Source organism: Rhincodon typus, chromosome 42 (assembly GCF_021869965.1).
Source record: "Rhincodon typus isolate 14 chromosome 42, sRhiTyp1.1, whole genome shotgun sequence".
NCBI lineage: Eukaryota > Metazoa > Chordata > Chondrichthyes > Orectolobiformes > Rhincodontidae > Rhincodon > Rhincodon typus.
This window is the reverse complement of record NC_063373.1, coordinates 4,574,295-4,646,383: the sequence shown is the minus strand read 5'-3', so window position 1 is coordinate 4,646,383 and position 72,089 is coordinate 4,574,295. Positions and strand designations below refer to the sequence as shown.

General features: G+C 44.6%; 2 protein-coding genes and 2 long non-coding RNA genes across 5 annotated transcripts; 2 read left to right on the top strand and 2 right to left on the bottom strand.

The window, feature by feature from the left end:
• Positions 1 to 15,161: 15,161 nt before the first annotated feature.
• LOC109930025 (gastrula zinc finger protein XlCGF26.1-like) lies at positions 15,162 to 18,625 on the bottom strand. The gene is made up of 2 exons (XM_020529563.2): positions 18,453 to 18,625; positions 15,162 to 16,955 (listed from the first exon to the last, which is right to left on the bottom strand). Exon 2 carries the CDS (start codon positions 16,846 to 16,848, stop codon positions 15,307 to 15,309), a length of 1,542 nt encoding a protein of 513 aa, XP_020385152.2. The 5' UTR covers positions 16,849 to 16,955; positions 18,453 to 18,625; the 3' UTR covers positions 15,162 to 15,306.
• A 9,521-nt stretch (positions 18,626 to 28,146) lies between these two features.
• Positions 28,147 to 42,333, top strand: LOC109930026 (gastrula zinc finger protein XlCGF26.1-like). 2 transcript variants are annotated; one of them, XR_007265904.1, is made up of 4 exons: positions 28,147 to 28,246; positions 30,454 to 30,567; positions 37,601 to 39,256; positions 41,868 to 42,333. XR_007265904.1 is itself a non-coding variant. In XM_048619036.1 (3 exons), exon 3 carries the CDS (start codon positions 37,937 to 37,939, stop codon positions 39,071 to 39,073), a length of 1,137 nt encoding a protein of 378 aa, XP_048474993.1. In that variant the 5' UTR covers positions 28,147 to 28,246; positions 30,454 to 30,567; positions 37,601 to 37,936; the 3' UTR covers positions 39,074 to 40,681. The 2 variants fall into 2 exon arrangements, 1 of the variants encoding a protein (XP_048474993.1); XM_048619036.1 differs by lacking the exon at positions 41,868 to 42,333 and having other exon boundaries at positions 37,601 to 40,681.
• LOC125487458 lies at positions 41,745 to 64,465 on the bottom strand. The gene is made up of 4 exons (XR_007265912.1): positions 64,379 to 64,465; positions 57,712 to 57,887; positions 43,428 to 43,523; positions 41,745 to 42,370 (listed from the first exon to the last, which is right to left on the bottom strand). It is a non-coding gene; the product is annotated as an uncharacterized LOC125487458 (long non-coding RNA).
• On the top strand, positions 45,926 to 55,055 carry LOC109930027. Its single transcript, XR_002260635.2, has 5 exons — positions 45,926 to 46,154; positions 50,907 to 51,023; positions 51,483 to 51,616; positions 53,251 to 53,416; positions 53,699 to 55,055. It is a non-coding gene; the product is annotated as an uncharacterized LOC109930027 (long non-coding RNA).
• Positions 64,466 to 72,089: the final 7,624 nt, after the last annotated feature.

Below are 72,089 nucleotides of genomic sequence, written 5' to 3'. Positions count from 1 at the left end.
GACATTTATATAAATGTTTTGGATGTGAACACGGGAGGTATCATTAGTAAGTTTGCAGATGACACCAAATTTGCTGTGTAATGGACAGCAAAGAAAGTTACCTCACAGTCCAACTGCACCTTGATCAGATGGATAGGTGAGCTGAGGAATGGTAGATGGAGATTAATTTAGATAAATGTGCAGTACTGCATTTTGACATGGAAAATCAGGGCAGGACTTATATACATGATGTTAATTTCCAGGGGAGTGCTGCCAAACAAAGTACCTTGAAGTGCAGGTTCACAGTTCTTTGAAGATAGAGTCACAGGTAGACAGGTTAGTGAAGAAGGTTTGGTATGCTTGCCTTTACTGGTAAATGCATTGAGTATAGGAGTTGGAAGGTCGTGTTACAGCTGTATAGGACATTGGTTCGGCACTTTTGGAATACTGCCTTCAGTTCTGGTCTCCCTGCTATAGGAAGAATGCTGTGAAACTTGAAAGTGTTCAGAAAAGATTTACAAAGATTTTGCCAGTTTTGGAGGGTTTGAGCTGTAGGGAGAGGCAGAATAGGCTGTAGCCATTTTCCCCAGAACATCGGAGGCTGAAGGGTGACCATTATAAAATCGTGAGGGGCATTGATCGGGTGAACAGTGAAAGTCTTTTCCTAGGGTAGCAGAGTCCAAAACTAAAGGGCATAAGTTTAAGGTGAGAGGGGAAAGATTAAAAAGAGACCTAAGGATCAACTTTTTCATGCAGAGGGTGAAGCATATATGGAATGAACTGTCAGAGGAAGTGGTGGAGTCTGGTAGAATGTCAACATTTAGTAGGCATCTGGATGGGTATATGAATAGGAAGGGTTTCGAGGGATATGGGGCCAAATGCTGGCAAAAGGGACTAGATCGATTTAGGATATCTAGTTGGCATGGACAAGTTGGACAAAAGGGTCAGTTTCCATGCTATACAGCTCTATGACTCTATGACTCTAGACACGTGAGGTGACGGAGGGCTCAAGGAATCCCTATGTGGTTTTGTTATTTAAAAGGGTACAAAGGAAATGCCAAACAGCTATAGGCTAGTCAATCTTACTTTTGTGGTGGGCAAATTGTAAAAATGATTCCCAGAAAATCAGATGAACTGTCGCTTAAAAATTTACGTACTAGTCTTAGAAAGTCAGCGTTACTTTGTTAAAGGAAGGCCATGCTTAACAAATTTGATTTAATTCTTTGAGGAATTGACAAGGATGATCGATGTGGGTTGTGAAATGGATGTTGTCTACATGGATATTATTTAGGCATTTGACAAGATCCCACATGGCATACTGGTCAAAAGTAAAAATGCATGGGATATAGGCTAATGTGTCGAATTGGATCCTCTGTTTCCAATGCTTCTGACATCTTTTAGGTTGCAAGTTCCACTATGAGACTCTAATATTGAAAGCAGTGAAATTGTTTCAGAGCTGAGCATTTTTGATTATTCAGGAGCAAGTTCGAGCTTTTAGTGCTGTATTTTGTTATCTATGAGAGATTGCATGGTCTGGAGCTAGTGTGGCCCCTTTACTCCGGATCTGAATCCATGTCAATCCATTGCTGTATTTCACATCTGCCCTCCTAGATCTCCTAGCTGCCATTGTCTATCTTCCTCAGTACCTGATAATGGTTATATTTTAACTTATTTTGTGTCTTATTGTTACTTCTGCTAATTGTGCCCAAATTAGGTTTTCACCACTGCCTATCCCCTGACCGTGTGCTGCTGACTTCACAGTTTTACCTTTCCACAGAATGGTTAATGGCCAGAAATTGTTCTTATCGCACTGCTGTTAACTTTTAATCTGCAAATTACGAGCTTTGTCCAGTTCACATTTCATGACATACATTTTTCACTTTGTGTTTTCTTTCTCAGTCCCTTTGTTCTGTCTAAATCAGTTTCACAGGGTTTTAGAAGAGGAGGTTTTGCAGTCAAGAAACGGAAACCAAACGTTACATCAGGATCTGAGATAGTTACCAAATGTATCATAACCTGAATGTCACTGAATGTTGAACATGGAAGGAGAAAGCACCATTCACAACCGGAGAAACTGTACACTGGTTCTGTGTGTGGACAAGGCTTCAACCAATCAACTGCCATGTCAGAACATAAACACATTCAAACTGATGAGTAGCTATGGAAATGTTGTGACCAGGGAAAGAATTCTTTCATCCATCAAAGCTGAAAATTCATCAGTGTGGTCAGCTGGGGAGAAGCCATTCACCTGTTCTGAGTGTCAGGATGGATTCACTCAGTCATCTATCGCATTGATACACCAGAGAGTTCACACTGGGGAGAAACCATTCATCTGCACAGAGTGTGGGAAGAAATTTACCAATTCATTAAATCTGGTGACACAGCAGCGAGTTCACACTGACAAGAGACCTTTTGAATGCCCAGTCCATGGCTTACATTAGAGGAGAGATTGACTAGATTGGGATTGTTTTTGCTGGAGTTCAGATGAATGAGGGTGTATCTCATAGACACTTATAAAATTCTAACAGGACTGGACAGGGTAGATGCAGGGAGGATGTTCCCAGTGGTGGGTTTGTTCAGAGCAAGAGGTCACAGTATGAGGATTCAGGGTAGACGATTTAGGATGGAGATAAGGAGAGATTTCTTCACCCAAAGAGTGGTGAGCCTGTGGAATTCATTACCACAGGAAGTAGTTGATGCTAAAACATTGAATGTATTCAAGGGGCAATTAGACATAGCACTTAAGGCAAATGGGAGGAAGCAGGATTAGGCTATTACGTTGGATGATCAGCCGTGATTGTGAAGAATAACGGAGCAGCCTTGAAGGGCTGAGTGTCCTTTTCCTGCTCCTATCTTCGATGTTTCTATGCTGGAAAAGTTCTGGGGATTTGATGTTCAACAATTTGTTCGCACAGATGACCGACCATTCAGGTGCTCTGACTGTGGCGCTGCGTTTAGATTATAATCTTGCCTCACTGTGCACCGTCGTGTTCACACTAGGGAGAAGTCTTTCACCTGCTCCAATTGTGGGAAGGGATTCACACAAGCATCTGCTGAGTCACCAGAGTTCACAACTAACTACAGTGATTAGATTTTACTATTAATTAAATTCAAGAGTGAACCATGTTCCTTGCAGTCTATGGGCACTGGGAATGTAGTTGGGGCTGGGAAAGAAATAAAAGATGTGTCTGCAGCAGGTACACAACCTTCCAGAACTCAGGCTCTGGGACCAGATTGCAGAGTATCTGCGCTCTGCACGCACCAACCAACCAACCAACCCCACTTCCGGTTGCCATCCTCTTTAACTCGCCCTCCCACTCCCCTAGTGACATGTCCATCATCCTCCACTGTCCGAATGAGGCCAAATGTAAACTGGAGGAACAACACTTCATATTTCGCCTTGGGAGCCTACAACCCAATGGCCTGAATATTGACTTCACCATCTTCAAAATCTCTCCTCCCCAAACCTGTCCATCTTCCTACTCACCTATCCACTCCACCCTTCCCACTGACCAACCACAATCACCCTCTACCTGCAATAGTAGGAAATGCAGATGCTGGAAAATCTGACATAACAAGATGGAGAGCTGAATGAACACAGCAGGCCAATCAGCATCAGAGGAGCAGGAAGGCTGACGTTTCAGAAATGGGGGAGGGGAAGGGGGTTCTGAAATAAATAGGGAGAGAGGGGAAGGCGGATAGAAGATGGATAGAGGAGAAGATAGGTGGAGAGGAAACAGACAGGTCAAAGAGGCGGGGATGGAGCCAGTAAAGGTGAGTGTAGGTGGGGAGGTCGGGAGGAGATAGGTCAGTCCAGGGAGGACGGACAGGTCAAGGGGGCGGGATGAGGTTAGTAGGTAGGAAATGGGGGTGCGGCTTGAGGTGGGAGGAGGGGTTAGGTGGGAGGAAGAACAGGTTAGGGAGGCGGGGACGAGCTGGGCTGGTTTTGCGATGCGGTAGGGGGAGGGGAGATTTTGAAGCTTGTGAAATCCACATTGATACCATTGGGCTGCAGGGTTCCCAAGCGGAATACGAGGTGCTGTTCCTGCAAGCTTTGGGTGGCATCGTTGTGGCACTGCAGGAGGCCCAGGATGGACATGTCTTCTGGGAAATGGGAGGGGGAGTTGAAATGGTTCACGACTGGGAGGTGTAGTTGTTTAGTGCGAACCGAGCGTCAGTGTTCTGCAAAGCGGTCCCCAAGCCTCCGCTTGGTTTCCCCGATGTAGAGGAGGCCACAACGGGTACAGCGGATGCAGTATACCACGTTAGCAGATGTGCAGGTGAACATCTGCTTGATGTGGAAGGTCTTCTTGGGGCCTGGGATGGGGGTGAGGGAGGAGGTGTGGGGGCAGGTGTCGCACTTCCTGCGGTTGCAGGGAGAAGTGCCAGGTGTGGTGGGGCTGGAGGGGAGTGTGGACCGGACAAGGGAGTCACGGAGAGATGGTCCCTCCAGAAAGCAGATAGGGGTGGGGAGGGAAAAATGTCTTTGGTGGTGGGGTCGGATTGCAGATGGCGGAAGTGTCGGAGGATGATGTGTTGGATCCGGTGGTTGGTGGGGTGGTACATGAGGACGAGGGGGATTCTTTTTTGGTTGTTATTGTGGGGACGGGGTGTGAGGGATGAGTTGCGGGAAATGCGGGAGACACGGTCGAGGGCGTTCTCGAACACTGAGGGGGGCAAGTTGCAGTCCTTGAAAAACGAGGACATCTCAGATGTACGGGAGTGGAATGCCTCATCCTGGGAGCAGATGCGGCGGAGGCGAAGGAATTGGGAATAGGGGATGGCATTTTTGCAGGAAAGTGGGTTGGAGGAGTTGTATTCTAGGTAGCTGTGGGAGTCGGTGGGCTTGAAATGGATATCGGTTTCTAGGTGGCCAAGATGGAGACAGAGAGGTCCAGGAAGGTGAGAGAGGTGTTAGAAATGTCCAGGTGAACTTAAGGTTGGGGTGGAAGGTGTTGGTGAAGTGGATGAACTGTTCGAGCTCCTCGTGGGAGCACAAGGCGGCGCCGATACAGTCATCAATTTAACGGAGGAAGAGGTGGAGTTTAGGGCCAGTGTAGGTACGGAAGAGGGATTGTTCCACGTAACCTACAAAGAGGCAGGCATAGCTTGGGCCCATGCGGGTACCCATGGCCACCCCCTTTGTCTGTAGGAAGTGGGAGGAATTGAAACAGAAGTTGTTGAGGGTGAGGACGAGTTCGGCTAAGCGGATGAGGGTGTCAGTGGAGGGGGACTGGTCGGGCCTGCTGGACAGGAAGAAGCGGAGGGCCTTTAGGCCATCTGTATGGGGAATGCAGGTGTATAGGGACTGGACGTCCATGGTAAAGATGTGTTGGGGACCAGGGAATTGGAAGTTCTGGAGGAGGGAGAGGGCGTGGGTGGTGTCACGGACATAGGTGTGGAGTTCCTGGACCAAGGGGGAGAAAATGGAGTCGAGATAGGTGGAGATAAGTTCGGTGGGGCAGGAGCAGGCGGAGACAATGGGTCGACCAGGGCAGTCAGGTTTGTGGATTTTGGGAAGGAGATAGAAGCGGGCAGTGCGGGGTTGGGGAACGATGAGGTTGGAGGCCGTGGGTGGGAGGTCACCTGAGGTGATGAGGTTGTGGATGGTTTGGGAGATAATGGTTTGGTGCTCGGGGTTGGGGTCATGATCAAGGGGGCGGTAGGAGGTGGTGTCGGAGAGCTGGCGTCTGGCCTCGGCGACTTAGAGGTCAGTGCGCCATACTACAACTGCGCCTCCGCGGGTTTTATGGTGAGATTGGAATTGGAGCGGAGGGCTGCACGTTCTGCGGGGGAGAGGTTGGAGTGGGTGAGAGGGGTGGAGAAGTTGAGGTGATTGATGTCTCGACAGCAGTTGGTGATGAAGAAGTCGAGAGAGGGTAGGAAGCCTTGGGGTGGTGCGACGGCAGTTGGAGATGAAGAGGGACCAGTCACGTTTGGACATTGAGCAGTTTTTCCGCTGCCTCTGCCTTCACGCTTACTTCTTCAACCGTGAACCTAACCCTCCCTCTACTGGCCCCTTCTCCCACCTCCAACACACTCCCTCTTCCGGGACACCACCCTAAGGCCTCCTACCCTCCCTCGACCTCTTCATCACCAACTGCCGTCGAGACATCAATCACCTCAACCTCTCCACCCTCTCCCCCACAAAACGTGCAGCCCTCCGCTCCAATCCCAACCTCACCATAAAACCCGCGGACAAGGGAGGCACAGTTGTAGTATGGCGCACTGACCTCTACATCGCCGAGGCCAGACGCCAACTCTCCGACACCTCCTCCTACCATCCCCTTGATCATGACCCCACCCCCAAGCACCAAACCATCATCTCCCAAACCATCCACAACCTCATCACTTCAGGTGACCTCCCACTCACGGCCTCCAACCTCATCGTTCCCCAACCCCGCACCGCCTGCTTCTAACTCCATCCCAAAATCCACAACCTGACTGCCCTGGTCGACCTATTGTCTCTGCCTGCTCCTGCCCCACCAAACTTATCTCCATCTATCTCGACTCCATTTTCTCCCCCTTCGTCCAGGAACTCCCCACCTACGTCCGTGACACCACTCATGCCCTCTATCTCCTCCCAAACTTCCAATTCCCCGGTCCCCAACACCTCAACTTCACCATGGACGTCCAGTCCCTATACACCTGCATTCCCCATACAGATGGCCTAAAGGCCCTCTGCTTCTTCCTGTCCAGCAGGCCCGACCAGACCCCTCCACTGACACCCTCATCCACTTAGCCGAACTCATCCTCACTCTCAACTTCTGTTTCAATTCCTCCCACTTCCTACAGACAAAGGGGGTGGCCATGGGTATCCGCATGGGCCCAAGCTATGCCTGCCTCTTTTTAGGTTACGTGGAACAATCCCTCTTCCGTACCTACACTGGCCCTAAACCCCACCTCTTCCTCCGTTACATTGATGACTGTATCGGTGCTGCCTCATCCTCCCACAAGGAGCTCGAACAGTTCATCCACTTCACCAATACCTTCCACCCCAACCTTAAGTTCACTTGGACCATCTCTAACACATCTCTCACCTTCCTGGACCTCTCTGTCTCCATCTCGGGCAACTACCTAGAAACCGATATCCATTTCAAGCCCACCGACTCCCACAGCTACCTAGAATACACCTCCTCCAACCCACCTTCCTGCAAAAATGCCATCCCCTATTCCCAATTCCTTCGCCTCCGTCACATCTGCTCCCAGGATGAGGCATTACACTCCCGTACATCTCAGACGTCCTCATTTTTCAAGGACTGCAACTTCCCCCCCTCAGTCGTCAAGAACGCCCTCGACCGTGTCTCCCGCATTTCCCACAACTCATCCATCACACCCCGTCCCCACAATAACAACCAAAAAAGAATCGTCCTCACGTACCACCCCACCAACCTCTGGATCCAACACATCATCCTCCAACACTTCCGCCATCTGCAATCCGACCCCACCAACAAAGACATTTTTCCTTCCCCACCCTTATCTGCTTTCCGGAGGGACCACTCTCTCCATGACTCCCTTGTCCGGTCCACACTCCCCTCCAGCCCCACCATACCCAGCACTTCTCCCTGCAACCGCAGGAAGTGCTACACCTGCCCCCACACCTTCTCCCTCACCCCCATCCCAGGCCCCAAGAAAACCTTCCACATCAAGCAGATGTTCCTGCACATCTGCTAATGTGGTATACTGCATCCGCTGTACCCGTTGTGGCCTCCTCTACATCGGGGAAACCAAGCGGAGGCTTGGGGACCGCTTTGCAGAACACCGACGCTCGGTTCGCAATAAACAACTGCACCTCCCAGTTGCGAACCATTTCAACTCCCCCTCCCATTCCCCAGACGACATGTCCATCCTGGGCCTCCTGCAGTGCCACAACGATGCCACCCGAAGCTTGCAGGAACAGCAACTCATATTCCGCTTGGGAACCCTGCAGCCCAATGGTATCAATGTGGATTTCAGAAGCCTCAGAATCTCCCCTCCCCCTACCGCATCGCAAAACCAGCCCAGCTCATCCCCATCTCCCTAACCTGTTCTTCTTCCCATCTATCCCCTCCTCCCACCTCAAGCCCCAACCCCATCTCCTACCTACTAACCTCATCCCGCCCCCTTGACCTGTCCATCCTCCCTGGACTGACCTATCCCCTCCCTAACTCCCTACCTACACTCACCTTTACTGGCTCCATCCCCGCATCTTCGACCTGTCTGTTTCCTCTGCATCTATCTGCTCCTCTGTCCTTCTTCTATCCCGCTCCCCCTCTCTCCCTATTTATTTCAGAACCCCCTTCCCCTCCCCCATTTCTGATGAAGGGTCTAGGCCCAAAACGTCAGTCTTTTTGCTCCTATGATGCTGCTTGGCCTGCTGTGTTCATCCAGCTGTGCACCTTGTTGTCTCGGATTCTCCAGCATCTGCAGTTCCTGCTATCTCATCTTCCTACTCACCTATCCGCTCCACCCTTCCCACTGACCAACCACAATCACCCTCTACCTGCATCCACCTATCTCCATCTCACCTACCGTTCCTCCAGCCCCACCCCACTCCCTCCATTTATTTCTGGGCTCCACTCCCCCTCCCCAGTCCTGACCAAGGGTTTCGGCATGGAACATTGACTTCCCTGCTCCTCTGATGCTGTCCAACCTGCTGTGTTTTTCCAGCTCCACATTTACTGACTCCATTCCCTCCGGACCTCCGCTGTTTCGAACTGGGCGATGGTCATGTGTCGTTCAACTTGCCTCGCCCCTCCTCACTCCCATTGGTTGGAGGATCCCCAGCTTGGACCGCCAGTCCCGCCCACTCTCCTCCTTTTAGAACATAAGAACATAAGAACTCGGAGCAGGAGTAGGCCGTCTGGCCCTTCGAGCCTGCTCTGCCATTCAATAAGATCATGGCTGATCTTTTCGTGGACTCAGATCCACTTACCCGCGCTCTCACCGTATCCCTTAATTGCTTTATTGTTCAAAAAAAACTACCTTTTTTTTAAAAAAACGTTTACTGAAGTAGCATCAACTGCACGCGAATCGGCCGGTGATAACACAGTGTGGAGCTGGAGGAACACAGCAGGCCAGGCAGCATCAGATGAGCCGGAAAGTTGACGTTTCGGGTCAGGACCCTTCTTCAGAATCGGCCAGGTCGTGAGATGAGAAGTGGCAGCTTCCCTCTCTCTATCCTGGATGAGAGCAGCGGGGCAGGTGGCCATTCAGCCCATTGGAGCTGCACTTTCTCATCCTAGAAACGTTGTAAACCTATTCCAATTCCCCTATTATCTGTGCAGAATCCTCCAAATCTGTGTACCTGGGCTCCTTCTTCATTCATCGGTCTCCCTCTCATCAAACCCCCAACTCGTCCACTAATCAGCATATATACCACCATTTCCTAGCTGCTTTCAGATCCAACGAACGATCACTGTATTCGAAACATTATCTTTCTTGTCAAATCACAGATGTTGCAAAACCTGCAAAGTTGCTCGAGTAATTTGATTGTTTCAGATGTCCAGCATCGCAGTTCTTTGTATAATGTAACCTCCAAAACATTCCTTATTAAGTTACATTCCAAATCAGTATTAAGAATGACAGCTGAATCCACTTACACTTATCGTTCAGTCTGTTCCAGATCCCTAGAACTCGTTGAGTAAAATAACCTCCACATCTTCACCCTACATTATATGTGAATTATCTGAAAGCTGAATTGTATGGTTACCGAACATTCTGGTTTCTCAGAATCAATTCTGAGGAAGGGTCACCAGACCCAAAATGTTAACTCTGATTTTTTCTTCACAGATGCTGCCAGACCTGCTGAGCTTTTTTAGCAACTTCTGTTTTTGTTGTTGTCAATAATTTCTCCGTCTCTGCAGGTGAAATCTTCTGGAAATAAATTTATAAGTGGACAAAATGATAACTTTCTAAGCTCCAAAGAGAATTGTCCAAGCTTCTACAAGCATGCCACGTATCAGAAAACCACCAAGTGTTCTTTATTCATGGCATCTGGTCTGCATACATTAATATTTATTGCCAATCTTTACTTGTCCTGAAGAAGGTGATGATATACTGCTTCTTGGAATGTTGCATCGGACATGATGTAGGTACACCCACAATGCATTCAGGAGGGGTGTTTTGGCATTTTATCCCCCTGACAGGGAATTAATTGCAATATATAATGGCAATGGGGAGGTGATGGCTTACCGGTATGATTGCTAGATTATTAATCCAGTAACTCAGGTAACGTTCTGGGGACCTGGGTTCAAATCCCACCACAGCAGAGAGTGGAATTTGAAATCAATTTAAGAAAATTTGGAAGTGAACATCTACAAATGACCATGAAACTATTGCTGGGTGTCGTAAAATCCCAGCTTCAGCAAAGGAAACCTCTCTCTTCACCTGGTCTGGCTTATATGTGACTCTAGACCTAGAACAATGTGGGTGACTCTCAATTGCCACCTGAAATGGCTTAGCAAGCAGTGCTAGGGCCAGGCATTAAATGTTGGCTAGTTCATGATACCTACATCCCACAAGTGAGTAATAACAAAAAATATAGTTCCAAGTCAAGGTAGTGTGTGACTTGGGATGAGAAGTAGTCGTAAGTGAAGGTGTGCCTATGATTCCATGCACTTGTCCTAATCGGTGGGAGAAGTTATGAGTATGGAAGGTGCTGTCAAAGGAGCATTTTTGCGTTACTGCTGTACATCCCATAGATGGTACATTCTGCAATTCACTGTGAAGGGACTGAACGTTGAAGCTGCTGGATGGGATAGCATTCAAGCTTACTGCATTGTCCTTGATGGGTTTGGGTTTCTCCCAACTGGGAATGCTGATTTTTCCTTTGTTGACTCTGTGCATAACTATCCTAACACACTCTCAGTCGGCCTCCCACATTCAACCTACCGGTAATCTCAAGATCATCCAAAACTCCACTGCTCCTGTGCAGATGCACACTAAGTCTTGTTCATCCATCATCATTCTATAATTTGAATGGAATGGCAACCTATCCAGTGAAATTAAACACAGAGAAGTGAAAAGAATGAACCCTAAAAGTAAAGGGTTTCCTAAATTGGAAGGAATAAAGAATTCACAAGCAAAGGATAAGACGCAGAGGAAATGAACAGGAGAGAGAGGGGAGATTCCAGTCAATACCTTGTCTGATTACTCACTAATTTTGAAAGTTACAGAGTCATACAGCATGAAAATAGACCCATCAGTCCAATGAGTCCATGCCAACCATTGTTCCCAAATTAAACTAGTCCCAGCTGCCTGCATTTGGCCTATATCCCTCCAAGCCTTTCCCATTCATGAACTTATCCAAATGTCTTTTAAAAATTGTCACTCGACCTGCATCCACCACTTCCTCTGGCAGTTCATTTTACACACTAACCACTCTCTGCAGAAAGAAATTGCCCCTCATGTCCTTTTTAAATCTTTCTCCTCTCACTTTAAAAATATGTTGCCTAGTTTTGAACTCCTCCACCCAAGGAAAAGACCTTTGCTATTTGCCTTATTTATGCCCCTTATGATTTTATAAACCTCTATAAAGGTCCACCTCAACCTCCTAAACTTCAGTGAAAAATGTCCCAGCATATCCATTCCAGGCAACATCATGGTAAATCTTTTCTGACCCCTCTCCAGTTTAATAACATCCTTCCTTTCACAGGGCGACCAGAACTGCACGCACTACTCCAGATCAGGAACACCAATGTCCTGTACAACCTCAACATGACATTCCAACTCCGAAACTCAAAGGTCTGAGCAATGAAGGCAAGCGTGCTAAATGCCTTCTTCACCACTCTGTCTACCTATGATGAAGATTTCAAAGAATTATGTATCTGAAGTCCTAGGTGTCTCTGTTCCACAACATTACTCAGTGCCCCACCATTAATTGTATGAATCCTGCCATTGTTTGTTTTACCAAAATGCAACACCTCTCATTTATCCAAATTAAACTCCATCTGCCACTTTTTTAGCACATTGACCCATTTAATCAAGATCTCTTTGTAATCTTAGATAACCTTCTTCACTGCCTATTATACCACCAATTTTGGTGTCATCTGCAAACTCACGAACCATGTCTCCGATATTCTCACCCAAATCATTTCTATAAATGACAGAGCAAAATGGACCCAGTACCAATCCCTGTGGAAGACTGCTGGTCACAGGCCTCCAGTCTGAAAAACAAGCCTCCACCACCAGTCTGTCTCCTACAGTCAAGCCAATTTTGTATCCATTTAGCAAGCTCATTCTGAATCCCATGTGACCTAACTTCACTAATTAGTCTACCATGAAGAACTTTATCAAAGGTTTTACTAAAGTCCAAGTAAATAATATCTACTGCTCTGCCCTCAATCTTTTTGGTTACTTCCTCAAAAACCTCAATAAGTTTGTGTGACATGATTTCCCTTGCACAAAGCTATGCTGACAATGCCTAATCATTCCTTGCCTCTCCAAATGCAAGTTAATCCTATCTTTCAGAATCACCTCTGACAACTTACCCTCCACCCATGTCAGACTCACAGGTCTATTGTTCCCAGGCTTCTCCTGGCAGCCTTTCTTAAGTAAAGAACAACATTAGCCATCTTCCAGGCCTCCGCCACCTCACCCATGGCTGTGGATGTTACAAGTATTCTTGTTAGGGTCCTCACAATTTCCTCCCTAGCTTCTCACAATGTAATAGGATACACTGGATCAGGTCCCGGAGATTTATCCACCTTTATGTTTTCTAAGGCCTCCATCACTTCCTCTTCTGCAAATATGAATTATTTTCAAAACATCAGTATGTATTTCCTCGAGTTCTCTAGCCTCCATTTCTTTCTCCACAGGAAAAACTGACATGAAATATTCATTTCATATCTCTCCTGCCACCTGAAGTTCAACACAAAGACAACCTTGTTGATCTTTAAGGGGCCCAACTCTCTCTCTCTATAGTTGATAAGATGAATAAACTATGAAGTTAAAAATTATTAGAGCTAAAACTAACAAAATTAAGAACAGAGTGAGTGCTGGAAAAACCTAGTAGGTTTGGCCACATTTGTGGAGCGAGAAACAAAGTTAACATTTTGAGTCTGGTGTGACTCATTTTCAGTAAAGTGGACACATGGAAAAGAGTAGAACAGAAAATGTTTTTGCAAGGCATTTTCTGCATTGTACTTCCATAGTAGAGTGGTGTTTAAACCTTTACAAACAAGAAGTGGATCCATTAGTAAAGCATTTTGTTGATATACATCATTCATTTAAACATAAACCTTTCTAAAATGAAATGCATCTGAGATTGAGCCATTAAGAATGAACTGAAAGCACAGGAAATCTACACATGGCTGTCAATTAAAATAACAATATTGTAGGATGGGAATTTCATTTTCAGTCATCAGTGATCCTGTCCAAACTCAAATTCATAATATCTTGGGGCAGGGCGAATGGGCTCAAAAACAGCAGACTGTAAGATGACTAGAGTGATAGGGAAGAACCCTCCAATTAAAATGTACAACTGAGTGTCAAAATGAAGGAAATTTTGGAACATAAGTAATTCAGTAGTTTCTCATATCAGCTTTCTCTGTGCCCAGTGCCAATGTTCTTTAATTTCTTTTCTGCGCTTTTCATGATCCAGTCTTCTTCCAGCTAATGGCTAGAGGAAGGTTTGGTGCCCATGATCTATTTCTCAGCTTTCGATCTTTCCAAAAATGTTGCCTGACCCACTAATGTTTCTGTTAGTGTGAATAAAAGCAGTAAAGTCAGAAATTATTCTATTAAAAATTATATTAATTCAAATTACCATTAACTGCAAATTACAGTTTGGAAAATCAGAGGTAGCTGTGCACTTGAACTCAAATACAATTTCAAAGTCAGACAAATTATTTTATTCATTCACGTGATGTGGATGGTGTTTGAGAGTCTCTATGTTCCATTGCTGGTTGCCCTGCAGAATGTGATGGTGAGCTGCCTCTTGGACTGTGATAATCATTGGGAAGTAGGAACAGAAACAAACAATGCTGTGATCAACTGAGTTCCAGGATTTTGTATCCTGCTGCACATTGTCCCCTATAAAAATGGTGGCACTAGTCTCGCGAAAAGTTGCTCATATTAAAGACGGCGGCAATAACTTCAGCCTGACACTGTCTGAGGCCTATAGCTGTTTGCTGCGAATGTAGAAGCAGAAGTTTCTAATTCAAGGCTAGCAGCCTAAACGATTCATCATATACTATCTTGCCTTGTTAGTCCTCTTAAATCTCATCACCTAACACTTTGCAGGATTAGATTCCATTTGCCACTGTTCAGCTCATCTGACCAGCCAGCTGTATCATTCTATAGTCTAAGGCTTTCCTGGCAGAACCCAAAGTGGGAATTAGTAACAGCTGACTGCTGCGTAAATGCTACTTGACAGTACCGTCCCTGTCACGTCCCATCGGTTTGTTGATAATTGGCATTTGATTGATGGGGCAGCAATTGGTTAGATTGGATTTGGCCTGCTTTGTTTCAGGACAGAAAAAACAACTTCTGGGCAATTTTCCCATATATCTGGGAAGATGTCAGTATTACGACTATACTAGGTTTACCACACTCCCTGAGACTGGTTTACACTTTTGACTTGAAGATGACAAGGATTTTAGAAGATGAACTGTGCAACAGTGGCACAGACAGAAATCTGATCAGAGGAATTGGAATGTGGAGTTCTGGGAATGATGAGAAGGGATTCAGGAAGTGACAAAACTTTCAAGGACACAGAAGAAGAAAGGAACATTGGAGATAGAGCGGTAGTCTACATTTGAGGCATTGATAGGTTTTTCCACAGAGAGGTACAGTATGGCACAGTAGAGAGCGAGAGCGAGAACCATCCACAATATCAGCAAATGTATGAAGGGGATGTGAGCACTTACTTGGAATGGACTTGAGGGAGCAAGATGTCGGTCCCATGTACAGGTTGAGCAATAACTGAAAATATGGGAAGATGGGAGAGAAACTGAATAAAAGGTGTAGGTTTGGGACTCAAGAAAGGGGAGCTTTTGAAGGCAGTTTGTTCCCAGACAGCTAGTGGGAGACAGTGATGCAACACAGGCAGCTGATTAGATTGCCTCAATGTTAGTGACAAGGAAACTCCATGAGCTCCTGCACTTCATGCTGGAAGTTAGGATGGTACAGACAGGGGAGAGGAAGAGCATTTTGAAAGGAATTAATTTGTATTTGAAAGCTTGAAGACTTGACACACTGTATTTAACACAAAATTGATTTATTTGACTTCTTTCTTGAATAATAGCATATAAAACTTGACCGAGGTACATCAGAATTGTTTGAAACAGACACCCTTGAACAGGGTTCACTTCCAGATGTGATGAACAACAAAATCCATCACAGTCATTACTGGTGAACTCGTTGATGTTTCCGCAAGCTGGATGAGTGAGCAAATCTCTTCCCACACTCAGAACAAGTGTATGGCCTCTCCCCAGTGTGACTGCGCTTGTGTCTAACAAGTTCGGACGATGTCTTAAAGCCAGTGCTGCAGTGAGAGCACCTGAACGGTCTCTCGTCACTGTGAGCACGTTGATGACGGATCAAGTCCTCAGAACTTTTATACCACTTCCCACACTCTGGGCATTGAAAAGGTCTCTCATCAGTGTGAGCTCGCTGGTGTCTCAGCAGATGAGAACTATCAATGAATCCCTTCCCACATTTAGCACAAGTGAATGGCCTCTCCCCTGTGTGGATTCGCTTATGTTTCTGCAGGTCGGATGAGTCGGTGAATCCTTTTCCACACTCGCAACATCTGAATGGCCTGTCCCCAGTGTGAAATCGTTGATGTTTCACCAGTTTGGATGACTCTGAGAATGTCATCCCGCACTCAGCACATCTGAACGGCTTCTCCCCTGTGTGAAATCGCTGATGTTTCACCAGCTTGGATGATTGAGTGAATCCCTTCCCACATTCAGAGCAGGTGAACGGCCTCTCCCCAGTGTGAACTCGCTGATGTACAGTGAGTTCAAATGATCGCCTGAACTGAGACCCACAGTGAGAGCACTTGAATGGTTTCTCGTCAGTGTGAAGAATTTGATGGGAAATCAGTTCACCGGAAGTTTTACAGCATTTCCCGCAGTCTGTACATTTAAACGGTTTCTCCCCAGTGTGAACTTGCTGATGTGTCAACAGTTGGGATGATCTAATAAAACCCTTCCCACACTCGGAACAGCGGAATGGCTTCTCCCCAGTATGAACTCGCTGGTGTTTATTGAGGTCAGTTCCTCGTTTGAATCCAGTCCCACAGAGAGAGCATCTGAAGGGTCTCTCATTGGTGTGAACATATTGGTGGGACACCAGTTCCTCGGAGCTTCTATAGCACTGTCCACAGTCTGGACATTGAAATGGTTTCTCCTCAGAGTGAATCCGCTGGTGTCTCAGCAGCCTGAATGATTGAGTGAATCCCTTTCCACACTCAGGGCAGGTGAATGGTCTCTCTCCGGTGTGAAGTCGCTGGTGTACAGTGAGCTTAGATAAACACCTAAACCCTTTCCCGCAGTGAGAGCACCTGAATGGTCTCTCATCTGTGTGAACACATTGGTGAGACAGCAGTTCCCCTGAACTTTCATAGCAGTTCCCACAATCTGAGCATTTAAAAGGTGTCTTGTCAGCGTGACCTTGCTGGTGTGTCAGCATGGTGGAGGAAGAAGTGAATCCCTTCCCACTCTCAGAGCAGGTAAGCAGTCCCTCCCCATTGTGACTACACTGATGTGTTTCCAGTTCAGATAGGCACATGAATCCAATCTCACACCCTCCACATTTCCATGGCTTCTCCCCAGTGTGAATGTGTTTATGTTTCCACAGGCCCGATGATCGGCTGAATTCTTGTCCACAAACAGGACATGTGTACAGTTTCTGCCCGGTGTGAATGGATCCTTTTGCTTCCATGATCAAAATCCAATGCTCTTCAGTTTATGCCAAATGGGGAGTCTGTCAGTTCCTAACAGGATGTTTAGCTTCAGTTTCCTGACTGCAAATCCTTCCCTCCTAATAACCTGTTAAAATGATATAATGCATTAAAAGAAAAGTGAGGGACAGCTGGGACAAGGAAAAGGTGATAATTAAAGCTTCTAGAATGTCAGAAAAACCCAATTGTTCTCTGATGCCCTTCAGGATAGGGAACCTCCCACCCTTTTGGGATTAAATAAGACTGTCCCCTCGATGGGAGCAGAGAATGTCAGTGGGACAGGCAGGGAGGAGGAGAAGACAGATTTTATAAATCTACAACCAAGCAGAGGATTCATAGAATCTCCAAAACTCTCAGACTCCACTAACAAGGAAAACCAGGAGAGCAGGTAGATGTAAATACCATCACCGCCCAGTTACACACCGCCTGATATCCAGTACTGGGTGAGCAGAAAGTTTCCCCCATTGTTATATTTAGAATGCTGAAGTCAGTGTTTTTTCTGCTGCAAACAGCACTCTCTCACTACTGATTCCATCCCTCTCCCTGGTAATTCTTTAAGGCTGAACCAGACTGTTCACTATCAACATGATATATTTCACCCCAAGGTGAACTTCCAACAAAGCAAGACTGCCTATTGCCAGCTCAGTTACATCATCCCACTCCTCCCTGGTCTCAGCTCATCTGCTGCTGAAACTCTCATCCATGCCTTTATTACTTGTAGACTTGATGATCCGACAAGTCTCCCACATTTCCACCTCTTTCTAGTCCTGATGGCGTATAAACCCCTTCTGCCTCTGTGCTTATCCACGTCACACGATCACCCTGGCTCCATTTCATGAAACACTAAGGCGCCTCCCTAACTCTCATCTCCTCCATCCTCACAACCTTCCTTCTCTCTGTCGCCTTCTGCAGCCTCACAATTCTCCCTATTTCCGTAACCTCCTTCAGCCTGGCAATCCAATGATGTAGCGGCACTCCTCTCATTCTGAGATCTTTGTTCAACTCACATTTGTTTAGTAACAAGGCATTGAGGGCATTTAACAAACTCAGCAGGCCTAGCAGCATCTGTGTTCATTGAAACAGTGTTCACGTCGAGAGTCCAGTGTAGCTCTTCTTCAGAACTGAAATCATACCAGACTCGAAACGTCAACTCTAAATATGGACTGGAGGTTGCAATAAGGTATCGTAATGTTAAGTATTATTGTCCCTCTATCGTCGACACAAAACAGCTGCAAGACTAACATGTACAAGAAGCAGTGGAAGTATTGACCCGATCTACCACCTTTCACATTCACTGCCTGCACCAGTGACGTATAACCACTTCACTCTCGTCTTTGTTCAAGTTGCGCGTGGCGGAGGCGCATACGCACCGCTACCAATTGCCCCGCGTACGGATGTCGACTCCGCTGCCAATTGCCCCACATAAAGATGGAGACCGTAGACCCGGGCCTAAATCCCGGGCAAAGGCTGGTGGTCGCCAATTCGATGCACACTGGAGCGCAGAGGCTTCTTATTCACGGTCTTAAACATACACCAAGCGTTTATGAAACCTTCCCTCTCCCCCGGTGACTTCAATTTTCATTACCTCACGCACTCCGTGATCCTTTGCCGTTCTCTCCGTGAGCTCAACACCGACCTTTCCCAAACTGACACGACGCATACTCTTAGTTTCTCACTGTCACTGCGCCTGCGCAATGATCTCCTGCAGTGAAAATAGAGCACATTCCCATTCTCCACGGATGCTGGGTGGCACCACCACGATTAAAAACTCGTGTTCTGTAATTAACAAGCACTTTTTTATGATTTGATTACGATTTGAATTAAGGATCTAAAATCACTAAGCAATCAAGTACACCAGGATCTTCACCATGTTTCTATCCTTGAAGTGTTTAACAGTAGAAAATAAACTGATAACAGACTTGAACTTTCTGGAGTCTCAGCAAATGCTCTTTTCAAGCAGAGGAACAGCAAACGTTGCACGCCTGTCAGCTAACGCATTCAGTTAAACTCTAAAAGACACGATCTATAAAAATTCCATTCACTCTAACATTCAGACATTTGATTATGTTTCTGTATGGTTTAAACCAGCAGCTTTACGTGTGATGAAAATGAGAAAAGTACTTCAGTAGCGAAGCACTACAGTGACAACATTAACAAGCGTCACGCCTGTGAAATAATGCTGCATTTCGATACTTTTTTTGCTAGCGTTGATGCATGCCGTAGAATTAGTAGAAGTCACAGCACAGTGAGAACCAATTCAAATTATTTCGTCTGTGCAAACTTTAATTTTGAAAGTCTTCTCAAAAAAGTTCTGATGTTCTTCTCGGAGATAGTCCATCTTCTCTCCCACCTATCCGCCCTACCAATCCCACTGACCAATCCACACCACTCCCTACCTGCATCCACTTATCACCATCCGACCTACCTTTTCCCAGCCCCACCCCTCCTCTCTCTTTATTTTCTCGCTTCCTTCCCCTCCCCATTTCTGAAGAAGGGTCCCGACCCGAAATGTCAACTTTCCTGCTCCTCTGATACTGCCTGACCTGCTGTGTTCCTCCAGCTCGACACTGTGTTGTCCCGACTGCTTATCCCCACCAATACAGCCAACACCCACCTTTGTCCCTTTCATCTAACAATCCAATACTTCTTGGGAAGCTAAGAGTTAATTTAAAACAAAAGAGGTGCGCGACTGTCTGCAGTCCCAACACACTGTGTCAAATTTAATAAAATGTCCCTGCCAAAATGATATGAACAGTCGAAAGCAAGATTTTTATGCGTTTGCTTTCAAATTGGGGAATATCAGTAGTAATGTTTATTCTGGTCGAGAATGGCTTCATTTATAAAATCCAATTCCCCTCACTATACAACCTGTTCAAGAAGTTATGGAAAAGAGAGAATGTTTTTTGTCCAGCTGTACAAAGCCTTCATTAGTTTATACCTGAAGGACTGGGAATGCCACTTGGTAAATGATTCAATGTTGGTCTTGGAAACGGGACAATGCCGATCCTACTGAATGTCTGTTCTGAAATACAAGGGAACATTCTAACTTCCGTGAATTTGACCAGGAGAGGTAATGATTGATTCATTGATTTGATTCTCAGTCTGCAGACAGGAACCGGAGAACTGGAGACAGGCAGAGGAGAGGGAGGAAACTGGGAATAGAGGAAATAAATGGGGGGAGATGGGACTGGACTTCAGCCCAGGAAGGAGGGAGAGCGTGTGAGACTAGGATTTACAGATTTTGGGGAACAGGAGACAAAAGAATTTACGTGTTCTGATTTCTACCTTCCGCTTTCTGAGCAGATTTTACAGGGTACGGGAAGAGGATGGTTTGCTCAATTTATCTTGACTTGAATACCATTGATCTTTGAATGTGAACGGAGAAATGATGAGAGGGTGCAGATAAGGTTTACACGGATTTTGCGGGGACTGGAGGAGAGAAATGAAGGGAAGAGATTTTGCCAAGTGTCCTCCCCTCCCCGAGTTCCTGAGCTGCCGCCTGATGGAGGGGGAGGGGCAGCGGCTTCTCGCTCCAGCCCAAGCCGGCAGCGGTTGCCCTGGAAAAGTTGGCTCCAGGAGTGGGAGGGGGAGGGGAAACGGGCGGGGGCGGGGTTCCTGTGTCCGCTCGCCTGAGCTTGGAGCCCGAGGACGTCATCGCCGAGCACAGCGACGCCTATTGGCTGCTTTCAACGGGATTCAGACATTCCCCTCTTCTTGTGAGTTGGAACATGTCTGTGTGGCATCGATGGCTCAACAGCATCCCAGTCAATTGTGCCTGGATTTTTCTTTCATGTTAGCCCAAACTCAAAGAAAAAAAGATTTGTTTCTAAATCTGTAGATAATTATTCCGCAAACCAAATTATTTTTTGAAACCCAGGAACCACCTGGGTTTTGTTACTTTTTTGATTATCCCTTTAAACTCAAGCTCAATTTCTCTTTGAATGGTTTAGGCAGAAACTCACATCAATTTACATTTCAGAACATCTAATCCCACATTTGGTGGTTTTAAATAATGCCTTAGCATCACAGACAGAAGTGCTTGCCATTAATTTAGAGGTAACTTTCAAATCTTCTGTTCTCAAGCGCTTTGTGTTGAATGAGAACAAATGGTCTGAATGGTTAAGGCCAAGTCATTGGAAGCCAAAGCCTTTTAACTTAGATTGTCAGCATGTTGTAATTTTTGATGTCAATAGTTTTCTTCATGAATTCATAAAAAGTTCCACAATTCCTGCTGCAGAATCAGCTCATGTCACTCTGGAAACCACCATTAACTATTTAACAAACACAGACATTGACCAAGAACCCACTGTGTGAACATGTCCATGAGAACAACCAAAGGTGTAAGAGCTGGAACAATACTCAGAGAGCCAGTGCAGATACAATGGGCTGAATGGCCTCTTACTGCATCATAACAATTTTGTCATTCAAAAGTGTCAGATCTGAAATAATCTCGAGTAATGATGAGGTATTAATGTTCGTGATTATAATCTCATCACTGAATCAGAATGCTGAGTTCAAACATCCCATCCAAACCCTTCACCATAAAATCATGGCTGATACTGTGATGTAGGACTGAGAGAGCCCTGCACGGTCAGTGATCCTGTCATTCAGAGGGAAACTTTGGATGTAGCCACATCTTCTCTCAGAGATGGACATAAAAGATTCATTGAAATTATTTCAAAGAACAGGGCAGGTATCAGGTTTACTGCTCAATATGCATCCTACAAGGATCATTGCTGAACAGGGTGTCTGTCATAGCCTCATTTCTGTTGTGAACTCTGTATCTCTCGCCACAGATGCTGCCTGACCTCCTGAGTATTTCCAGCATCTTATTTCTGTTTGTGAGAGTTTGTTGCATACAATCTAGCTGCTGTATCTCCTCACACAGTGACTACACTTCACAAGGACTTCAGTTGCTGTGAAGCATATTCGGTCATTCTGAACATGTGAAAGTCGTTTTATAAATACAAAACTTGCATTAACATTGCAGAAAAGGGCCAAGAACAGGCCAGAAATGGGACATTTATCAGTCTCCTCTAATCTGAGAGAAATCAGGGATACAAACTCTGTGTATCTGATGTGATTGTTGCATGGAAAATTAGTCCGGCTCAAGACATTATGTGCATCCACTGAAGTAAACTCCAACTTCCAAAGTGAACATGGTTGAGTTCTGGCTGCAGTATCAGCAGAATACAATCATACGTGACCTAGCTGGTGTCTCAGATGTGTGGATGAATCATTGAATCCCTTGCCACTCACAGCGCAGCTGAAAGGCCTCTCCCCAGAATGCATTTTCTGGTGTTTTGTTAAATCATTGCTACTTCTAAAGCTCTTCTTGCAGCATTTAAATGGTCTCTGATCAGTGTGAATAAACCCATGTCTGCCGAGATTATAGGACCAAATGAATCCCTTCCCACATCCAGAGCAGGTAAAAGGTTTCTCCCCAGTGTGAATATGCTGGTGCTCACTGAGTACAGATCACCAAGTGAATCTCTTCCCACACTGAGTGCATGCGTGTGGTCTCTTGCTAGTGTGACCATGCTGGTGTATCAGGAGCTGTGCTGATTGAACAAATCCCTTCCCACACACAGAGCAGATGAATGGTATCTCTCCAGCATGAGCACACCTGTGATAAGTGAGGTGTAAAGAACAAGTGAATCCCTTCCCGTACATGGAGCAGGTGAATGGCTTCTCCCCACTGTGAACACGTCGATGTTTAGTGAGGCTGGATAACTGACTGAAGCTGTTCGCACAATGAGAGCAGATGATCGGTCTCTCTCCAGTGCGAAATGGTTTATGTGACCTTAGGCTGGATGGTGACGTGAATCCACTCCCACACACACACAGCAGGTAAAAGGTCTTTCTCCAGTGTGACGGAACTGAAATGCGTCTCTTCCCACACGCAGAGCAGGTGAACGATTTGTCTCCAGTGTGAACCTGATTGAGTGGCATTAGGCTGGACTGTGAAGTGTATCCCTTCCCGCTCATGGAGCAGATGTAGGTTCTCTCCCCCTGGTGAAGACGTTTGTGTGACATTAGGCTGGATCCCCAAGTGAATTCCTTCCTGCATGTGGAATAACTGAACGACTTCTCCCCGTGTGAATAGGTCGATGTGAATTAGACCTTTACAGCTCTTAAAGCTTTTCCCACAGTCAGTGCGTTTAAAAGCTCTCTTGTCGGTGAACCCACTGGTGTCACACAAAGCTGGATGACCAAGCAAATCCCTTCTCACACACAGAGCAGGTGAACCGTCTCTCCCCAGACTGACTGTGTCAATGAGCTTTCAGTTGGCCTGGGTATTTGTATCCCTTCGTACAATCCACACATTTCCACAGTTTTTCCATGGTACTGATTTCCTGGGATCTCTCCAGGTTGGATGTTCTGCTGAATCCTTGTCCATAAACATGACATGTGTACAGTTTCTCTGCTCTGTGGATATTTTTTCAGAATGTTAACTGGATAATGTTAAATAATTTCTGCAGTCAGTTCATTGGAACACTCGCATTCAGGTGAGTGTGTGTGTGTATTGGCACATTACCACTTACACTGATGTTTGAGATCTTTTCCCGCAGACACAGATAGAACATAGAACATAGAACATTACAGCGCAGCACAGGCCCTTCGGCCCTCGATGTTGCACCGACCTGTGAAACCAATCTGAAGCCCATCTAACCTAAACTATTCCATTATCATCCATATGTTTATCCAATGACCATTTAAATGCCCTTAAAGTGGGCGAGTCTACTATTTTTGCAGGCAGGGCATTCCACGCCCTTACTACTCTCTGAGTAAAGAACCTACCTCTGACATCTGTCCTATATCTATCACCCCTCAATTTAAAGCTATGTCCCCTCGTGCTAGCCATCACCATCTGAGGAAAAAGGCTCCCACTGTCCACCCTATCTAATCCTCTGATCATCTTGTATGTCTCTATCAAGTCACCTCTTAACCTTCTTCTCTCTAACGAAAACAGCCTCAAGACCCTCAGCCTTTCCTCATAAGACCTTCCCTCCATACCAGGCAACATCCTGGTAAATCTCCTCTGCACCCTTTCTAATGCTTCCACATCCTTCCTATAATGCAGTGACCAGAACTGTACGCAATACTCCAAGTGCGGCCACACCAGAGTTTTGTACAGCTGCAACATGATGATCTTTTTCACTTCAGGTCCTGATGAATTGAGTGACTCTATTGGATCTTGTTATAGTGTCGGATTTGACTCTCCTATCTTCAATGTCTTTCTTTGTGTTATTCTTGTGAAATTATTTACAAACATCATCACTGTCCGTACAGGGTAAAATGTCAGAACAATAAAATCTAATTTCTGACAAATGTCTTTCCTCTATTGCACAACCCCTCGCAAACATGATTCAATCACACTAAAAGATGCAAAAAGGAACATTCCTGAATAAACCAGGTTGTTGTTCCCAGTGTCTTTGAGACATTGGTGCCAACTTGTTGTGGGAGGTACCTAGCCGCCTGGTGGACACCACATGTTTCCTGTCCACAGGGAGGTCACACACGAGAGATGATACATTTTGCTGCTACTGTGCATCAATGGTGAATAAAATGAATGTTGAAGGTGACGCCAAAAGTGCTCTTTTGTCCCAGATGGTATCAAGCTCGAGTGTTACTGAAGTTGCAATCCTCCAGGCAAGTGGAGACCATTCCACGTCACACTTGACTTATGTCTTGTAAACGGTGGCAGTCAGGAGGTGAGTTGTTTGCTGCTAGATTTTTAGCCGCTACCCTGCTCTTGTATCGATTGTATTTGTATGGTTAGTCCTGTTCAGTTTCTGGTCAATAGTAGCCCCCAGGATGTTGATTGTGGAGGATTCAATAATGGTAACGCTGTTGAATGTTATGGAGTGATACTCAGATTCTCTCTTGCTGAAGGTGGTCATTGCCAGGCAACTACATGATACAAAGAACAAAGAGGAATACAGCACAGCAACAGGCCCTTCGGTTCTCCAAGCCTGCACCAACATATTTTGCCCTTCCACACTAAAACTGTCTTCACTTACAGGATCCATATCCCTCTATTCCCTTCCTATTCATGTATTCATCCAGGTGCTTCTTGAATGCTGCTATGGTGTCTGTTTCCACCACCACCTCTGGCAATGTGTTCAGACTCTCACCACCCTTTATGTGAAAATCTTGCCTCGCACATCTCTTTTAAATTTCCCCCTTACACCTTGAACATGTATCCCCTTCTAATTCACCCCTCCATCCTGGGAAAAAGCCTCATACTTTCCACTCTATCCATGCCATTCACAAACTTATAAACTTCTATCAGGTTGCCCCTCAACCTCCTGCATTCCAGTGAAAACAAATCCAGTCTATCCAACCTTTCATCATTGTAAAATCCCCCATACTAGACAACACCCTGGGAAACATTTTTTGTACCCTCTCCAAAGCATCTGCATCCATCTGGTAGTGTGGTGACCAGAACTGTACACAATATTCCAAGTGTGACCTAACTAAAGATCTGTAAAGCTGCAGCATAACTAGTCTATCCTTATACCCAATGCCCCTTCCAATCAAGGCAAGCATACCATAAGCCTTTTTTACTACATTATCTACCTGCACTGCCACCTTCAGTGATCTATGGACCTGCACACCCAGATCCCTCTGCATATCAATATTCCTAAGGGTCTGCCACTCATTGAATAATTTCCACCTGTACTTGACCTTCCACATTGCATCACATCACATTTGTCCAGATTAAACTCCATCTACCATTTTTCTGCCCAGCCTCGAACTGAACTATATCCTCTGACAATCCTCCTCACTATCTGCAACTCCACCAATCTTTGTATCATCCACAAACTTGCTAATTATATCAGTTACTTTTTCCTCCAAATCATTTACGTAGATCACGAATGGCAGAGGTCCCAGCACCGATCCCTGTGAAATACCATGAGTCACAACTTTCAATTCTGAAAAGCATCCTTCCACCCTACCATCTGTCTCTTATCACCGGCCAGTTCTGTATCCATCTTGCCAGCTCACCTCGATTCCAAGTGACTTCAGCTTTTGTACCAGTCTGCCATGAGGGACCTTGTCAAAGGCTTGACGAAAGTCCATTTAGATGACATCAACTGCTTTTCCCTCATCAATCATCTACATCACTTCCCAAAAAACTCAATCAAGTTTGTGAGGCCATGACCTCCCGCGCACAAAATCATGCTGTCTATCGCCAGTAAGTCCATTTGCTTCAAAATGCGTATGGGCCTTGTACCTGAGAATTTTTTCCAATAATTTCCCTACCACCGACGGGATGCTCACAGGCCTGTAATTTCTATGATTAGCCCGATTACACTTCTTAAACAATGGAACGACATTGGCTATTCTCCAGTCCTATGAGACCACAGCTATGTCCAAAGAGTTTACAAAAATATCTGTCAACGCTCCAACAATTTGTTCTCTTGCCTCGCTCAATATTCTGGGATAGATCCCATCAGGACCTCGGGTCTTATCTACCTTAATACTTTTTAAGACGCACAACATATCTTCCTTTATAATATCAACTTGGCTTAGAACCTCGACACTCCCTTCCGTGAGATCATCCTCTGCCAATTCCTTCTCTTTGGTGTGTACTGACACACAGTATTAGTTTAGGACCTCAGCCTACGTCTTCTGGATCCACACATAGATCCCCTCCTTTGTCCTTGAATGGTCCAACCCTTTCCCTGGTGACTCCCTTGCTTTTTATGCATGTGTAAAAAGCCTTGGGATTGTCCTTAATCCCATTTGCTAATGACTTTTAATGATCCCTTCTAATTCCTTGTTTATGTTATTTTCTACTTTCCTGAGATACTTCAAGCGCGTTTGCAATTCCCATCCTCCCAGACCTTACATATGTTTCCTTTTTGTTTCTGACCAAGGTCAGAACATTCCTGGTCATTGAAGGTTCACGTAACTTGTCATACCTATCCTTCATTCTCACAGGAACATGCTGCTCCTAAATTCTTATAAACTGCCTTTTGAAATTCTCCGACATGTCCAATGTTGACTTACCCTCAAACAGCCGCCTCCAAACAACACTCTTCAGTTCCTCCTTAATATTGTTGTAGTTTGCCTTCCCCTAATTTAAAACCTTCACCCAAGGACTGCTGTTATCCCTATCCATGAGTATCTTATAACTCAATATTATGGTCACTACTCCTGAAATGCTGAACCACTGAAACTTCATTCACTTGGGCCGGACTCAGTTCCTAAAATTAGGTCCATAATAACCCCTTCCCTGGGTGGACTGTTTACATGCTGTGTCAAGAAATTCTCCTGAATGGCCCTTAGAAATTCTATTCCATTTAAGCCCCTAGCACATAGTCAGTGCCAATCAATACAGGAGAAGTTAAAATTACCCACAACAACAAATCTGCTGTCTTTACATTTTCCCAAAATCTGTCCACATATTATCTCCTCTATCTCCCACTGGCTGTTAGGAGGCCTGTAGTATACCCCAGCACTGTGATTTCACCTTTCCTATTCCTGAGTTCTACACAAATTACCTCACTGCATGAGTCGTCTAATGTATTCTCCCTCAGTACAGCTGTGAGATACACCTTTACCAGTAATGCAACTGCACCACCCCTTTTACCATCCTTTCTATTACACCTAAAACATCTAAATCCTGGGACATTCAGCCGCCAGTCCCGTCCCTCTTTCAGCCACGTCTGTGTAATTGCAAATAATGTCATAGTTCCAACTACTAACCAAACGATTGTTACTTGCCACTTATGCTGATTTTGGATGCTGTCCAAGTCTTGCTGCATACGGCTATGCACTACTTCAGTATCTTCAGTCGCAAATGGTGCTGAATGTTGTGTAATCTTCAGCCAACATCCCCACTTCTGAAGGGAAAGTCATTGATGAAGCAGCTGAAAATGGTTGAGCTAAGAACCCTGAGGAACTCTCCTCTCGCTCAGAAGGCCTGGATTCTCACGTCCTACCTGCTCCAGAGGTGTGACATAACACGTCTGAACAGGTTGATTAAAAATATTTCCTGCAGGCAAGTTCTGGGGTTAAAGGAGACTGTTGTTTGGTGCAAATATCACCTGTGCGTGCAGCTGCTGAAAAAGATCTAGCCCGGGGCTCTGAAAAAGATGCACATTGGACTGAAATCGTTAATTCTGTTTTTCTCTCTGCACAGAAGCTGCCAAACCGGCTGAGTTCCCCCATCACTTTCCGTTCTGGTCTCAGATTTCCAGCATCTGCAGGATTCGCCTTCGAGCCCCGCCCCGTGCAATGACGTCACCGAACGCTCCCGCGCATGCGCCCAGAACTCCGGCCAAGATGGCAGCTGTACACCGAGCAGTGTTCCCGGGGAGAAGACTCGAAACTGGAGAGAACTAACCTGCAGCTTCTTTTTCCAAGGTACCCATCTCTCGCTGGACGGGGTTTCTAAATCTCTTACGATTCCGCCCACCCCGCCCCACGGATCCTTACCGCCTGCAAAGGGACTTCTCCGCATCGCCACCGCTTCCACTGCGTAGATAAAGCCGGCACTGCGCCTGCGCCTGCGCCTGCACCCCTCTCTCCTGCGGTGTGGATGAAATCAAGTCACACAACACTAGGTTATAGTCCAAAAGGTTTATTTGAAATCATTGCACCTGCAGTTCTGTCGGTTTTTATTTGAAATCACAAGCTTTTGGAGCGCAGCCCCTTCGTCAGGTCCAGTGGGAGGACAGCACCACAGACGCATAGTTTACAAGCAGAGAGATCAAAGGATCATACAACTGGTGTCAGTGAACAAGTCTAAAATGGCTGGCTGACTGACTGCCTCCTGTTAAATCTTTAATCATTCATACATGGCTGCATTCCAGAAATTGCAGAAGCAGGGTACTGGAGAACCCTGGTTTTCTTTTCTGTTCATTTGTGGGATGTGGGCATTGCTGGCTGCCCAGCATTTATTGCCCATCCCTGGTTGCCTTTGAGAAGGTGGTGATGAGCTGCCTTCTTGAACCTCTGCAGTCAACCTCCAATGAGTTGACTCACAATGCCATTATGGAGGGAATTCCAGGATTTTGAGCCAGCAATAGTAAAGGAAAGGCAATATATTTGCAAGTCAGGACGGTGAGTATCTTGGAGGGGAATTTGAAGGTGGTGGTGTTCCCATATGTCTGCTGCCCTTGTCCTTCGGCTTGGAAGGTGCTGTCTGAGGATCTTTGGTGAATTTCTGCAGTGCATTTTGTAGATAGTACACACAGCTGCTACTGAGCGTCGGTGGTGGAAGTAGTGGATGCTATTAGTTTTGATTGATTAAGATGCAAATTCCAGAATCTGTTTCAACTCATTGCCTGGAGATAATTAAAGGTTTCATCAGTGTCTGCCAAACTTCAAAATGGCAGAGCGATACGGATATACAATAGGTGACATCTCAGGACAGACACTGAATTGTAGGTGTGGTGCCTTGTCCAGAGTTTTAACCTGAAATCAGGCTGATTTTGTTCCAAAAATAGGAATGTATAAAATGCCACACTGACTGACTGTGAGTATAAATTGTGTGTTTCTCGAACATAATAGAACGTATCGGCAAATAAACAGACATCTTGGGATGAAATGATCTCTCACACGCACACACACGCTCTCTCACAAACACACACACACAAACCTATTGTGAGAGAGCATGTTTGTGTGTGTGAGAGAGATCGTTTCATCCAGTCAGTGTGGCATTCTTGCCTTTGGAACAAACCTAGCCTGATTCCAGGTTAAAACTGAGACTTTGGACAAGATGTCACATGTACAATTCAGTGTTTGACCTGATATGTTACCTACTGTATATTCTTATCATTCTGCCTGTTTGAAGTTTGGAAAGTTAGGCAGACGCTGATGAAACCTATAATTATCTCAGAGCAGTGACTTGAAACAGATTCTGGAATTTGCATCTTAATCAATCAAAACTATAGCATTCTCCGTATCCTGCTTATGCAGTTTCTAGAATGCAGGAATGTATGAATGATTGAAGATTCAACAGGAGGCAGTTAACTCACACCAGTTGAATGATCCTTTGATCTCTCTGACTATAAACTCTGTGTCTGTGGTACTGTCCTCTCACTGCATCTGACAAAGGGGCTGCGCTCATAAAGCTTGTGATTTCAAATAAACCTGTTGGACTATAACCTGGTGTCATGTGATTTTTGACTTTATCCACCCCATTCCAACACTAGCACTTCCGCATCCAGTGGTGTGGCTAGAAAATATTCATCATGACAGGCGATGCTTAGTACTTACCCTGCCATTGACTTCAATTATTACTGAAGATTGATTGTTCTATCTTAATATTTTTCTCCTTCCTGCATTTCAAGCCTCTGCTGTCCAAATGCTCTTTGGAAGAACAATATTGGCAGATAGAAGAACGTCCTAAACTTGGATACATCTATCAAATCTCTCAATCCTACTCTACAACATTTCCTTGACATTGAAATAGCTCATCCCTCTAATGATTTTATAAATTCTTGTCCTGAACAGGTGGTGATGGATTTTGGAAACTCCTTTGACAGCTGGATGTTTAGCAAGAGAAATGTTTGTCTCTTCTGAATGTCTCGACTGATACATATTTCTTTTGTCATCTCATTTTACAGAGAAATGGAAGGTATGAAAACCGAAGTATTTCTCTGATTCCAGTTCTGCTGTGTTCGCAGCTGCAAGACCCAGCAGAAGATTTTACATTTTGTAACGATGAAATTGTTTCAGAGGTGAGTATTATTGAGCATTCATTTACAATTCAATGCTTATCTTGCTCTGCTGTGGTTCATGGGTCTGGGTGTGGTGTGATCCCCTTACTGTGGATCTGAATCCATGTCCATCCATTGCTCTGATTCATCTCTGCCCTCCCTGATAATGTCTTTGCCATTGTTCAACCTTATCTACATTTAATAATGAATGCTTTTAACCCTCTGTGATAATTTATCTTTATTTCTTCGGTTGTGTTTAAATCAGAGTTCCATTACTGCTGAGTTCCCAGCTATGTGCTACTGATTCATTCACTTGCACACATGTGGCCTTCCTTGCTTTTGCACAGGCCTCACTCACAAACAGTCCTCTAACTCCCAGAAGCTTCTCCTTGCTTCTATTCTTTGTGCTCTCTCTTTCTCTCGCCTTGCTCCCTCTTACACCTTCTCTTCCCTTCTGCGGTCTTCCTCTCCAGCCCATTTCTCTTTCTCTGTCTGTCTGTCTCTCTCTCTCTCTCTCTCTCTCTCTTTCTTTCTCTCTGTCGTCCCTTAGACGCCAGATTCTTGTGTAGGTCCAGCCTGGGTGGCAGTTATCCTTCTCTGATGGACACTTGTGAAAGAGTTACACAGAACATAGAACAGTATAGCACAGGAACAGGCCCTTCAGCTCACGATGTTGTGCCGAACATGACGGCAAATTTAATTAATCCCTTCTGCTTGCCCTTGTTCCATATCCCTCCATTCCTTACACATTCATGTGCTTATCTAAAAGTCTGTTAAACACCCCTATCGCATTCGCCTCCATAACCACCCCTGGCAGGGCATTCCACACCCCTACCGCTCTGTGTGAAAAGAACTTCCCTTGCACATCTCCTTTGAACTTTCCTTCTCTCAACTTAAATGCAAGCCTCTAGTTTTACACATTTCAACTCTGGGAAAAAGATTCTGGCTGTCGACTCCACTATGCATCTCATAATTTTATAGACTTCTATCAAGTCTCCCCTCAACCTCTGCTGCTCCAGAAAAAACGGCCGAATTTTTCCAGCCTCTACTTACAGCTCATACCTTCATATCCAGGCAGCATCCTTGCAAACTTCTTCTGCACACCCTCCAAAGCCTCCACATCCTTCCTGTATGTGGCGACCAGAACTGAACACAATACTCTAAATGTGGCCTAACCAAGTCTTATAAACCTGCAATATGACATCCAGACACTTGTGATCAGTTCCCAGAACAACAAAGGCAAGCATGCCATATGCCTCCTTTAACACCCTATCTACTTGGTGGCCACTTACAGGGCACTATGGACTTGAACCGCAAGATTCATCTGTGTATTAATGCTGTTCAGCATCCTGCCAGTAACTGTATACATTTCCTTAACATTTGATCTCCCAAAGTGCAGCACCTCACACGACCTGGATTAAACTCCTACTTGCCATTTCTGCACCATGTCTGCAACTGATCTATATCCCACTGTATACTTTGACAACCTTCTACACCATCCACAACTTCGCTAATCTTTGTATCATACGCAAACTTACTAACCCACCCATCCACATTTTCATCCAAGTCATTTTCTGTATCACAAACAGCAGAGGTCCCAATACAGATTCCTGCAGAACACCACTAGCCATGGACCTCCAGCCTGAAAAAAACCACCCTTCAGGCACTATCCTCTGTCTTCTAAGGGTCAGCCACTTCTGAATCCATGCGGCCAGGTCACTGTGGATGCCATGCATCTTAATCTTCTGGTTGAGTCTACCATGAGGGACCTGGTTGAAAGCTTTACTAAAATCCATGTAGACAACATCCACTGCTCTACCCTCATCGATCACCTTTGTCAACTCCTTGAAAAATTCAATCAAGTTAGTAAAACATGACCTGCCCCGCACAAAGCCACGCTGACTATCCTTAGTGAGGTCATGCTTTTCCAAATGCATGTAAATCCTATCCCTAAGAATTTCTCTCCGACGGCTTCCCAACCACCGATGTGAGACTCACCAGCCTATAATTTCCTAGATTATTCCCACTTCCCTTCTTGAACTGAAGAACAACATTAGCTACTCACTAATTCTCCAGAAGCCCTCCAGTGGTTAACGAGGATACAAAGATCTTTCCCAAGGCTCCAGAAGTCTCCTCTCTTAATAACCTGGTGTACATACCATCAGGCCTTAATGCTCTTCAAGAGACCCAACACCACTTCTTTCTTCATCTCAAAATGCCCTAGCCTATTTGCATGCTCCACAAAAATCCCACTATCCTCCATATCCTTCTCCTGAGTGAATATTGACACAAAGTACTCATTTAGAATCTCACCCACATCCTCTGCCTCCAAGCATGATTTCCTTCCTTTATCCTGGAGTGGTTCTACCTTCTCCCTCGTTATCGATCATGACCCCACCCCTGACCACCAAACCATCATCTCTCAAACCATTCACAACCTCATCACCTCAGGTGTCCTCCCACCCACAGTCTCCAACCTCATCATTCCCCAGCCCCGCACCATCCGTTTCTATCTCCTTCCCAAAATCCACAAACCTGACTGCCCCAGCCAACCCATTGTCTCTGCCTGCTGCTGCCCCACTGAACTTCTCTCCGCTTACCTTGACTCTGTATTTTCCCCCCGGTCCAGGAACTCCCACCGACGTCTGGGACACCACCCACCCCCTCCACCTCCTCCAAGACTTCCAATTCCCTGTTCCCCAACACCTCATCTTCACTATGGACATCCAATCCCTGTACACTTGTATTCCCCATGCGGACGGCCTAAAAGCCTTCTGTTTCTTCCTCTTCCGCAGGCCCAACCAGTCCCCCTCCATCGACACCCTCATCCGCTTCACTGAACTCATCCTTACCCTTAACTTCTCTTTCATCTCTTCCCACTTCCTACAAACTAAGGAGGTGGCCATGGGCACCTGCATGGGCCCAAGCTCTACCTGCCTCTTCGTAGGATACGTGGAACAGTCCCTCTTCTGCTGCTACACTGGCACTATCCCTCACCTCTTCCTCCGCTACATTGATGACTGTATCGGCACTGCCTCATGCTCCCAACAGGAGCTTGAACAGTTCATCAACTTTATTTACACCTTTCACCCCAACCTCAAATTCACCTGGACCATCTCCGATACCTCCCTCTCCTTCCTGGACCTCTCTGTCTCCATCTCTGGTGACCGCCTCAAAACCGACATCTATTTCAAGCCCACCGACTCCCACAGCTACCTAAACTACACCTTCTCTCACCCACCTTCCTAAAAGAAAGCAATACCCTACTCCAATTCCACCCCCTCCGCCATGTCTGCTCCCAAGATGGAGGGGTTCCAGATGTTCCCCTATTTCAAGGACCGTAACTTCCCCCACACCCCCCTCCCGTGATCAAAAATGCCCTCAACCATACCTCTTGCGTTTCCCACACCTCTGACCTCACATCACCTCCCCCTTACAAAAATAAAGACAGAATCCCCCTGGTCCTCGCATTATCACTCCACCAACCTCTGCATCCAGCGTATCATTCTCCACCACTTCCGCTACCTACAATCTGACTCCACAACCAAGGATATATTTCCCTCCCCACCCCTATCCGCCTTTCGTAGGGACCACTCCATGAGTCCCTCGTCTGCTCCACATTCTCCACTAACCCCACCACCTCGGCACCTTTCCCTGCAACCGCAGGAATTGCTACACCTGGCCCTACACCTTCCCCCTCACCTCTATTCAAGGCACAAGACAAACCTTCCACATCAGGCAGGAGTTCACCTGCATATCCGTCAACTTGGCCTACTGCATCCGCTGCTCCCGATGTGGCCTCCTCTACATTAGTGAGACCAAGCAGTGACTCAGACCGTTTTGTAGAGCATCTGCGCTCTGTATGGGACAAACGACAACACTTTCTGGTCGCAAACCATTTCAACACCACCTCCCACTCCCTGGGTGAAATGTCTATCCTGGGACTCCTCCAGTGTCACAATGACGCCAACCGCAAACTGGAGGGACAGCACCTCATATTCCGCCTTGGGAGCCTATCACCCGATGGACTCAACATGGAATTCACCAGCTTTAAAATCTCCCCACCCCTGGTCTCATCCCATGTCCAGCCTTCCCTCTCATCCCTGCCTCCTTGACCTGACACAACCTGTCCATTTTCTCTCCTGCCTGTCTGCCCCTCCCACCTCACTGACCAATCCACACCACTCCCACCTACTTTCTCCAGCCCTAGCCCTCCTCTCTCTATTTATTTCTGAGTTCCCTTCCCCCTGAAGCAGGGTCCCCACCCGAAACGTCAATTTTCCTGCTCCGGTGATGCTGCCTAACCTGCTGTGTTTGTCCAGCTCCACACTTTGTTATCTCTGACTCCAGCATCTGCAATTCTTGCTATCCCTAGTTATCGTCTTGTTTTTGACGTATGGATAGAATGCCTTGGGATTCTCTTTAACCTTACTTGTCAAAGTAATTTCATGGCCCCTTTTTGCACTCTTAATTCCCTGCTTGAGTTCTTTTCTGCTTTCTTTATATTCCTCAAAGGCCCTGTCCAAATTTAGCTTCCTAAATCTTACAAATGCTTCTTTTTTCATTTTGACTAAATTCACAAACTGCCTCATTATCCAAGAGTCCCTTATCATGCCATCCTTGTCCTTCCTCCTTACTGGAACATGCCAGTCCTGAACTCTCATCAGTAGGCCTTTAAACAATTCCTACATGTCAAATGTGGACTTGCCTGATAACAGTTCCTCTCTAGCTTCTACCCAATACTGTCCTAATTTGCCCTCCCCAATTTAGTATCTTGCCACAAGGTCCTGCTTATTCTTATTCATAGCTATCTTAAAACATAACGAGTTGTGATCACGGTTTCCAAAATGCTCTCCCACTGAAAGGTCAGTCACTTGGCCAGTCTCATTTGCCAATACAACGTCCAGTGTGGTCCTCCTCTAGTTGGACTGTCTTCATACTGTTTCAAGAAGCCCTCTTGAATGCACTTAACAAATTCTGCCCCATCTAAGTCTCTTGCTGTAAGGGAGTCCCAGTCAATATTGGGGAAATTAAAGTCACCCACTATGACAACTCTATTTTTATTGCTTATTTCCATAATCTGCCTAAATATTTGTTCCTCAATGTCCTGGTGGCTGTTGGGGCCTGTAGAATAATCCTATCAGAGTGACTGCACCCATATTATTTTTGAGCTCCAGCCATATTGCCTCGGTGGATGAACCCTCCAGTGTGTCCTCTGAGTGCAGATGTAACATTCTCCATGATTAGTCGTGCAACTCCTCCACCTTTTTTACTTTCCTCTCCATCTCATCTAAAACAACAAGTTCAGTTACTACATCAACTCAGCAGCTTTCATTCTCACTTTTTCTGAGTGCCATTCCTGAAAATTACCAGACTCATTGAGCTCAATTTCACAACCTGATTTTTCTGTTTTGTGGGTTCTCTCTTCCTTTTTAAGTCAATTTATCAGAATGTTAGAAGAGGAAGATTTGCAGTTGGGAAATTCAAGTCAAACATCAAATCAGGATATGATGGCTTTTTTGAATTTGTCACAACTTGAATATCAATGGACATTGAACATTGAAGGGGGAAAAAAACATAAATCTGGGAGAAAGCACTTTTGTGTTCTGTGTGTGGAAAAGGCTTCAGACAATCTCTGGCCTCAAGAACCACAAGTACACACACAATTAGAAGAAAATGTGGCAATGTAGGGATTATGGCAAAGGATTCAGGTCCCCATCTGAGCTGGAAATTCAGCAATACAGTCATGGTGGGGCGAGGCCATTCAGCTGCTTAAAGTGGGGGAAAAGATTCATGCAGCCATCCATCTTGCTGACACACCAGTGAGTTGACATTCAGAAGAGGCCTCTTCAATGTGCAAATTGTGGGAAGTGCGATAAAAGTTCCAGCAATCTGATGTCCCATCAATGTGTTCACACTGACGACAGGCCTTTTAAATGCCTAAACTGTGAGAAGTGTCATTAAAAGTTCTGGGGAACTTATGGCCCATCAACATGTTCATACCTTTAAATGCTCAGACTGTGTAAAATGCGATAAAGGTTCAGGGAACTGATGCGCCAATGATAAGTTCACACTGACAAGTGACCTTTTAATTCTGGGTGGCACGGTGGTTCAGTGGTTAGCACTGCTGCCTCACAGCACCAGGGACCCGGGTTCGATTCCACCCTCGGGCGACTGTCTGTGCGGAGTTTGCACATTCTCCCCGTGTGTGCGTGGGTTTCCTCCGGGTGCTACGGTTTCCTCCCACAGTCCAAAGATGTGCAGGGTAAGTGGATTGGCCATGCTAAATTGCCCATAGTGCCCAGGGAGGTTTAGTTTAGGTGGGTTAGACATGGGAAATATAGCGGAATGGGACTGGGTGGGATGCTCTTCGGAGGGGCGGTGTGGACTTGTTGGGCTGAATGGCCTGTTCCAGCACTGTAGTGATTCTGTGATTCTAATTGCCTGAACTGTGGGAAGTCCTATATAAGCTCCAGAGGACTTAAGTACCATTAGCATGTTCACGCTGACAAAAGATCATTTCAGTGCACAGACTGTGGGAAGTGCCATAAAACATCTGGGGAACTGATAATCCATCAGTATATTGGATGCTGTCACTGTGGGGCTGGTTTCGGGGGTCATCTGACCTAACTGTACATCAGAATGTTCAACTGGGGAGAGACATTCTCCTGCATGGAGTGTGGGAAGAGATTCATTCAGTCATCCTATCTGCTGAGTCACCAGTGAGTTCACTCCAGGGAGAGGCCATTCAGCTGCACGAAGTCTGGAAAGTGACACTCTGTATCATTTGCCCTTCAGACCCACCAGTGAATTCACAAAAAGGAGAGGCCTCTTAAAGACCCTGGCTGCAGGTAGTGCTATAAATCGTTCTGTGAACTGATAATGTGATCCACAGGAGTCCGAGTCAGAAAAAGGATCAGAAAAATAAGTTGGAAGGTTGGGAATGAGGTGAATGAAATAGGAGGGGAAAAATAAAAACAGTGCAGTAATTGAACTGAATGGCTTGTATGTTTATTTCATATTTTAAATATTTTGATTTAAATTCCTTTAACAGGGTATGCAGAAGGTTGTATTTACAAACCAGAAATAACACATCAAAATCTGCCAGTCACTTAATCCAACAGGATCTGAACATCATTGGCCTCTGAATGTCGAAGGAGAAATGATGTCTGTGAGAGAAGAATTTAATCATCAATGTGACTGCAAAAGCACCGAGACACAGACACACGTGAGTGAGAGTGTTCCAGTGAAATGATTGTGGAAAGAGCATTAACTAGCCTGAAAAATAATTACACCATCCACAACGGGGAGAGACGATCAATGTGCTCTGCCTGTGGACATCAATTTCAGTCAATCGTTGAACCTGGAAAGACTCAAGGACACTGACACCATGGAGAAACCATGGAAATGTGGGGTATGTGGGAAGGGATTCAGTTATCCATCAGGGTTGGAAACCCATCAACGCAGTCACACTGGGGAGAGGCCTTTCAGTTGCTCTGTGTGTGGGAAGGGATTCACTCAGTCATCCAGCCTCTACACACACCAGCATGTTCACACTGGGGAGAAGCCATTCACCTGCTCCATGTGTGGGCAGGGATTTAATGCTTTATCAACCCTCCGGACTCACGAGCAGGTTCATTCTGATGAGAGACCATTTAAATGTTCTGACTGTGAGAAGAGTTTTAAAAGCAGAAAAGATATATTGATACATCAACGTAGTCACACTGGGGAGAGACCATTCACCTGCAAAGTGTGTGGGAAAGGATTCACTCAGTCATCCCACCTCCTGACACACAAACTTGTTCACACAGATGAGAGACCCTTTAAATGTACGGACTGTTTGAAGAGTTTTAAAAGTAAAAAAGATTTGCTGAACCACCAACGTGCTCTGACGGGGGAGAAACCATTCATCTGCTCTGTGTGTGGGAAGGGATTCACTAGTTCATCCTACCTTCTGACACATCAATTTGTTCACACTGATGAGAGACCTTTTGGATGCCCTGACTGTGAGAAGAAATTTAAAAGCAGAAAGCATCTTCTTAAACACCAGTACATTCACACAGGGGAGAGGCCGTTCCCCTGCTCTGTCTGTGGGAAAGGATTCACTCGATTATCCCACCTGCTGAGACACCATCGAGTTCACACTGGGGAGAGGCCATTCTCCTGTGCTGACTGCAAACAAGAATTTGTTGATTCATCCGACCTTCTGATTCACCAGCGAGTTCACACTGGGGAGAGACCATACACCTGCTCCCTGTGTGGCAAGAGATTCACGCAATCATCTCACCTCACTACACATCAACTTGTTCACACTGATGAGAGACCTTTTCAATGTTCCGACTGTGAGAAGAGGTTCAAAAGTAAACAGAATTTGCTGAAACATCAACAAATTCATGCTGGGGAGGGACCGTACATCTGCTCCATGTGTGGGAAAGAATTCGCTCAGTCACACAACCTCCTGAGACACCAGCAGCTTCACCTACGAGAGCAGCAATTGGATTCTGCTGTTAACTGCACCCAGGACTGAACCTTGTCTGGCTGCCCGTTTCCAGTGGGTTCCACAGTTTTGTGGTGTATATATCAAGGATTTCGACTTCAATTTAGGGGCTATGGTGAAGAAGTTTGTAGATATCACAGAAGTTGGCCATGTGGTGGACAATGAGGAAGAAAGCTGCGACTGCATGATGACAATGGACTACTCAAATGGACGGTAACATGGCCAATAGAATTCATTCTGGAGATAATAAACTTGGGAGGGTGGGGGCAAACGGGGCAAGAAAATGCACAATAATTGGTTGGATACTGGGAATTGTACAGAAACAGCAAGACCTCAGAGTGACGCCCACAGATCCCTGAAGGTGGCTGGGCAGGTTGATAAGGAGACAGAGATAGTAGGAACTGCAGATGCTGGAGAATCCGAGACAACAAGGTGCAGAGCTGCATTTGGTTGATCCTAGAAAATGTCAGTCAGGAGATTATGCTGGAACTTTAAAAAACACTAGTTAGAGCATAGCTGGTGTACTGAGGGCAGTTCTGTTTGACATGTTAATCAACAAGAAAGTGAAACTTGATTAATTATCGTAATACTCGAGTGAGTTTGATATTTATATAATTAAAGTTAGTGTTAAATTCATCAAATGTTGCTGATCAAGATAAAGCTAACATAAAAGGGTTTGTAGCAACGGAGACTTGTGAATTTTTTTAGCAATTCAAAATCTGTCATGTTTAGATAATATGGATGTAAGAAAAAATATTTTGGTGAACTCCCTAAAAAGTAAGATAACTTGCAGAATGGAAGAAATTGATTAGTGAGTAGCTGATGAATCTTTATTTATTTTAATCTGAAGTTTATTTTGGTTTAGTTAAGAAATAAACACATATCCCAGTACCACATACACTTCCATGTGGGGAAACCAGGACACTACTTGTGTCTGGGACAACCATAAGAACAGGGAGGCAACTCTGTATAACTGTTGGGAACACTAAATTGACCGCAGCTAAAGTACTGCACTAGTTCAGGACCCCATATTCTAGAATAGATGTGATTACACCAGAGAGGGCACAGAGGAGATTGATGAGAATGTTTCCGGGATTGGAGAATTTTAGATCTGAGGAAAGATTGGATAGGCTGGGGTTGTTTTCTGTGGAACAGAGGAGACTGAGGTGAGATTTAATTGAAGTGATATGATAATGAGGAGTCCAAATAGAGTGGTTAGGAATAAGCTATTCATTAACAGAGAGGTCAGTAACTGGAGGTTTCCGGTTTAAAGTCATTCACAGCAAGAGAGGAAGGAGAGAAATTATTTAATCCAGAGATAGTGGGGAGCTGGAAGGCTCTCTGATCGGTGGTAGAGGCAAAAACCCACATCACATTAAAATGAAACAAGATGGATACACTTGAAATCCGAGAACACAGGGCTATGGTCTAAGATCAGCAGAATGGGATCAGCTGGGATAGTTCTCCTTCCGTCAACAAAAGCACTATAGTCCAAGTGGCCTCCATCTGTGCTGTAACTTGCCGATTTGTTTATTCTGACAATTAGAATTTGTTTCTGATGATGTTAATGACTTCACAAATTGGACCGGAGTTGAATATTCTGGAGAAATGTCAAATAAATCATCTTTGGTTCAAATACGTCACTGTAAATTGTTGATTTCTCCCGAGTGTTTAATATCTCCTGGAGCTCAAAAGGACAGTATCGGGCAAGGATTATATGGCAGCAACAGAACTTCACCCTGGACACATCTTTCAGGGTCACAATGATGGGGACAAATAGCACTTTGGTCTTCATCTCTCTTCACTGACATCAAAGCACTGGTGTAGATTAATCCTGCAATGTGTAAGAAATGTGTCCCAGCCATGGTATTTCATGGCTCAGAGTTCTAGCCATGGAACAGAATCTCACTTACAACTGTGTTTAGAGTCAGTGGAAGAACAACAGTGAGTGCTGGAAATGTGCTTCAAATCAGGGATTAGTGTAAAACTGTGATCAGTTCCTGAATGGAAGTGAACCTGCAGGTTTAAGTTTCCCCTACATTGTTTTATCTATATCAGTGTTTGGCAATCCAAGCTGAGCTACAAATTATACTTCACCAACAGTGTGACCATGGGGTAGGTTGACAAAACATTTAACTTTCATTTTTAAATAACCCTACATAGATAGGTCAGGAGGGGGTATAATAGAGGACAGTGTTGGGGTTGGGAAATGTTCATTCTGAAGGAGTCTCACCTGAAAATGCCTGCATTATCACTTTCTATTCACGTGGAACCTATCCCCATGTTTGTTCTTTTCAGTTTTCCAGAATTTGATTTTTTTTTCTTAAATCTCTACTAAATCATGGTATTGTTGTAACACTGAAATCCTGAGGGTTTCAACTCTTTGTTAAAGCCAATCCCCATTCAGTACAGGAGGATTTGACGCCCTCACTTTTTATGGTCTCAAGAGACAAGGGTCTTGCGAGGTGTTTATAAAAACAAAGTGCTGGAAAAAGTCAGCAGGTCTGGCACCATTGTGGAGAAATAGTTAATGTTTCAATTCCAGTGATGATTCTTCAGAAGGTATTGCACAGAGGCTTCCAGACCTGTTGACTTTCTCCAACAGTTTTAATTGTTATTTCAGATCACAGATGTACAGTGTCTACCCCATGTGAATGTGTGCATATACAACAATGTTTTGAATGTTTACAAAACCAAGTCATCCAGATCCACAATTTTATTAACATTTTAACTGACAAAGACCATTGTTCATTCCTTGGTGTGAATAAGAGAAAACAAATCCTTCAACTGTGGTTATTTACGAAGTTCGCTGATGTCTCAACAGGTTGGATGATTGAGTGAATGCTATCCCAAAATCAGAGCAAGTGAATGGTCTCTCTCCAGTCTGAACTCGCTGGGGTGTTACCAGGTTGGATGTCTGACTGAATCCCTTCCCACACACAGAGCAGGTGAACAGTTTCTCCCCAGTGTGAACTCGCTGGTGTTCAGCAGGTCAGATGATTCTGTGAATGTCTTCCCACAATCGGGGCAGGTGAATAGCCTCTCCCCAGTGTAACTGTTGGTGAGTTTCCAGCTAGGATGGGTAAAAAAAATCCCTTCCCACAACTCCTGCATTCCCAGTCTCCTGTGTGACTGCACTGGTGTTTGGACATTTCAGATAAATGCTGGCAGACTCTTTCACACACACAGTAGGTGTGTTTCTCCCCAGTGTTGGAAAGCGTTTTTTCCTTCCATGTTCAAAATCCTTTGATAATTTGGTTCCAATAAACAGAATGCCTGTCAGACCTGAATGTGGTTTTGTATAAATCTGCTAATTGTAAATCAACCCTTCAAACAGAAAACAAAGAATGGTGAGAGAAAATCCAGAAGAACACACACAGGTTGTGAAATTGAGAGCAACTAATCTGATCCTTTATGGAGCCAATACTTGTGGAGAAACATTACCATGTAAATTCTTAGATTATCATTAAAACCCAACATTAAAGTCAGTCAGTGTTTGCACAAAACTACAAAAGGAGAAGCAGACTGGGAGATACAGGACTGAAGGAGGAAACTGTTTTAGTCCCCACACCTTTTAATTACAATCGGTCCTAAGAACTAAGAACAAGATCAAAAGCAAAATGCTGGCAAAATGATGTGAAAACAGAAAATGCTGGAAACATCCATAAGATCTGGCAGCTTCTGAAGTTGTGATCGAGGTCAAAACCATCACTTTGTATTTAGGAAATCTGAATAACCTATTCACACCTCATCCAGACACATCTCATTGTCTTTACATCTCCATTATTACTCCCTTTGATTTTGCCACATGAAACGTTTTGTCAGTTAATTCAGCACTGATAGTACAGTCAGATAAACCCGGGTGGTAGGAAACATATTACAAACAAAGTCCTACGAGACAAAATGAGGAGCCATTCAAAGAAATGTGGGTTCATTCGGGAAAGCGAAAATAGTATTGTTCACAGAAAATCATGATTAACTCTCTCTCAATATTTTTGACGTGGCAAATATTTAAATTTATAGGATGAACATTGTCTGGCAAAAGCTATTTGATAAAATTATGTTACAGCCCAGTGAGCAAAACCTAGGTCGAAATGAATAAGAAGGACAGTATTAAAATCGATCTGAAATTAACTGAGTGACAGGAAACAAAGTCATTAACAGTTGTCTTTGAACTGGAGGTAGGTTTCTTGTGGAGTTAGTTTGATACTTGAGATATGCAAGATCAAGATAGTTCAGTAAAAAATGAAGAAATGCTGTTCCCGTTAGCAGGCAGTAAAAGGATTACAAGGCACAGGTTTCACGTTTTCAGCAGGAGATAAACAGAGTGGGAGGATAAGTAATATAAACTGTGAACAACAAAGTCATGGAGAACAACACTTACATTCAAAGTCTGATAACACCCAGATCCTGATTATTCAAATGTCACCATCAGAGTGTGTTGTGATTTTTTTTTTTGAAAACATCCACTTCCAACGTCCTGCAAAAGGAGATTATAAAAATAACCACTGTCACTCCAGGATAGAAAAGAAAGATGAACATTTTTCTTACTTTGGTTTTGCTTCATAGAATCATAGAAAGGTCAAGATATAGAAAGTGGCCATTAGGGCCATTGTGTCTGTGCCAGCTGAAAAATGAGCTACCCATCCCAGATAACACGGTGTAGAGCTGGATGAACACAGCAGGCCAAGCAGCATCAGAGGAGCAGGAAAGCTGACGTTTCGGTTCGAGACCCTTCTTCAGAAATAGGGGAGGGGAAGGGGATTCTGAAATAAATAGGGAGAGAGGGGGAGGCGGATAGAAAATGGATAAAGGAGAAGATAGGTGGAGAGGAGACAGACAGGTCACAGAGGCGGGGTTGGAGCCAGTGAAGGTGAATGTAGGTGGGGAGTTAGGGAGGGGATAGTCGGTCCAGGGAGGACGGACAGGTCAAGGAGGCAGGATGAGGTTAGTGAGTGGGAGATGGGGGTGGGGCTTGAGGGGGGTGGAATGGTTAGGGAGGCGGGGTCTAGCTGGGCTGGTTTTGGGATGCGGTCGGGGGAGGGGAGATTTTGAAGCTTGTGAAGTCCACATTGATACCCTTGGGCTGCAGGGTTCCCAAGCGTAATATGAGATGCTGTTCCTGCAGCTTTCGGGTGGCGTCATTGTGGCAATGCAGGAGGCCCAGGATGGACATGTCGTCCAAGGAGTGGGAGGGGGAGTTGAAATGGTTCGCGGCTGGGAGGTTTAGTTGTTTGTTGCGAACTGAGCGTAGGTGTTCCGCAAAGCGGTCCCCAAGCCTCCGCTTGGTTTCCCCAATGTCGGGGAGGCCACAACGGGAACAGCGGATACAGTATACCACATTAGCAGATGTGCAGGTGAACATCTGTTTGATGTGGAAGGTCTTCTTAGGGCCTGGGATGGGGGTGAGGGGGGAGGTGTAGGGGCAGGTGTAGCACTTGCTTCGGTTGCAGGGAAAAGTGCCGGGGGTGGTGGGGCTGGAGGGGAGTGTGGAGCGGACAAGGGAGTCACGGAGAGAGTGGTCCCTCCGGAAAGCAGATAAGGGTGGGGAGGGAAAAATGTCTTTGGTAGTGGGGTCAGATTGCAGATGGCGGAAATGTCGGAGGATGATGCGTTGGATTCGGAGGTTGATGGGGTGGTACGTGAGGATGAGGGGGATTCTATTTTGGTTGTTATTGCAGGTAGGGGGTGTGAGGGATGAGTTGCGGAAAATGCAGGAGACACGGTCGAGGGCATTTTCGACCACTGTGGAGGGGAAGTTGAGGTCCTTGAAAAAAAAGAGGACATCTGGGATGTCTGGGAGTGGAATGCCTCATCTCGGGAGCAGATGCGGCGGAGGCGAAGGAATTGGGAATAGGGGATGGCCTTTTTGCAGGAAGGTGGGTGAGAGGAGGTGTATTCCAGGTAGTTGTGGGAGTCCGTAGATTTGAAATGGATATCGGTTTCCAGGTGGATGCCAGAGATGGAGACAGAGAGGTCCAGGAAGGAGAGAGAGGTATCAGAGATGGTCCAGGTGAACTTAAGGTTGGGGTGGAAGGTGTTCCAGCCTACTTTGCAGCAATTGGCCTGTAACTCTCGAGAGTACAAAACTTTACGTGCCGATCCAGACACATTACACATGAATCAAGTCTTTCTGCCTCTTCTGTCATTTTTGTAAGTGAGTTCCAACCATCCTCTTGGAGAAAATATTTTTCCCTAATCTTTCAAAACCCTCAGCATTCTTCTTTGCACCCTCTCTGGTGCAATTCCATCATTTCTGTAAAATGAGGTGATCAGAACCACACACACTGCTCAACTTGTGGAATATGCCAATCGCCCAACATGAATAAACAACCAAGTACACCTCTTCCCGTTGCCCCACATAAAGACTGTGGTTGTAAACCCTGGACGTAACTCCGGTGTAAAGCCCCACTGCTGCAGAATCAGTGTAACCAGGGGACTGTGAACTTCCCAACCATGGCCTGATACTGACTCCGGGGGTGTCACAGTTTTGAACACAGCCCAGCTCATCATGAAAACCAGCCATTTTTCCATTCATTCCGTATACACTTCCCATTGCCTCTGGAAAGCAGCCAACATAATCAAAGACCCCTCCCACTCCAGATATATTCCCTTCCACCCTCGTCTGTCGAGCAGAAAATACAAAAGTTTGAAAACACATACTGACAGATTCAAGAACAGCTTCTCCCGCTGCAATCCTGCTTATGCACAGGCCTCTCATATTGGAGGTGATCTTTCTCAGCGCGTTTTTGTCGCTGCAACACAATATTCTGCATTCTGTTCTCTTGCCCTGATGTCATAATGTAAGGTATGATTTGTCCGGATAGCACACAAAAACAATACTTGTTACTCTATCTCTGTCCAAGTGACAATAATAAATCAGATCAGATCCAACATCCCCCCCCTCTCCATTGCTCTTCATTTACTGCTGTTTCTGAGCCAATGGGAATGAATGAGGGGCGGGGCTAGTCCGCCAACCAATGGACGTGAACGAAGTGCTTTGCGCATGCGCCATCGCAGCGGACCCGTTCCTGCGAAGATGGCGGCATCTAAGTCGGGTCCGATGAGAGCAAGACCCTGAGAAGCTGCCGCCAGATTAAATACCGTAAAGGTAGGTTTTATTTAACAATCACTGTCTTCTCGTCTCGGTGTGTTTCTGAATCTGGGTAATCCAACCACTGGCTCGATCGTTCCCTTCCGGTTCGTCCGAAGGGACCTCACCAGGTAACAACACAATGCGGCAGTCTGAGCGCAACGGCGCACGGCGCATGTTCCAACTAACGGCGTCCCGGCTGATTGACTGCAGCCCTCGACCAATAGAAAACAGCGGGCGAGGCTAGAGGACCTAACGGGTGCGGCTGGTCCTCCAACCAATGGGAGTGACGAGGGGCGGGGCTCCAGCGAAGTTCAGCGCAAGCTGGAAGAACCTGAGAGAACACAGTGTGGAGCTAGAGGAACACAGCAGGCCAGGCGGCATCAGAGGAGCAAGAAATCTGACGTTTCCGGTCGGGACCCTTCTTCAGAAATGGAGGAGGGGACTCTGAAATAAATAGAAGGGGGGGTGGTTGGACTGAGGAAGGTAGGTGGGATGGTGACAGGTGAGCGTGGGTAGGTAGTGCTGGGGATTGGTCAGTGAGGTGGGAGGAGCGGATAGATGGGAGAGAAGACGGACAGGTCAGGGAGGCGGGGATAAGAGGGAACAAAAACAAAGTTGCTGGAAAAAGTCAGCAGGTCTGGCAGCATCTGTGAAGGAAAAAAGAGTTAACGTTTCCGGTCCGGTGACCCTTCCTCAGAACTGATGGTGGCTGGAGATTTTGAAGCTAGTAAAGTCCACATTGAGACCACTGGGTTCAAAATGTCCCCACCCCCGGCCTCATCCCAAGACCAACCCTCCCTCTCATCGCCACCTCCTTGACCTGTCCGTCTTCTCTCCCACCTAAGATAACAAGGTGTAGAGCTGGATGAACACAGCAGGCCAAGCAGCATCAGAGGAGCAGGAAGGCTGATGTTTTGGGCCTCGACCCTTCTCCAGCATCTGCAGTTCCTACCTTCTCTCCCACCTATCCGCTCCTCCCACCTCACTGACTAATCCCCACCATGACCTATCACCATCTCACCTCCCTTCCCCAGCCCAACCTCTCCTTCTCTCTCTTTATTTCAGAGCCCCCTTCCCCTCCTCCATTTCTGAAGAAGGGTCCTGGCCCGAAACATCAGCGTTCCTGCTCCTCTGATGCTGCCTGGCCTACTGTGTTCCTCCAGCTCCACACTGTGTTATCTCTGACTCCAGCATCAGCAGTTCTTTCTATCTCTGGAAGAACAACAATTCATTTTCCACTTGGAAACTCTGTAGTCTACTCAAACTTGAGTTCAACAACTTTAGGGCTTGAGCACCTTCTCCCATTATCCTCACTACAACCTCCACACACCAAGCCTTCTCATCACATGGGCTGCTACCACATACAACCTATTGCTGGCTGCTAATTGTCTACATTAGCAGCTATTAATTCTCCCAGACTGACCTTTCCCCACATCATTATCTATCCAACTGTTTTTCTCTCTCATTGGGCTCTATCTCCGCCTGTTGTTTACACCCCCAATGATACACAAACAAACAAAGGCAAGACTTATACAATTAATGGTCGGGCTTTGGGTAGTGTGGTAGAATAGAGTTATTGAAGGGTTCAATAATTCTTTGAAATTTGCATTGCATGTAGATAGAGTGGTTAAGAAGGCATTTAGTGTGCTTGCCTTCATTGCTCAGAGCTTTGTAAACGGGAGTTGGGATGTCATGTTGAGGTTCTACAGGACATCGGTGAAGCCTCTTCCGGAATTCTGTTTCCAGTTCTGGTCTCTCTGTTATAATGAAGGATATTGTTAAGCTGGAGATAGTTCAGAAGAGATTTGACAGGATGTTTCTGGGGATGGACCATTGGAGTTTTGAGAAGAGGCTGGATTAAAAAAAAAAATCAAGAATCATAGAATCTCTGCATTGTGGAAACAGGCCCTTCGGTCCAACAAGTCCACACCGTCCCTTGGATCATCCCACCAGACCCATACCCCTTTAGCGCACCTAAGCTACACATCCCTGAACACTACGGGCAATTTTTAGTGTAGCCAATCCACCTCACCTGCACATCTTTTGGACTGTGGGCGGAAACCGGAGTACCCAGAGGAAACCCACGCAGACACAGGGAGAATGTGCGAACTCCACGCAGACAGTCGCCCGAGGGTGGAATTGAACCCGGGTCCCTGGCACTGTGAAGCAGCAGTGCTAACCACTGAGCCACCGTGCTGCCCCTAGGATAGGCTGGGACCTTTTCCACCGGAGCGTAGGAGGTTGAGAGGTGATCTTATAGAAGTTTACAAATCATGAGATCGGGTGTCTTTTCCCTGGGGTGGGGGGTTTCAAGACGGGGTGGGCATAGTTTTAGGGTGAGAGGAAAAAGATTTAGAAAAGACAAGGGGCAATTTTTTTGTTTTTACAGTGTTTCGTGCATGGAATGACTTCTGGGGAAGTGGTGGATGTGGAGTCAGTTACAACATTTAAAAGACATTTAGATAAGTACATGAAAGAGAGATGTTTGGAGGGATATGGGCCAAGAGCAAGCAGGTGAAGTTAGTTTAGTTTGGGACTCTGGTCAGACTGGTTGGACCGAAAGATCTGTTTCCGTGTTCTGTAACTCTATAACTCAAGGTGCAGGTGCAGCACCGGGTAGTGCTCTGAGCATGCTCAATGTCACTGATGGCAGTAGACAGAGGAGGTGCGGACACCGGAAGGAGATTGTGAGTCAGGTCAGGAATAGAAACCGTGGAAGGGAGACCTCCTGTGGAACTTGGCAGAGATACTTGGAACTCAGGCCCCATATTTACTCCGTGGGCAGAGATAAGCCAAGGAGCAACAGGCTATCAGCCACCATTTTAGGGATAGATTCACATGCCGAGTTCTGCCCGGTGATGTGTCAGGATTTCCCAGGATAACAGCCATCATTGTGACATCATAGAGTCATACTGCACACAAACAGACCCTTCGGTCCCACTTGTCTATGCCTTCGTGGATATACTACATTAATCTAGTCCCATTTGCTAGCACTTGGCCTATATCCCCTCTCAACACTTCCTATTCATTTAACCATCCAGACGCCTTTTAAATCTCCCAATTGTACCTGCTTCCACCACTTCCTCTGGCAGCTGATTCCATACACGCACCACCCTCTACATGAAAAAGTTGACCCTTTAGATCCCTTTTATATCTTTCTCCTCCCACCTTAAACATATGCCCTCTAGTTTTGGACTCCCCTACCCTGGGAATAAAAGACCTTGGCTATTCACCTTGTTCCTGCCTCTCATGCATTTTATAAACTTCTGTAAGGTCAGCTCTCGGCATCTGACACTCCAGGGAAAATAGCCCCAGCTTATTCAGCCTCTCCCTATACCTCAAACCCTCCTACCCTGGCACTGTCCTTGTAAACCTTTTCTGCACCTTTTCAAGTTTAATAACAGTTTTCCTATAGCAGGGAGACCAGAATTGGACAGGTGAGGATCTGGCCCTGACCCCTCCCTCTAATCATTTCACCAATCCCTGTCCCAGCCCCAGTCACTGAGCTCTCTGTTGAGGGAAACAACTCCTTCTCATCCACTCCATCAAGGACCCTCATAACCTTAGACACCTCATGAAATAACATGACATAGACCAGTTTCCTGTTAGTAAGTCAACCTTTATTTACACATGATCCAGCTGCCTCAGAGTGAAGAGGATGTCTGACACTCTTGTTCTTATCTGTGGACCAGGTTAACAGCCTTAATCAGGGAACTCATATTCTGTGAAGTCCACCTGGCTGAACTTGTTACAATCACTACACCTCAATCTAATCCTTCCCTATTTCCAGTGTTTCATGCACCACAAGCTTAGCCTAGACAATCCTTTCTCCTAGCTGCAACTTTCCAGTCCTGCCAAATATCCCCTCACCAGTGCAATTCAATGTTTCCTTTTAATCAGTCTGTTCAGACATGAGAAGACACACCTCCATGGCAGATGGGAAATGAACACAACGTGTGGCATGGAGGCATCACTAGCTGGGCCAGCATTTATTGCCCACCCCTGGTTTCCATTGAGAAGGTGGTGATGAGCTGCCTTCCTGAACTGCTGCAGTCCCCGTGCTGTAGGGAGAACCACAATGCCCTTAGGGAGGGAATTCCAGGATTTTTAGTGCTGCTGGAGGCATCACTGAGATTGAGTACAAATACAAACTTTCTTGGGTGACCAGTCTGCAAACAGCGCTCGAGCTATAGCCTAATGAATGACTTACATATGTCGGCTTGTTTGTTATTTATCTCACATCAGTAGGTGGCTTGGATTCCCACTGAAGGAACAGGGAGTGTTAGTGTCTCCGTGAATCCCTGTTAGATTGAAGGCAAAGCAACCACTCTCCCTGCAGCTCAGTTTTTAAAATCCTAGAATGGAGCTCTTTCGGTCAAGGGGGTTTCTTGTCGTTTAGTTCCCTTAATTTCTTTGCTCATACTGATTTCTTTAACTTCCTTGTTTTGTCAGACCATTGACAGCTCATTATTTCCAGAGATGCTTTTGTTTTCTACCATGAGAAAAATCATTGAGAAACCTGGGGTGTTGACGAGTTGCTACCTGAAAAGAAATTGAGTGTATGCATGACCATCCTTATCCAAGAAGCAGAAAGCTCATGTTGTGTGTTTCTGTCCTGGATTGATGGGCAGGGAATTTAGAAACTTTTCTTGCAAGGGGAAGGAAGGGGATAATTTACATACTGCAAACTCAAACCAAGGGATATGGTTGTCTCCTCCAAAGTACTGTCTTTTACTGACACATGACTTTTGTGATATCCTTTTACAGGGAGTTAGAAGATTTGAAGACTGAGATTTTTATTTGCCTCCAGTGTTTCTGATTTCTCTCAAGAATTTGGATCCAGCCAGGGATTTTAAAATTGAAGGCAATGAACTTGTTTCAGAGGTTAGAATTATTAATCATTATTGTAGTTTGAAGCTTCAGTTCTCCGCTCCATTTTTGTGGATCCAAATCGATATCCATATCCATCCATTGCATTGTCACATCTTTGTCCTCTCTGATCACCTCTCTCCCCTTGTTTAGCTTCCTCTGTCTCTAATCACGTTTGTACTTTAACCACATTTAGTATTTTGTTGTTGTTTGTGCAGATTATGTCTAAATAATGTTTCCATTGCCCCAGCAGCACGCTGCTGCTGATTTACCGGATTTACTTTCCCATCATCAGCAACTGTTTTTCTTCCAATGGAGCTTATTTCTGCTTCTGAGCTTATATAGACAGTCAAATACAGCACCATTTAATTCCCTTTAATTTATTCAGTACATCCTGAAATATCACATTTTTCTCTCTCCGTAGTTATTGCCTGACCTACTGATTATTTTCACTATTTTCTCTTTTTGTATCAGATTTCCAGCACCTGCAGAATTTACAACCAAGTCTGCAAACACAGACGGATCTATTAGGAGCAAGAACACAAGCAGCAGTATTTTGGATTGCCTCAAAATTAGTGAGAAGTTGAATATGTGAGGCCAGCTGGGAGGTTTGTTTTTTAAAATTCATTCACAGGATGACAGCTTTGCAGGCTAGGCTAGCATTTATTGCCCATCACTAATTGCCAAGAGAGCAGCTTAAAAGTCAACCACATTGCTGTGGTCTGGGGTCACATGTATGTGAGGATGACAGTTTCCTTTCCCAAAGGACATTAGTGAAACAGATGGGTTTTTCCATCAATCAATAATGGATTCGTGATCATTGTTAGTTAGTTCCAGATTCATTTTTTGTTGAATTCAAATTCCCCCATCTGCTGTGGTAGGAGTCTAACCTGCATCCCCGGGACATTACCATGTTATTGTTATTACATTATAGTCCAGCAAAAATACCATGAGGCCATTACCTCCCTTTATGGTGCAGGAGGATGACTAAAAGTCTAGAGATAATAACCAGATGAGCTGAGACAAGGGGGATGTTGGGTGATGTCACTGATGTAAAAGTAGTTGGTCTCGGTGCTGTTGTGAATATGTTGCCTAGCGTCATAAAGATGTACACCACGGAAACAGACCCTTTGGTCCAACTCATCCACGCCAAACAGAAATCTTAAACTGATCTAGTTCCATTTGCCAGCATTTGGCCCATATCACTCTTAAACCCTTCCTTTTCATTTACCCATCCAGATGACTTTTAAATGTTGTAATTGTACCTGCCTCCACCACATTCCTCTGGCAGCTCATTCCCTGCAATGACCTCTGCATGAAAAAGTTGCCCCAGGGTCCCTTTTAAATCTTTCCGCTGTCACCTAAAACCTATGCCCTCCAGTTTTGAACTTCCACACTCTGAGGAAAAATCTTGGCTATTCACCCTATCCATGCCCTTCATGATTCTATAAACTTCTAGAAGGTCACCCTTCAGCCTCCAATGCTCCAGGGAAAATAGCCCCAGCCTATTGAGCCTCTCCATATAGCTCAAACCCTCCAACCCTGGCAACATCCTTGTGCAATTTGAAAAGTGTTTGGAAAAGATTTACAACATCCTTCCTATAGCAAGGAGACCAGAATTGCACCCAATATTCCAAAAGTGGTCAAACCAATGTCCCATACAGCTGCAACATGACTTCCCAACTCCTGTACTCAATGCACTGACCAATAAAGACAAGCATACCAAACACCTTTTTCACTATCCTGTCTAATTGCAACTCCATTTTCAATGGACTATGAACCTGCACTCCAAAGTCTCTTTGTTCAGCAACACTCTCCAGACCCTGATTTGCCTTTCCAAAATGTAGCACCTAACATTTATCTAAATTAAACTCCATCTGCCACTCCTCGGTCCATCTGATCAAGGTCCTACTGTACTCTGAAGTAACCCTATTTGCTCTCCACCACACCACCAATTTTGGTGATATCTGTAAACTTACTAGCCATACCTTATATATTCACATTCCAATCACTTATATAATGACAAAAAGCAGTGGACCCAGCACCGATCATTGTGGCACACTATTGGTCACAGGCTTCCAGTCTGAAAAGCAACCCTTCAGCTTTAGTTTAGTTTGGGCATGACGCTGTTGTTCTGACCAGTCTGTTTGAACATCAACAGTTGTCAGACAGAGGATTGATTTTGGGGACTAGGAAGTGGAGTTTGTAACAGAGACTATAGCAGCTGCTTTCATCTTTCCAGTGCTTTAATGGAAGATATTTCTCCTCCTCCAATTCTGCACGTCAGACCAGTGTGAGATTTGGATGGAACTTAAGAGATGATGGTGTCCACACACATCTCCTCCCCGGTCCTTCGAGAGAGTGAAGGCTGAGAGTTTGGAAAATTCTGTCCAAGTTCTGGGCAAGCTGTAAGTACATTCAATCATACTCCTTTGCTTCTGCGTCTCTCTCTCTCTTCTTTCTTTGTTTCATCCCATGAAGCCAGAAACTTATCCATGTTCAGACTGGGGTGGCAGATTCCCTTCCCGATGGACATTATTGAACCAGTTGTGTTTTTCTGACATGCTGGCAGGTTTCATGATGAATTTCTTTCACTGCTGGCCCAACAAATTGCCATATTCATTCAGTTCAATGTCACAGTTTTTCCGTTCTTGTGAGTGTTCTCTCACTTTTTTTTCCTGTTTAAAAAGGTTTCAGAGGGTGCCAGAGGAGGAGGAATTACAGTCAGGGTTCACAGATCCAGCTTCACCTCAGAATCTGATGGGGGCTTTCAATGTATCACAACCAGAATGTAATTGGATTTTGAACGTGGAAGGAACAAGCATAGTTCGTAATGAAGAGAAATCCTACACACGTTCTGTGCGTCGACAAAGCTTCAACCAGTCATCTGATCTGTGGTGACACAAGTGCAGTCACAATGGGGAGAAGCCATGGAAATGTAAGGATTATGATGAAGGATTCAAATCCCTGCCTGAGCTGGAGACCCATCAGAACAGTCACACTGGGGAAGAGGCCATTCACTTGCTCAGAGTGTGGGGAAGGATTCATTCGGTCATTCCAACTCATGACCCACCAGCGAGTTCACACTGGAGAGAGACCTTTTAAATGCACACAATGTGCAAAGTGCTATAAATGTTCTGACAAACTGCTGTCCCATCAATGTGTTCACACTGACGAGAGACTGTTCAGATGCTCTCACTGTGGGAAGGGTTCAAATCATCATCTGAAGTCACTGTCCACCAGAGAATTCACACTGGGGAAGAGGCCATTCACCTGCACTGTGTGGGAATTGATTTGTTCGGTCATCACACCTCACAGGACGCCAGTGAGTTCACTCTGAGGAGAGATCTTTTAATTGCGCAATCTGCCGGAAGTGCTTTAAAAGTTCTCAGGAAATGATGCACCATCAACGTGTTCACACCGAGGAGAAACCGTTCAGGTGCTCTCACTGTGGGACTGGGTTTAAGCATTCATCTCATCTCACTGTCCACCAGTGAATTCACACCGGGGAAAAGCCGTTCACCTGTACTGAGTGTGGGAAAGGATTCATTCGGTCATCCCAACTCATGACACACCAGCAAGTGCACACTGGGAAGAGACCTTTTAATTGTCCAGTCTGCAGGAAAAGCTTTAAATGTTCTCAGGAAATAATGACCCATCAACATGTTCACACTGGGGACCAATCTTCTAAATGCCCAGACTGCAGTAAGCCCTATAAGAGTTCTCGCTGAGGATCCATCAATATGTTCACACTCAGGAAAGACTTTTCAGATGCCCTCACTGTGGGACTGCATTCAAGCTATCATCTTACCTCACTGAGCACCAGTGAATTCACACTGAGGAGAGGCCGTTCACCTGCACTGAGTGTGGGAAAGGATTCACTTAGACAGCCCGCCTGCTGACTCACTTCACACGGAACCACAGGAGTTGGACTTTGCTGTTAGTCACTTCCAGGACTGAACTATGTTCATCGGTTAATAAACTCCAGCTCAGTTTTAGCTGTTAATATTCTGGATAAAAAAAAAATAAATCAGCTTTATAATTAAACACAGTGTGGGAAATCATTTTAATATCTCTCTCACATTTGTTCTGAGCAAGTTAGTTCGGAAGGGCTGACCCTCTCCCCTGTTTGCTCCATCCTCACCAACAACACCAAGTGTGAGGTGGTGATGGAACTTCTTTCTTGCTGAGATTGTATCAATTTGATTGGCTGTTTCTACTGCTTCCCTCCCTTTCATGACCTCACTGGGTAAAACTGCTTCTACAGTTCCTTCCTGCGTGAATCCTGAAGTCCCATATTTCTCAAGGTTCTCTCTGATCTCCCTGATAAAGCTGATCATGTCAATGAGATCCACCTTGTAGTCCTTAAATTCTATTCCCACTAAACCGCTGACTGCTCAAATTCTCCACATTAGCTGTCCCCCTCACCTAGAGATCCAAATTATCACCCATCCTTAAAAAACAAGCCTTCACCACACTGCCTGAACAAATTACCACACAATCTTTCACCTCCCTTTCCTCAAATGTGGTGTTCCCCCAAGGGTCATAGAATCCCAACAGAGCAGAAATAAGCCATCAGCTATTGTGTCTGCACTGACTCGAAGAGCATCCCATCCAAACCCTCCCCATCCCCATGAACCCATTTGGGGTTTTTACCATGGCCAACCCACCTAACCTGCACACAACAGTGCAATTTTTAGCATAGCCAATTCACCTATCCTGCAGACACAGCAAGACATTCAAACTCTACACTGATGGTCTGTCAAAGTCAGGAATCGAATCCAGGTCCTTGGCGCCGTGAGGTAACAATGGTAACCACTTAGCCACCCCACATTTATCCTTTGCTCCTCTTGTTTCAGGTTACAATGAGGTGAGAGCATCCAGAAGAACTACATTAGTTTTCACATCTACACTGACAGCAGCCAGCTCCACCCTCAACACCATCAATCTCCCTTCTCTACTGTTACTAAATGATCAGACTGATTATCCCACATCCAGTATTAGACTGTGTTGGTGAATTTCCAGCTCAGATAGGGATCTGAATCCTTTCTCACAATCCCCACATTTCCACGGTTTCTTCCCAGTGTGACTGCACTTGTGGTTTGTGAGGTCAGATGATTGACTGAAGTCTTGTCCACACACTCAACACATGTACAGTTTCTCCCCACGGTGAACAGTGTTTTCTCCTTCCATACTCAAAATCCGATTGTATTCACATTACACTAAATGAGTGTATTCCCCTCCACGTAATGGAACTTGCCATGCAGTCTGGATGACAAATCTCTGACTTCTATGGAAGAACAGAGAACACAGAGAGAGAGAGAGAGAGGAGGACAGCAGAGGTCTCAAAGCAGGGGAGCGTCAGGATAGGGGGGACTTGGGGGGTGGGAAAGAATTGGGAGTGAGGAAGGCAGCATTGAGGAGTGACAGTAAGAGCAAGGGGCAAGAGTGGGAACAATGGCAACAAAAGAGCATAGGGGTGATGAGAGGGAGGTCAAGAGAGTGACCTCAAACCCTCATCACCAAGATTGTCTATTTCCAGCTCAATGACATCACTTAACTCTGCCCTAGTCTCATCTCCTCTGAAACTGTCATCCAATTCTTTGTTACCTGTAGACTTAAATGTTCTAACACATTCTTGGCCATCCTCCCACATTCATCTTCCTTGTAATCTCAAGGTTATCCTCATTCTGTTGTTCATGACCTTACTCACACCAATCCTTGTTCACCCATCACCGCTGTGGTCTCTGCTTACGAAGCACAAAAACTTAAAAAATCTCAGCATTATTTTGAAATCCCTTCCTGGCTGCCATCATCCCTATCTCTCTAATCTCTTCCAGCACTCAGAGATATCAGTGTTCATCTAACTCCAACTTCTTGAATTTTCTAAATTTTTAAATCATTCCACCACCAGTGGCCATTCATTTAGCTGCCAAGTCCCCAGGCTCTGGAAATTCCTCCTTAAATTTCTCCAGGTTACACGGTTCTTGAAGATACTCCCTAAAACAGACCACTTAATTGAAATGTCTTTCCATCACCACACGGACTGTAGCATTCAAGAAGGTCCACAGGTAACTCGGGGGCAACAATACAATCTGCTGATCTTGGTGACGATTGTCAAATCCCAAGAACAACTTTTTTAAAAATACATTTTTAAACATGGCCATACATATAAAATGGATTACAAGCATCTACAGAAATGCTTGTTCCTAACATAGCATCTTATTTGATTAAATGCACAGTTTCCATTTCACAACCTGATCTCCTCTAAATCCTACCATCCTTTGACAATTACAGATCGGAAATTCCTGGAGTTAACTGGGTTCCGGAGGTTTGAGCAGCTCATCCTCCATCTCCGTTCCAGCTCAAAGAGAACTGGATAAGCACCTGAAGATCATTCCAGACCCTCACCACCCTCTGGGTGAATTATTTTCCCCACAAATCCCGTCTTAGCCTTTCACATTAAAATTATGCTGACCTATTATTGACCCTTCAACTAAGAGGAGAAAGTTAATAAAGTTAATTATTTATACTCTGGATTGTTTAGTGTCATTTTCATAATCATCAGCATAAACCTCATAAACACAACAATTACCATCCCTTGAATACTCAAATGACATTTGGCCCTGCTCATTCCCAAGAACCAGATCAAGTGGAAAAAACCTCCTTCGGTTACAATGAAAGAGAGGGGAGCGAAACTCACCGATCTGCTCTGACGATGTATGAAATGGCCTCCTGTCCTGTGATCTTTCCATGATTCTGGGAAAAAGGATGTGAATTGGAGTCAGGGAGTAAACCTCTGGAACCAACACTGCCATACTGCAAACCAACTCTTAATTAGTCTGTCTGTGTATCTGGACTCAGTTCTCCAAACAAGCCCTGGAATAGAACAAGGAGAATACCAGAGATATCGGACAACTAAAATAAAACAAAAGATGAAAGGCTGGAAAACTCAGCAGCTCAGGTAGTACTTGTAGTGAAGGTAACACAGAATTAACATTCGACGATGTGCAGAATGCATGCGGTGAATGAAAATAGCAAAGAATATGATGGTTCACATTAGCTCAGAAGAGAATTGATTACTCATTCAGTAAATAAAATTGCTGACCATTGGAAAGCAATGCTGGTGAATCGCAGCACATAATCAGCAGATGAGTAGCAATGGAAACCCCATGTGGACACATTGTTAGACATAACAGCAAAATACCAAACGGGGTTAAAATACACCACTATTAAAGGTACAGCAAGTTGGACAATGGCAAAAAGATGATCAGGGCGAGAGTGGTGAAACAAAGGACATGGATTTAGAACCACTGTAAAAGACTCACATCAGACCCAGAGAGATGGAACAACAGCATAGCACAAAAAGCTGTAAATCGTAGATGGATGCTCAACAATATTCATTTCTGAAATAATTTCATTGATTTCAAATTTAAATTCTCCTGCTGGATGTTGCAGCTGGAAAGATAGTCCAAGAATTGTTGTAAGAGAAAAAGCCTAGTTGTCCAAAATCTTCAGCTCCCTGTAAAATGAGATTCCAAAAATCATAGGTGTCAGTCAAAATTGAAATTCAGTGACAAACTTTTCTCCTGGTTGAAATTTGCCCTGTGAAAGGAGTTTCCAAAATCAGACGAGAATGTAACATCACAAAAACAATTGAACGAAGAGAAATTTCAATTGCAAGGTTGGGTTGGAGACACTGAGGTTGAGGGGAGACTTGACAGATGTGTCCAAGTTTAGAATAGATTATATTAGGTAGATGAAGGTACATTGCAGAGTGACATTTTGTTCCTACTATATGATCCTTCCCCAGACTGTCTAGTGAAGTGCAGTGTGATGCCCCGACGTTGTGACTGATGTTATATCAATGTGAGTATTCATGATTTTTCTGGAGGTTGACAACAGTCCTCACTATACCTGCTTTAGCACTCTCTGTGGAGATTTTAATCTGCTCAGTTTTCCCAATTTCAGATCACAGAAATGTTCCCATGATTGACCCTATGGGACACAACTGTTTACATCATTTCCTCTGTGAAAACTCTCTTTTGTCACTCTTTTCCTATATCTATAAAGGAGATTGATATTCCCTTTCAAATTAATTGCTAGTCTCATTGCATACTTGCTTTTTGCTTTTCTATCATTCCATCCACTTCCGTCTGAACCATCCATATTCAATTAGGTTCTCAACTGTATTTTCTCATGTCCGTAAGAAATGCACTTTTTCATGCTTATCTTCATTCTTATGTCATCATTTAAGAAGCTCTAACTTTCTTTGCCCTACTTTTTGAATGTGTCTGAAATACTTCTTTTTCAAAGGTAGCCAATTAATCAGCTACATTTCTTTTCCTGTAAATATTTGACTCAATTATTTTTGGTGAAGTTTTCTTCTTACTCCATTTAAATAAGAATCAGATATCATGCAGGACAGAAGAGACCCTTCGGTCATCAAGTCAGTAATGTCAAATCTAAACCAAATCTACACTTGTACCACTGTCCAGGCCCAAGTCCAAAGCTTTGAACATCATGACATTTCACTTGCTCATTCAAGTACTTTGCAAAAGTTGTGAGGTTACCCACATCAACTCATCTCCCAGGCAGTCCATTACAGACCCCACTACCCTCTGGGTGAAATATTTTCCCCTCTAAGCCTTTCACTTAAAATTATGTCCCGTTATTATTGACCCTTGGACTGAGAGGACTAAATTGGCTTTCCTCATTTAATTATTTGTGCTCTGGATTGTTCAGCATCATTTTCATAATCATCAGCCTAATCCTTTTGACACAACGATTATTAATCCTTCCATATTCAACTTACACCACCGTCCTCGTGACCAAGAATTAGGTCCAGTACTGCCACCTTTCTCACTGGACTGAAATCACATTTTAGGACAAAGTCTGGAAGTCCCTTCCGAACAGCATGGTAGTCGTCCCACACCAAATGGACTGCAGCGATTCAAGACAGCATCGCTCCATCACCTTGTCGAAGTCTACTAGGGATGAGTGATAAATACTGACCCAGTCAGATTGGCCGGATCCTCGGAATGAACCAACAGAAAAAAACTGCCGAATATGTTCCTGAAAACGTTTTAGGAACTCTTGCCCTTCTCTGTCCTTTGTGCAAGCATATTTCAGTGTAACTTTCTTCTCAGTCTTATTGATTATCGTCCCCTGTCCATATCATAATTAACAGAATTCACCAATAGAAGTATATGTACCCACAATGCCCCGCGGTGGTGAATGGCCCTGGATCCAGGTCGCGAGAGCAGTGCGCAGCCGTCCCACGCAGTATCTGGAGCATGCGCAGGAACAGACGCTGTTTTTTTCTCATCTGCAGGCGGTGAGAATGCGGAACCGCGGAGGAAGCGCTGGAGCTGGGGGACGGGGAGGGTTTATAAATACTTATTAAATACCTCAAACTGCGATTAACAACTTGCAAGTCCTGGATTCGTGTCCCCGGGGCCTTTTCCAGAGGTGAAGTTCAGGTTAGCTGCCGCCATTTTGAATCCATGGGCGCAGCGCGCTTACGTCCCGGCGTGGTGACGTAATTGCATGCGCGGGCTGGGTGTTGTCTGATTTCAACTGGGTCCTAGTGCCCGTTAACTGGACGGTTTCTGAAACATCGCTGACACGTTCCACAGTTATTGGGTAACTTGGGCATGGAGTGTGTCTTAGACAATGGAAATAATATCTGCCCCACCATTCTGGACCACTGCTACACAACCATCAAAGATGCCTACCGCTCCATTCCCCCACCTACTCTTAAGAAAATCAAATAACAGCGCTGTGTTCTTCCCCCCAGCTTACAAGCAGCAGCTGAAACGGGAGGATCCTTCAATAAAGGAAGTACAATGCTGGTCCGAGGCTTTGGAACACTGTGTCCGGGACTGCTTGGAATTAGTGAACTGAAACATGTTCAAGTACTCAGTGGAAAGCCTAGTCTTGTACGCCACTACCATCACGGACTTCATTAGCAAATGCTTTGACCACTGTGTACCAAAGAAGTCAATCTGAGTGTTCCCCAACTATAAACCTTGGACGAACCAGGAAATCCACTCGCTACTGAAGATCAGATATGCAGCATTCAAGTCGGATGACCCAGACTATTACAACAACTCCAGATATGACCTCTGCAAACCTATCAGGGGTGCCAAGAGGCAGTACCGGAACAAGTTAGAAGCCCAAACCTACCAAACAGACTCCCGCCACCTATGGCAAGGCGTAAACGACATTACGGGACAAAAAATGAAGTACAGCAAGATAGTGGACAAAGACACATCCTTCTGTGACGCTCTCAATGCTTTCTGTGCTTGGTATGAGCAGAATCCACAGTGGCGCCTACCCCGATAGCCCTGGACACACCCTGTTCTCTCTGTCACCACTGCAGACATCAGATTGGTCAACCCAAGGAAAGTGACGGGCTCAGACGGTGTCCCCAGCCAAGCACTCAGATCTGTGCGGACCAACTGATGGAGGTATTCGCTGACATCTTCAACATCACCATCCTACAAGCCAAAGTCCCTACCTGGTTCATGAAGACCACCATCATCCCGTACCTAATAAAGCACATGCAATGTGCCTTAATAACTATCGCCTAGTGGCTCTGACCTCAATAATTATGAAGTTCTTCAAGAGGCTGGACATGGCCCACATCAACTCCAGTCTCCTAGCCTGCCTTGATTCCCTACAATTTGCCTACTGATGTAACAGGCCCTCAACCTTGGTTTCAGCTCTGCCATTTGCAACTGGATCCTCAGCTTTCTGATGCACAGGCCGCAATCAGTGAAGATAGGTAACTGAACTTCCTCCACAATAACACTCACCTCTGGAGCCCCTGCAAGGATGCCTCCTCAGTCCCCTACACTACACCCTGTATACCCACGACTGCATTGCCAAATTCCAAATGCACACCATCTACAAGTTTGCTAAGGACACCACCATACTGGGAAGGATATTTTATAATGATGAGCCAAGATGTAGAAAGGAGGTAGAAGGCTGGTGACATGGTGTAATGAAAACAACTTCTCTCCCAACATCGACAAAACTAAAGAACAGATCATTGACTTCAGAAAGAAAGGAGGAAAACGTGCCCCCACCTACATCAATGGAACTGAGGTTGAGAGGATGGAGAGTGTCAAGTTCCTCGGAGTGATGATAACTGACAACGTGTCCTTGACTTCCCACATAGATGTGACAGTCAAGAAGGCACAACTATGCCTCTCCTTTCTCAGACATCTCAGGAAATGTTAGCATATCCGTAAGGACCCTCACCAACTTCTACAGATACACTATTGAAAGCATATTGTCCAGGTCCATAACAGTCTGGTATGGCAACTGCTCTGCCCAGGACCGTAAGAAACTACAGAAGGTGGTGTGCACAGCCCAGACAATCATGGAAGCCAACTTTCTGTCCATGGACTCCATTTACGTGGTCTGCTGCTGTAGAAAGGCTGTAATCATCATCAAAGACCCATCACACCCCAGTAATGATCTCCTATAACTTCTTCCATCAGGCAAGAGATACAGAAGTGTGCACGCACACTTCCGCGGTTCAGGAACTGCTTCTTCCTGGCCGTGATTAACGTGATGAATGGACTCTCGAGCCTCAAATAATGCTGATCTTGCTAACGTTGATCTCGCCTAGCATACACAGTGTGCGATGTAACCTGTATGCTTCTGTCTTAGTCTTTTTGATCTGTACATCTTTGCTTACTATGTTCTGCTTGTACTACTCGTAAACAAAGCTTTTCACTGTACTTCGGTACATGTGACAATAAATCAATCACTCAATTTAATAGTCTGTCTTTGATAGAAGGATTCCCTTTGTATCTCTTGATGCTTTGTTACTCATTTTGACTTATTTTGGTTTGGTTGAATCAGGTTTCTGGAAGAATAGGAATGTTCCAGAGGAACAAGGTTTGGATTCTGCACTTTCTGCTGCTGCTAATCATACCCAGGACTGAACCATATTCACTCTGTTCATCCTGATTTGTTGATGAGTTCTTGTATTCTGCATAAATGTAAAATTAATCACCTTTTTTTGGACGCGTTTTTGTAATCTTTGTCTTTCTCACCTGAGTGTTTAACATCACCTGGCTGGAGTCATAAAGGACAATCTGGGAGGAGGATCATATGTCAGAAACAGGTCTTTAACCCTGACACAGTCCATTAGGGTCACATTGCAAAGGACAAATGGACTTCAATCTTTCTTGTTTCTCTTCACGCACAACTGAGTTATCATGATATAATCCTGAGGTGCACAATAAATAGTTCTCAGTCACTCTCTTCCTTGGTTCAGAGCCCTAGACACCAAACAGCAGCTCCCTTGCAAATGTGTTTAAAGTCAGGAAGAATAACAATAAATGCTAGAAACATGCTGAAAAATCAGAAATTGGTGTCAAAACCGTGATCTGTTTTATCACACAAAACAAAGAACTGCAGGTGCTGGAGATCTAAAACACATGCATGTCTGTTTCTAAACTATTCTGACTGAAAGTGAAACAGCAGTTTAAGTTTCCAGTCTGAAAATGGCACTTGATAATTCCCCAACATTTGAACCTGTTTGTGTTACAATAGTCATTTATTGATCAAGACACATTTAAAATGCATTAGTTAAAATCTGTAGTAAAATTGCAGATGGAGGTATACAATTGGATCTCTATGCTCCTTTTACATTGATTATAGTTTGATTCCCAGATAAAGAAGGGCCTGCACTATGTCCAAAAATTTCCTCTTGTATTGATAATGCTTTAAAAACAGCACTTTTTTAAAATATACCTCACCCCTACATGTGAGTTAAGATAATTTGAAAAGCATTACCTAATCGCCTGGTGGAAACTGTTTCAATAGGAACTTTCAAAAGGAAATTGGAAGTATATTTGAAAAGTAAGGTTTCTAAGGACTTTGGAGAAAAATTGGGGAAGTGGAACAATTGGACAATTGTTTAAAACAGCTGACTAGATAGGCCAAGTGGCCTTGTTCTCCTGTAAAATTCTGTTGTTCAAGCAGTATCACTCTCATCAATCCAAATCAATGCAATTTCATTCTTGAAATAACTGTTTGAGTTATTAGCATATGGAAATTTAACAGCAACAGTGTTACCCAATGTTATGGTTAAGCTGTAGATTTGAATCTAACTTCAAAATCACTAGATTGTGAATTTGACGTCTGATTCACAGCCTCACATTAACCTGGTGTCTCAATCGCTGCAGTGCTGAAAAAGCATCATCTTTCTGGTGACTATCTGAATGAATAAAAACATTAATTCTGTTTCTGTTGGATTTGTAAGAATTTACGTGAATTGTACTGTACTGGACAGTGACACACTTAATACTCTGACAATTATCACTGCAGTTGATCAGGTAATAATTTACCTTAACCTCGGCCCTGGATCAGGAATTCCTGCACGAGAAACTGTGTCGGTTGAAAGTAATCCAGGCTGCATGAGTAATCACTGTTCTCCAGCTTGTGTCAGTTTATATTAATACAGCACCTGTTGTACCAACATTCACATGCCAGAACGTGTGTGTGTGTGTGTGTGTGTGTGTGTGTGTGTGTCAGCGATGCATACACTACATTTAATGCTCAGACAATTCTGATTGTCAGCAAACAATGAAAATAGAAGCTGTGACATTGGTGGATTCATATATTTTACCACAAACAGCTAATCATTGATTGTCTATCATATTCAAATGTGTGATAAACTGTTAATTATCCAACGTCATTATCAGGGCTGTAGTTTCAATCATTGGGAACAACAAAGCTGGGAAATAAGCACTGAAGTTTGATCCTGCCCAGTTATAATGTTAGCTTTAATGAGTATTAATCCAGAACCTGTTGTAATACTCCTGATAGACAATTGGTGAAGGAAGAAACCAGAGTCAGTCTTTACTGGATAGTCTAGAACAGATTTACTTATAGAGAGTGAAACATAGCAGGTAGGACCTCTCATGGTATGGTGGTAGTATCCCTATTCCTGAACAGGGAAACCTGGGTACAAGTCCCATCCTGCTGTATTGGTGTGCAATGACATCTCTGAGCAGGCTGTTTAGAGAAACAGGCCAAATAATCTTTTTTTTAAAAAAAAAGTTGAAATAATGAAGATATACAGTTCCTGACTTCCATGATTCTATGTCAGTTACTGCTCTTTATATTTATCCATCAACCTGTTTGGATAAGCTCTGACAAACCTCTGAGGCAAGTGAAATGTGAACCTGCACCTTTTGTCCCAGAGGCAGGGACATTGCCATTGCATGTCTAAATTCCTTTAGGTTTTTTTTTCTAGAGAAGGAAGATATTAATTATGTCAACTGTGCTCAAATAGATGCAGTGAGTATGGAGAATGCATGGTATATGCAGAGAGGAATGGAAAAGGTATAAGTGGATCAACGGTCGTGTTGAATTAAAATGCTGAGACCAGCAGCAATCTGTGGGTTTGTTCTTGATGCTGTCAGTGTGCGGTCACCCTCATAGGCAGGAAGTCTGTTCGTGCTGATAACATGAAACTGCCCACTTGTTTCATTCTCACACAGCACAACTTCCCGTTTCTCTGCTACCGGTTTGAAACCGCACATCTCATTTCTAAGCAGAAAATAAATCTCGGACCACTGTCTGGTGGAAACATCTGGCGACAGGATCAGTGTAGCGTCCTACAGATGACATTGCAGTGATATTTTAAAATGTAGCTATTATTTCTGTCTAAAGTTTCCATTTCAGGACAAACTGGCGGGCTCTGTGGAGCACAACCCGTCAGACCTTATGTTACGATTTGTTTATTATATCATCCCACAGCATAATTATGATCCATTAACCAATAATGCAACACCTCTATTTCGATTTAATCCCCTCCTCCCGCCTGACTGATAGTTGGATATCCAGGGATGTTCAGCTGCTATGTTCCCACTCTTTAAGCCGTGATATTCTTACTATTCTAATTCATATATCAGGGCATCCAGTTCTTTCAAAACTGCAGCATTCTGCATTCCTTCTCCACTGAAAGAATAATTAACTTCTATTAGCCTACTTATCAAAGTGAACAATGTCTCATTTCACACATTTCATCCATCTGCCATTTTTTTGTCCACATACTAAATCTCTCTATATCCGTTCTCAGATCTTCCTTTTCAGGTGCTCTCACTGCAGCACTGGATTCAGAATATCATCTGAACTCCCTGCACATCAGCAGTGGCCATACACCTATTTTGTATTTGGAGACGGGTTCATTAATTCATCCAACCTGTTGAGACACCAGCGAGTTCGTACTGAGACGTAAACTTTGAAACGTTCTGACTGTAAGGAGTGTGTTAAAAGCAAGAAGAATTTGCTGAGACACCAACACACACACTGAAGAGAGGCCATTCACCTGCGCTGTGTGTGGGAAGGGTTTCATTCGGCCATCTGTCCTTGTGACACATGAGCGAATTCACACTGGGGAGTATTCATTCACCTGCTCCATGAGTGTAACAGAATTAATTGTGCTTCCCAACGTCTGCAACACCAATACATTCATGTTAAGGAGAGGCTGTTCACCAGCTCTGTTTGTGAGAAGGGATTCACTCAGCCATCCGACCTGCTGCAACATCAAGTTCACAAATGACTGTCGAGGTTTAATTCTGACGATATTACTGCCTTTTATCATAGCCAGGACTGAACTAGCAAATTACTCCTGAGCAGTGCACGAAATGTTCCAGCCACTTCCTTCTATGGTTCAGAGCTCCTGGACATCGAATAGAAAATCCTTTATAATTCCTTAGAATCGATAGAACCCCTACAGTGTGAAAACAGGCTCTTCAGCCCAACAAGTCCACACTGACCCTTACAGCGTCCCACCCAGACCCATTCCCCAAACCTACCTAATCTACACATGGTCAATCCACCTAGCCTGCGCATTTTGGACTGGGGGAGGAAACCGGAGAACCCAAAGGAAACCCACGCAGACATGGGGAGAATGTGTAAACTCCACACAGACAGTTTTCCAAGGGGGAATTGAACCCAAGCACCTGGTGCTGTGAGGCAGCAGTACTGACCACTGAGTCACTGTGCTGCCCAAGCCACTATTATGCCCATTTTGTGCCGCCCACTGTGTTTAGAATCAGAAATAATAATGACGAAGGCTGGAAATGTGCTGTGAGATTAGTGTATAAATATGACCTTTCCTGGCTGGAAGTGAACCAGCAGTTCTGTTGAATTGGTAAAGACAAAACAAGAACAATGCCTTCCATCGCTAATTTATCATTTTTTAGCCTTCTCTTTTAGGAAAAGACCTTCAGGTTTTCCTAGTTATTACAATATATCCATTTGTGTGTTATCTATGGTTGGTATTGCACTTTCCTTGTTCTTGTGAATTATGACAGCAGCAGAAATGTTTCATTCCTGAGGGATTTCAGTTCGGGCTGTTTGGATTTACAACATCATTCTCTCTGTGTCTGTTAGATTAACAATTTAACAGGAATTAGGTGTTTGTCTGATTAATTGGAATTGAAAAGAATATCCTTTATTACCACATGTACTCCAGTACAGAAACACAGGAGTACAGTGAAAAGGTTTGCAATGTCGTCTCTTATGGCACCATCTTAGGTACAAGTACCTAGGCACAAATCTTAGATACATAAGGAACAAAAAAAAAGTTGGATTACTTCACAGTGTTTAAAAAATAAGTTCGAAATAAGACATAGTTAAAGATTGACATTACAGTCAGATTAAAAAAAGAATTCAAATAAACATCGCAGTAGCTGAGTGCAGGGGCTTCCACACGTAGTCCAACCAGGCTCCAGTCCAACAACTGTCCATGCTCCGCTCTAAGCCTCCAGTCCGCTCCGCACCAGCCCTCAGCTGCTCCAAGGTAATTTTTTTTTCCGGAACTGCTGAATATAACTGAGTGAAAATGTCAAGCAACCAACAAGCAACTATTGACTTAGCAGTCTCCACTGAAAAAAAGAACATTTTTCTTGCATCTTTCAGATCTTTCTGCCATTTTATCCCTGTACAATTTTAAAATGAAACCATGCAAATAAATGAATAAAATCTGTGTATTTAAAAATGAGGAACTGAATGACACTGATATATAATAGTAAACACAAAAATAACCACTGAGAATGACAGAGACCTCGGCAAGAAAAACACCTGGACAGTCGGGATGTCCCCACTTGACGATGAGCTCACAGCTCATGAAAGACTTAAAAATAGAATAGAATTATTAAAATAAACACCACCTGGTATTCTGTGTAATCAGCTATCCAGTGAACTCTTAATATTTGCGAACTACACTGAGTGATCGATCTTTGCATTGGCGTACGCGCACGTGAGAAGTAACTAACTGGAAAGTTACCCTTTACACTTCTACAGCAGATATAGGCTCCCTCTGACTCGGCCAGTAGAACTGTGGAATGAATTGGTTATGAATTGCTAAGCGGCCAGTTAAATGAGTTGGGCAGAATAACTTTACCTGGCTACATCATTCCATAAAATTTGAATATTTAGGACATAGATAGAGAATGAGAGACGAACAGTGGCTGTAGGATTGAAAACAGCAAGAGTCAAACCTTCAGTACCGATCAGAAAGGGAAAAAGTGAAAAGTTTTAAAAGCGCAGTTAATTATCTCTAGATAGTGGAGTTTTAAAGCTCTTTAAGAAATGGAAGAATTTAAGAAACAGCGGGAAAAAAATCGATGATAACTCATTTATTTTCGAATTAATTTATCGGAATTGATAATGTTTCTTCAACTCCCCACACCGAGAGTTAATGAAGCCCCTGTTGGTTCGAGGACCGAGTGTGAATGGCAGGTCCTCAAACCAATCGGAATGACAGAGGTGGGGAAACTAGGCCCGGAGCTCCCCTATTGTTTGAGACTCTTTTGAATTCCAGGAGAAAAGTGGACCTTTGTGTTTGTGTCTTTACACAGACGGAACCCTGTGCGGCTGTCTCAAAAATTTCACAGGGTTGTTTAAGTTTTAACTCAGGCCGGTTGCCTGTGATTGGCATTGCCCTGAGAAATTAACCACCGAATGTTGACACCTATTTTGTTGTGTTGAAAGAGACGCAATGTATCTACATGTTCTTTCCGTTTGCAAATAACAGGGCTTTGTCTACTAACACACGTAGCTTCCAGTGCATGCAAATTCACCCATACTGTGATCTGGAGTGACCACTTTGAATTGGCTATCAGTGTAATTCTTAGCAATTAGCAATTGTACTGAGTAACTGTGGAATATTTTGAACATATTTGGATTGGCGCAGGTTTGGAGCTCCGAAGGCCAGTTCCTGCGCTTAATTTTCTTTGTTCTTTGTTCTTTGTATATCGTCCAATTGCAGAATTGTATTTAATGCTGGACACTGTTTTGACTTTTGCGAGCATTGACCGGTTGAGTATGGTCATTACATTGCTGTGTGAACAATCAAAGGTAAATGCTGTTTGATATGATCAGCCGGTCTTCAGGATTATGGCCTACAGGCCTGGCATCATCCTTGTAAATCTTCTTTGCACACTTTCCAGTTTAACTATGTCTTTCCTATAACAGGTTGACCAAAACTGTTCACAGGGTGACCAAAATTGATAAGAAAAATGAGATAGGTTATGTATCATTCCTTTGACAACACATTGTTCCTGGAACCCAGTCACAATGTTTGCAAGGATCCCATGACAATACCATCTGATCTCTTGCCAAATATTGTGCAAACTCATGACAAGCCAAAGGCTTTTACATTTTACCCTGGCAGTGCATCCACCACTTCCTCTGGCAGTGTAAAAAAGTTGTCCTTCATGTCCTTTTTAAATTTTTCTCCACTCAACTTAAAAATATGCCCACCTGGTTTTAAACTCATCCATCTTTGGGAAAAGGCCTTTGCTGTTCACCTTGTCTTGGAGATAGGAATGAAGGAGACTGGAAGAGGGTGTCCCTCAAAAAGGAGCTACCTTGTGTTAGAGGTATTAAGAAGCTACAACATTTTGCATGTTTAACACATCTGATTTATTTGACTTTTATTCAGAATATTAATCCCTATAACTAGGCTGGAGTTTATCCACCATTATCAGAAACTGACCTCAATGAACACAGTTCAGCCCCAAATGTGCTCAGTCCTGTCACTATAGTGACGAGTGAACTCTCTGGTGTCTCAGCAGATTGAATCAGAGAGTGAATCTCTTCTCACACTTGGAGGAAGTGAAGGGCCTGTTAATTGTTAACTATTTGGTGTGTCAGGAGGTGGGATGACTGAGTGAATTCCTTCCCACAGTCAGAGCAGGTGAACAGCCTCTCCTTAGTGTGTACATGCTGGTGTACAGGGAGTAGAGATGATTGCCTGAACCCAGTCCCACTATGAGAGCATCTGAATGGCCTCATGTCAGAGTGAACCCGTTGATGACATGTCAATTTCCCAGAACATTTATAGCACTTCCCACAGTTCTTGGCATTTAAAAGGTCTCTCCTCAATGTGAATCTGCTGGTGTACAGTGAATTGAAATAATCGCTGGAACCCAGTCCCACGATCTCTCCTCAGTGTGAACACATTGTTGGGACATCAGTTCTCCCAAGATTTTATAACACTTCCCACAGTCTAGGCATTTAGAAGGTCTCTCCTCAGTGTGAGCTCGCCAGTGTGTCAGCAGGTGAGATGACTGTGTGAATCCTTTCCCACATTTGGAGCAAGTGAACAGCCTCTCTCCAGTATGTTATTGTTGATGTTTCAATTGTTTGGATAACTGAGTGAATCCCTTCCCGCACTCTGGGCAGGTGCCTGGTCTCTCCCCAGTGTGACTGTGGCAATGAGGTTCCAGTTCCAATGGACAACTGAATCCCTGCCAACAATCTTCACATTTCCATGGCTTTTCCTAAGAGTGTTTGGTACCTTTTGCTGCCGCAGTCAAAGGGTGATGATTTTCAAATCCTGGTGAACTGAATAGCTCTGTCAGATACTGATTTGTTATTTGGTTTGAGTTTCACTGACTGCAGGTCCTCCCCTTCTTATATTCTGTGAAATTGAATTTGTAAAGAAAATGGGTGTAGGAACAACTTTTAGGAGGCAACAAATGTCAGGAGACAGCAAAGTTCAGGCACATGCTAGTTCATTCAAGCATTCATCTGTGTTATGCAGGGAGAGGCCAGTGACCACCCCGAATCTGGCCTCGACATAAAGGCTCAATTGCCCCCACCCATCCCCAATCTTTGGCTGAGATCTGAAGAGGAGTCAATGATGCTCTGACTCTAATACAAGCAAATTGTCTTTTATACATTTTCTTCCTATTTTAACGTGGCGGCACAAATTCCCTCCCCTTATATTCTACTGGTTAATCAGTGCTGAGTTGTCTGACTATGATTGGGTTTTTAGTACATCACTCTAATTAGTAATTGCTTGTTGTTGTGGCCTGATTGGCCTATTCTAATGCAAGAGAAGGTTAAATTCAGTTATTTCTGCTAGGCAAACCTTATCTTCAATTATGCTTAATCTATTTTCTCGTACAAGACAGTAACATGGGCAGGGGTTTCTGAGCTTTCCCATGAAGGGGATACAATATGTGCCTTTTAATTCTCAAACTGTCCAATTTAAGAGATAATAAACCATTCCTTCTCATTTTTTAAATTTGCATATATTTCTATTTTTATATTTTTATACATACATATATATATCACTTTTGAATCTATATCTATGATTATCTTGATAATCTTAATTAATTAAAACCAACTCATAATATTCTAACAGATTAATTTGAAAAATCTCAAGAGAAATAACTAATTGGTGTGAATTGTTCTTATCGCAGATACCAGCACATACAATCTTACTTAAACAGACAGCTATTGTTTTAAGTGCTTAGAATACAGGCCTTTCCCACACCCTCTAATTTCTGTTAAACATGTATTGTAAAACTTGTTGGGGCTTTCATCAGCTATTTTATGCTGCTCTGTCATGGGCATCCCTAACATGGACTTGTTATTGCCACTGGAGTGGTCAGCATCATCTGGTAGGGTCCTTCTCACTTGGCTCCCAACAGTTTTTTATAGACTTTCTTCACATAAACCCACGTCCCCTGGATTATATCATATCCTCCCACTGGTAGATCACCCTAAGCGGCCGATACCTGTTGGAAAGCA

Coding starts and splice junctions, on each gene's coding strand:
- LOC109930025 (XM_020529563.2), bottom strand. CDS start 16,848: ATGGAAGCAAAAGGATCCATTCACACCGGGCAGAAACTGTACACATGT.
- LOC109930026 (XM_048619036.1), top strand. CDS start 37,937: ATGGAGAAACCATGGAAATGTGGGGTATGTGGGAAGGGATTCAGTTAT.